The following is a 72,089-nucleotide window of genomic DNA, read 5'->3' as shown; positions in this document are numbered from 1 at the left end:
GTTCTCTGATGTACTTGACTGCTTCAAGACCTGACATCATGTTTGCAGTATGCTTGTGTGCCAGATATCAGGCTAATCCAAAAGAGTCACACATGAAAGCAGTGAAGCGGATTCTTCATTACTTGAAGGGGAAACCTAAACTTGGGTTGTAGCATCCAGCTGATAGTGATTTGACATTTGTTGCTTACACTGATTCAGACTTTGGAGGATGCAAATCGAACAGAAAGTCTACAACAGGTAGTTATCAGTTCTTAGGAGGCAGGATTGTGTCTTGGCAATGCAAGAAGCAATCTTGTGTGTCTACCTCTACGTGTGAAGCTAAATATATTGCTGCTAGAAGCTGCTGCTCTCAGGTTCTCTGGATACAACGGCAAATGCGCGATTACGGTTTGGATTTCACTCGTACTCCTATTATGATAGACAATAATGCCACAATTTCAATAACTAATAATCCCGTGAAACACAGTCGCACAAAACATATTGACATACGTCATCATTTATACGGGATTGTGCTGAAAAGCGACTGATTGAACTTCATCGAGTCGACACAGAAGATAACCTGGCAGATCTTTATACTAAAGCATTTGACAGGGCTCGCTTTGAACATTTAGTCGAACTCAACGGGATGAGGAATCCTGAATAACTGGTTTTTCATAAGAATTTTGTAAATAGTTTACTGCTTTTCTTAAAAATCAAAAATACGAAAACATTAAAAAATAAAAAACATAAAAAAATAGAAAATCAAAAATGAGTTATCACTGTGTGAAAAAAAAGAAATGATAGTACATCGGCAAGTTAGACTGTCACACTGAAATTGAACCTAAATTGTTTAAGTGTGATAGCAGCTTCATTATATGATGTACCAGTAGGCAAAAAGCATGAAATAATCAACTTACCAATGTGATATAAACTTAAATGAAAAGAATATGAGTGGGGAACACATCCGTGGTGTATGGTTTAATGACCATAATTCTTGCATTGATAGCATGAAATAATCAACTTACCAATGTGATATAAACTTAAATGAAAAGAATATGAGTGGGGAACACATCCGTGGTGTATGGTTTAATGACCTTAATTCTTGCATTGATAGATTGCCAAAATCTGAAGTTTTGGGTCTTTATACTGTTATTTCATTTGGGGATATCTTGGCTGTATTTCTGTTCAGAACTAAAATTGTACATGACCCCAGGAAAGAAAGTCATTTGGAATTAACTCATTTCTATTTGAATGTCTGTATGTTGTCCCGATACACACAATTTTGATCCGATTCTGAAATCTTCTCTGAAAAAAAGTTGTGTACCTCCTCTGCTGCATCCAGATATATGCTGACCTGGAGGTGCTAGGCAATGACAGCTTCTGCTGCATCCAGATACATGCTGACCTAGCTGTACGTTGTCGCGCTATAGATCTAATACACCCGAAAGAGGCCCTCAAGTGCCCAAAAGAAACCCAAGAAACCTATATCAAACTGAGAAAAACTCATTTGATCTGTATATTATACCATCTCTGCTAAAGATCTATTCTGTTCTCTTCTCAACCTATTCCCAGTTAAGATTTCAGAACTCTGGATTGGACTTGTGAAATATGTGGTAGGGAAGATACTTGCATGATAGAGTGTGTTGTTTATATTTCCAGGATTTGATTAGTATTTATTTGGGTGTTCATAGTTAAGCAATCACAACATGATAAAACAGATTATGTGCAGACCTAGACACAGTCAGGATATCATAAAGGATGACATCAGTATACTCACCTACTACGATGAATCTTTGTGCATACCTTGATCGCGAGGGTATATCCTGAAGTGGGACACGCTCGTATTATCAGTAATTAAAATTACCTTAACGTATCATACGGTAATGGTACTTGAAATGTTCATGCATTTTGTTTAAGTGGACAAACATACTGGTAATCGTCTTGAACTGCTTTTCACGAAAAATTAAATAAAGAATTATCAAATAGTGTGAAACAGTTTGGTTGTGCTGATATGATCTTCTTACCAGTGATTCTCACAAAAATAGAGTGTTTATTGTTTTCGTTATTTATTTGCTTTCAGAAAAATATAAAAATCCAAAAAATAGTGTCATTTTCTGTTTAAAATTCTTAACGTACGGAAAACTGTTATTCTTGGAGGAATTGTTACTGATAGGGGGACACGGTGTTAGAAAGTGAGTTCAAAATTTTCAATCAGGCAGGTTCTTTTGTGTTGGACAAAAGTTTTGCGTGTTGGTGATGAAATTGAAAATGCTTAATCTGTGATACAGTTTAACAATCTCTTGAAAATAATAATTTATTTACCTTATGTTGAAAAATTCTTATGGTTTCTCGAGATGTTTGTTTTATAGTATACAGATTGAAGCAGTTTGTTACTGAGAAGTTGCTGAGAAGATGAGAGTTTGATTGGATGCATGGTAGAACCTCCTTTCTATATTGCAGACAAGATTGAAGAGTTTGAAGATTGCTGTGCAAATGCTGAACTGGAGTTTACTCAAGTGCTAACGTTTTGAAGATTTGGTGATTGGATGCATCAGCTTAGGGGGAGTCTGTTGCTGACAGAGGCTATTGAAGCTGAAGTTATCCAAAGACCAAAGACAGTGCAAGACTACATGAAGATTGCAAGAAGACTGAAGACAAAGTTTTGACTGAAGACAAAGTTTTTATGAAGCTATTGTCAAGGGGGAGTTTGTTGGTGCATATTTGTGACAACAGCTTAGATTTGGTCTTTGGATATCTTGTAATTAGTTTAAGATAAACAGTTAGCGGGTTTAGCTTTGTAATAGTTAGTTGTAATGTTTGGGCTAACTAAACCCAAAGAATTGGGTGTATGGGGGCGAATTGGGCCTGTCCAATTCGCAGCCCAAGAGTGTATGACCTAGCCCAGTTGTAAACCTTGTGTTATATAAACAAGGTTAGGCTTTAGGGTTTAGGTTAATCAGCCAAAACAGTTTGTGTGAGGAATTTCGTGAGAGACAAGAGGCTTGGACGAAATTCTGGTTGTTAGGGTTTCAATTGATTGTAATACTTTGAGTTTGATAATCAATAGAAAACCCGGTTTGAAAGTGATTGCTGATTTCTGTTTCTACTCATTCTGTTATATTCTGATCAAGAGGATTCCGCACTCTTGATCGGATTGACAATTCTGTGAAGATCCATACACATCAAGGGGACCTACAATTGTCAAAACCCGAACTCCGTTTATTATCAAAAGATAAAATTTTCGTATTAAAATACATAAAATAAGGTCGGTAGTCGTTGTTTGCACACCCGTTCGTCGATTACGGTAATAATCGCGAAAAATTGTATCGTTGCCGTCTTTAATCCGTTTTTCGATCCGGTTTCGACTGTAGTCACTAAAATTTAATTATGAAGCTAAAACATATCGTAAAAATTTAATATTTGTCGGTGTTGTCAGTATTTTGTACGGTATCAGTTCGTTGTCGCGTAATATTCACCAGATTTTTCCGTAAACTACTGTTCACGCCCTGTAAAGCTGGTTAACCGTTTCTAGGCATTCCAAAAGCCTAACTAAGTTAATTTGCGCTGTAAACACTATTTATTATCACGTTAATCACCTGTTAATCACGTAATTAAGAGCTGTAAATCACCGGTTGTCACAGTCTTGACTTGATCGGGGCAGATGATGCTGAGCTGCTTAAAGCGAGCAGTCAGGGCAGCATTATCTCCATCCTTCTGCTTAATGTTCCAAAACTCATCCTCCAGCTTTTGGCGTTCATGGGGAGGGTATAACTCATCCATCATGATAGCCTTCAACTCTTCCCAGGTCAGCTCATAAGCTGCATCATTTCCGCGTTTGTTTCGTTCAGCCATCCACCAGTCTAGTGCGCGGGACTGGAAGACGCCGGTTGCGTTTAGGGTACGGAGATTTTCAGGACAGCCGCTTTGGCGCAGAGTGACTTCGATGGAATCGAACCATTGAAACATAGCCGTTGGGCCATCTTCTTCAGTGAATTCCTTTGGACCACAAGCCTTGAACTGCTTGAAGCTGAAAGCAGTCTTGGTAGCAACTTTAGGAGCTTCAGTTCTAGACTCTTCAGACAATTTGCTAACGTTCTCATAAATTTCACTCACGATCTGGGGCACGACCTTGGCCACTTGTTTAGCGAGGATGACAGCAAGGCGTTTGTCCCGTTGCTCTTGGCGAGTGAGTCGTGGGTGACGGTGTCCAGATGACGACATTATCTGCAACTGACATCGTCATAGGTCTCAAACATAGTTTAATCGAATCTCACCTTACACGTCTAATACTGCTTAAAGCTCAGTAACACGCATAATCACATAAACACGTAGGCACGAAATCACAGATTCACATAAACACCGTAGCATATAAGCACATAAACACATAGACACGTAGGGCACAGAAGCACGTACGCATGTAATCACAGAGTCCTCCTAACAGCACACAGAAGCAAACAAGCACACAATTCTCCTAGAAGCACATAGAGTATTCTGACTGCCTTAGAGTTTGTGAGTGTTCGAATATAGCGATCGCGTTTAGCTAGTATAGCATAAGCGTATAATATGGCGAGCAGTACGGCGTTTCCTTATGGTAGTAGCGACTTGTTAACGTTTTGAGATAAATAAGCAATGCGAGCAGTGTGGGTCGATCGAAGCGAATGTAAAAATCGAATAAGTCTCAAAATTTAAACACATAAACAGATAATTACACACAAACATATAAAATCAACGAGTTATCAGAGTCAGCAGTTGCGGGCTCAGAACCGAAACACATAAAAATCAAGAAATAGATTGTCTGCGGCTATTAGACATTGACTACCCAAAGCGATTCGACTATTCTCAAAGACTTGTCGTACATATTTTGACTTTCAGGATCGGGCCTCTGCCTCGATGCTTGGGCATCCGGCACACATCCCTCTAGTCTTATTGTGAGTTCAGGTCGTTGGAGTCCGTCTAGACTTTGGTGAGAGTTTTGAAAAAAACCAAAATAAGTCAGAAATAGTTACCAAGGTTCGGGTTTCACCCCTAACTTAACAACTTTTGTTCCTAAGCTTTTAATGAAACAGGGAGGAGTTGTGCGTTAAAGTATGGATTTAACTCCTGATTCAACGCAAATTCCCCAAAATGCGGGTCGAATAAGCGACTTAGTCGAGAGTTTGCGGTTTTCACACCTAATCTTGACTTAATCGCTTATCCAAAAGAAATGATATTTCGAGTGCAGTGATAGTGTAGCGTAGGCGAGAATGGCGAGGAATAACGAGTAAGCTCATACATGATCCCTACTAGAGATGCATGAGTCGGTCTGTTGGTTCCTAACTATAGACTAGGTCTCTAAGACATCGACCCGGACTAGGTCGAGTCTTGCCTAATTCCCTATAGTTACGGCCCTGATACTAATCTGTCACACCCCAACCGATGGCAGAAACATCGAGGCGTGGCACTGAGCGAAACAGATTGTCCAGAAGTTTCCATAACAATTATCATTACCAATCAATTTAAAATAACATGTCCCATACCATGTCTCAAAAGGCAAACAAATTATTACAGACAAAATCTAGGAAATTAGTTCTGTTCCGACAACTCAGATTCAAATTGTACAGACAACTATTTGTTGGCCTCTAGGACCTTATTCTAGTCTCGCTTTCCTAGCAGATAAGCATCCTAAACACCTGTCACATACGTTAAAATAAAGTCAATACACATAGTGTAAAGGCGAGTATACAAGTTTGATAATAGCATATAGAGTTCAAAATAGTTTACGCATAACCAGCACGTACACAGAGGAAAACGAAGCATGTTAGTTATCGACATGAACCTATCGATACCAATGACTGCGGGTTGACTGCCCAAGGCAGTTCGCAATACATGATCACCACAGTAATCCATGCAAGTAATTGTCCTTAACAACCCCTGAGTGAACGGGTGCCGAGTCCAAACTATAGTACTATTGTCGTTAAGGCAGGTAGACAACATTCCATGTGTAAACATAACAAACAAGCATTCATTAAGTCACGTATAACATGCGGTAACGGTTAGCGTTTAAAGTATTGCGTAGTGTGTTCGATTGTGAGTTTGTATAAGTAACATATGTAACATCCAAAAGTGCGTAAAGCAAAAAGGGATTGAGTATACTCACAGCGGTTGATGGATTGAAGGGAGCGCTTGAGAGTAAGGTTAGCCTGAATAGTTCGATAGAATAACGATAAGTGACGTGTAAAACGGAAACAAGTGTAGGTGGGTCGAACAGCTGGTCGGTCGGACGGCAGTCCGATCGGACAGCTGATCGTGCGGGTGACAATCCGTTCGGACGGCTGTCCGATCGGATGGCCATTCGAGTGAATTGTTTCTTCCTTTGAAAAGAATGTGTTTGTGTATGACGGCTTGACTTTTGAAGTTTTTGTTGTAGCATTTGAAAACATTGAAGTATCTCTACCTTTCAGGCCGGTCGATCGGACGGTCGTTCGATCGGTCAGCAGCCCGTTCGGCTGGCACTTCACTGAAAACAAGTTCTCAGCAGGATGTCACTCGATCAGACAGCAGTCCGGTCGGGTGGCAACCTTGGTGCATTGAACATGTTTGAAAAATCGATTAAGTGTTAAAGTCCAAGTATCTCATGATCCGAAGGGTAATCCGATCGGATGGTAGTCCGATCGGTTAGCAATTCGTTCAATACTCAAACTTCAGATAAGTTGGTTAAGTGTGGGACCCAAGGTGTAAGCCGTTCGGCTGACCGGCCGTTCGGGTGGCTATCCGTTCGGACAGCAGTCCGATCGGACGGCACCTCGTCCTCTTCGTCTCCCACTTGGTTGTTTTGATTGTTTGTTGTTTTATCGAGACGTCTTTGAAAACGTGTTAAGCAATAGAAACCTCGTCATTACTTGGTATCCCTGATCGGACAGGAATCACCCAAATCCGGCCAGTTAACTGTTCAAGACGGAGTTCCAAGTTTAACCCGTAATCGGTAACCCTCGTCGATAGGATCCGGATCTTGGACCAACACTACCACAAGAATGAGTAGGAAGTTGGTACAAGCTCCGATTCTATCGGTTTTGAGTGCATTGGGTGTAGAAGAGTTGAAAGATGGTTGGAAACATTCTCTCAATCCTTTTTCACCGTAAATATGTTTAGATCTATGAAAGATCTTTGTTGTTTATATGGAAAACAGTTAGATCTAAGTTGTTCTTGGTGGATTAAGGCCAAAACATGAAGTTCTTCAAGAACACATGATGACGTCATCATAGAACACCTTGAATCTTGGTGATTTCACGGTTAGAAGTTAAGATTTAAAAGATAGAAAGGTGTAGGAGTGCGTGTAGATCAAGAAAGTACAAGATTTAGGTCGAAATCTTACCGGAATCGAGAGAAATCTGAGAAAACGTGAGGAGAGCATGTTGTTCGGACAGAGAGTTGCCAAAAGTAGAAAGAATGAAAGTGACATGGGTATTTATAGGGTTCCAAAAGAGGAAAGGGCTGGCCGATCGGCTAGGCAGCTCGATCGGACAGCCTGTCCGATCGGACGGCAGCCCGAACAGACGGCTGGTCGATCGGCTGGTTGCCTGATCGATCGGTCGCCTATTTCGAGTCTTCGGTGTGACGAGTTTTGCTATTTCGATTTTGATTGCGAGCGTTGCGATGCGATAGAGTTTCCTAATCAAATTACTTTTAATCCCAACTACACATATCTCGCGCTATCTCTTCTCCACTAATTATCATACTATATCAACATACAATCATCTTTTTTGTATTCGTTTTGCGTTTGCGATTTGATTGCGATTGAGTTCGATTGCGATTCGATTGATTACCACACATAACAACATAAATAAACATGCACAAGTAACGCATAAGGCACACACACGTATAACAGTCACCAAAGTGCGTATTTCGGGTTGCGAGCGCGATGTTGATTAGATTAGTTCGATTAGCGTTTAGTTAACTTTATCGCATTGTTACTTCCTATTATTCACAGTCGTAACGCGATTCGTAGCGATAAATATTCGTTGATTGCTGCGATTTTAATTAACTATTCTACATAATACAACTAACATAAAATAGACTAACTACGAGTCAAAGAAGTCAAAACTGGAATTGAGCAAGGAGAGACAGATTGCAATTAGCAATCTTTTCTTCCTTTGACTTCAATCTTGACTTTGACTTTCGAAACACGGGGTGTTACACACTTGCCTCGTGACCTTAAACACTTTGAAACTTGAATCTCTGATCGTCGAATGGCAATCCGATTGGATAGCCATCCGATCGAACTGCCATCCGATCGAAGTAACCTGATTTGAAAACTTGGTATCTTTTTGGAATCCTAAACACTTGGATCGAATGACCATTCGGTCGAATGGCCATCCGTACGGATGACCATCCGATCGGATGGCAATCCGTCCCTCACTCACAACAGCCACCTCAATCGAATGCAATCCGATCAGATAGCCATCCGATCGAACTGCCATCCGATCCAGTGACTGATCCGACACTTTGCGTAATCTCGTTGTTTTGTTCGACACTTAACTGTTGTAATCTAATCAGGCTAAACCTAAAGAGCTCCCTTTGATCCAATAACAGTTAGCCTGTTAAGCAATCACTGTGAGTATACTCAATCCCTTTTTGTTTTAAACTTTGGGATGTAACATGTATTCTATTAAACTATGATACTTGAAACTTTTGGGAATCTAAACTCTATCCTCTGTGTATGTGAAACTTGTGATTCTTGATTCTTGATTCTTTGTGCCATGTGAACGTTTAATCCAGAGTGTGTAGTTCTGCTTTAACAATAGTAACGCTATAGGAGATGCACCTCCCCATTATTCTCAGGGGTATTGTTAGGAGGATGCTAGTTTGCCTTGATTCTTGGGAAAACACTAAAGCATCGGGACACTTGGGCTATCACTTGGACTGTGAACACTAGCACGGCTGAAACTATTTTGTTATCATTTACATTGTGGATATGAGTCTTTTGAATCTATTATGCTATATATTCAAACTTGTATACTCGCCAGTACATTTTTGTACTAACTATTTTAATACATGTTGTAGGCTGGCAGGATGCTAGGATTCAAAGAAACTTGCTAGGATGTTGCTTAGACATACATCTTAGTTAATCTAGAATCTATTAAAAAATGTTTGATTTGTTATGTATTTTAAATACTTTGTGTTTCGATGTTTAGACAATCTATTTCATGAAATCAATTTAATCTATATTGAAATATCTAGTGTTATAGAATCTCATGAGCAATCTGAACGCTTAGTGCCGCACCCCGATGTTTCCGCCATCGGTCGGTGTGTGACATCTTGGTCCGCAGTTGTGAAGCTGATCCGCACCTGTAGTGCGTCTGTGAATAGTGTCCATTCATGCGTATGTTTAGTGCGAACCAAGGAGTCCTATAAATAGGTGTCAGGTCTTGTTCATTTGTATCTTTTGAAATACAGAGATACGAAGCTCTGCTCGTTTGTTTTCGTGGTATTGTATTGAAGATTAATCAATAGAAAACAACTTTAACTAGCTTGTTCTTGTCTGATCCACTCTCGTACTTGGATTCCGCACAAGATACGAGATACACGCAGTCAACGGTGTATCGGAATTGATCCTAACACGAACTCACAAGTGGTATCAGAGCGGGAGATTGATTGCAAGGACTGAAGATACAAGAATTCAAGCAAAACAGAGCTGATTTCATCTGAATTTCATCACATTGTAACACCTCGAAAAATTACGTCCAATGATGCATTGACACGTGTCATAGGCTTTGCATATGCGAAAACATACTTTAGAGGGACTAAAGTTGACAAACAGTGAAAACTATGGAATATAAGGGTCCAAAGTGTCAACAATGGATAAATAGACTCTACAATAACCCTACATAGTGTTTATAACCCTAAACGGATAAATCATGGATCATACGAAGCGGAAAATGCACGAAAGTGAGAAATTACAAACTACAGGGACTAAAAGTGTCAACATGTTGAATTTATACCTCTGAGTGATCTTTTGGCAGGCCCGAAGCTTTGTAATGATAGAATATACTCACTAGAATATGTGCTAAAAATTTCATGAAGTTCCGTTATCGTATGAGAAAGTTATGACCAAAACCGTACTTGAGGGGTTAAAAGCGTCAACGTCGAATTTCATGACTTTTCGGGTGAGCGCAAAGTTAACCGAGGACTTTACCATGTTGGTAAATGTCCCAAGGTCCATAAAAACCAAGTTTGAGGGTCTAATGAGCAAGATTGATAGCCAAAACCACGTAATAAAGGACCAAGGACCAAAACTTCAACATTAAAAGAGATTTGAGGATCAGATGGGGCTAGGTGTCACACCTAGGGCCCTAGGCGTGACGCGAGGCCTGCCCAGCGACAGAAACATAAGGACAGCTGCCAGTTGATCAAATTTTGAGTTGGTTACAGCTTTTATCACCTCCCAAGCCCTCCAATCGAATTTCATGCAGCTAGGGACACTTGTATACATCTCATATCAGTTCTAGACTTCTGTGGCAGCCCCAAATCAGATTAAAACTTGCATAAAAGGGCTCATAAGGTAGTAACCAAGAACACTTGAACTCTCAAAAATTCACAAGAAGGATTCTGGAGCTTTCTGGACGACAAGGCTGCTTCATAGTGATCTCTAAGCTTCATTAGGACTCTTGTAAGCATTCATAACCTTCTCTAATTCGTTCTAGCTTAGATTATTAGCCGAAAGTCAATCCGTCGTAACTCTAGTTTGACTTTTTGATTAAACGAAAATGGCTCAGTCATTTCTCAAATTGAAAGTACCTACAAGTTGGTATTTATGTGGGAAACAAACCCTCAAAAGGGTATTTTCTGATTCCCACTCTAAGCATGATTATTGTCGAGTCAAAGTTGTTCTTAAAAAAGTCAACAGAATGTGTTTTTGTAAAATCTAGCCTAAATAGTAATGTAGGTTACATGCAATCAGTCTGATCATCAAAATAACTTTGTAATGAATGTAAGAATATGTTTTATCATGATCAACTCGACAATTTTTAGTATAAACCCGGATCGGAACCGAAAGTCTTATAAAATGACTTTTTCTTTGACTCTCGATTCGGATCCGTGCATGCATGTTTGAGATCTGCCTTAGAGCTTATTTTGGACCATTTTTATTTGTGTGCAACTCTCTGAGATTTTAAGACTTGGTTCAACACTTGTCCGATTCATATGCATGTTACCGGTTTATGCGTAAAAATGACTATTTTGCCCTTTATGCTATAAAACGTGATTTTTGGAAAAGTAAAAGAGTAGAAACCTTTATTACTGATTTATAAACTTGCACCGAAAATTTGATATCAGTTGGAAGTCCAGATTTAGAGTTATGCCCGATATCGTAAATCTAAAGCTTTATGTTAAATAAACGGCGTAATTAGCGTATAACCTATTTAAACCCACTTTTTGATACCAAACTTTTTACCAACTGATGTTATATAATATTTTAGGATTTTTGAAGATTTTTAATTAATTTTTGGCTGATCGTATCATAGGTCTCTAAGTTTAATTCGGTTAATTCCGGTTTTGACCTTTTTGGCCATAAAATGAGTTTTATAAATCTTTTTGACCCCAAACTTTTTTCTACTGATTTTATTTGTTAAATAAATTATTTTGAGCATTCTGGAAATATAAAAATATCAGCTTTCTTTTGAAAACCCGGAAACGGCTCTAAATCGCCTTTTTAAGCGTTTTTAACGCCTAGTATGTACTATAACCATGTTAAGCGTATAAGGGTTATACCTACTGATGTATTTAGCATATTTTTATAAAATGACAGTAAGTATAAGTTTTTGAACTCAGGTTTCCAGTTTTGACCGTTTAAGCCCTTGTGAAATTACCAAAATACCCCTAAGGTGCATAGTTCGATTTTAAATGATGAGTTTTGTATATGGGTCATACCCTACTGTTATAATATGTCAAATTAAGTAAATTTACTGTATAACTCAGACCTGTAACTCAGATTTCCAATTTAACTCTTTTATAATCTTTTAAATGACCAAAATGCCCTTATGAGGCGTAAATTTAGTTTATTTCCGTATGGGGCAAAATAGAAGTTATCTTACTGATATTATAACATATTTTAAAGCATATTATCTCAGGGAACTTGCATATGACTCTTATGGTTGCCCGTAACGCTCTTTTCGCATCTGGTTCGGTTTATGTAACTAGTTTGCATAAATTGACCAAAACGGGTCAAACATTATCATTTTTGTCTCAAAATCCAGAGTGTATTTAGCATGCCCAAATTATACAAGTATTCAAACTTGTCGGGTCTAAATCACATTCTATCCGGTCTTCGCTTAATCGTGCGCTTGAACCGTATCGTCCTTAAAACTAACCGGTCTAAGCTTAGGCTTAAATAAAGACCAGTTAGAAATCTAATAGGTTATTATCAACCTTTGTTCCAGAATAGGAGACCCAGTAAAAGCTACCTTCACTTGCTAATTGTGATCCATACTTACCAAGGTAAATACTTTTTAACTTATTTTCCCTATACGGGCTTGGGGTACGGTATATAATATACCGCTTGGTCCGGCATCGAATTCTTTAATCGAATAGTGGTTAAATTTATTGAGATGACCCTGTTTTGAAGGTGTTTTATTGCTTGAAGCCTTTGGGGGGTTAATGACCATGTCCCGGATATCCTTGGCATCATCTTACGAGATGGCCACGACCTGAGCACGGGGTGTAGGCGTACACCCGTCAGTGTATAACTCTATATTGTGGTGTGTCTATTAATCTTTAACCCGGTCTACGGATCGGGCTACTGAACGTGGAGTAACATGTAAATCCCTTACAAGATTATATTGTATAATTATCTCAAGTTATAAAAATATTTTATGCCATGTGCATTTAAATCAATTTTCAATCTTTTCAAAATGAGTCAGTTAAATTGTATTTACCAGTGTAAACTGACGTATTTTCCCAAAAGGTTAAGTGCAGGTACTACACGTACTAGGCTGGCTGTCTTCTAGAGCGTCCACAATAAGTCTCGCAAGCTTGGATGACATTAAAACTGTTGATCAATATCTTATTTTATTTTGATCTGCATGTGGATCTGTTTCAACCATCAGTGATATTTAATATTACATCTTATTTAAGTTGAAATGAATCTATCTTTGCTTCCGCTGTGCATTTATATATTGTGTTGTTTGTCTATGATGATGCCAACTACGTCACTATACTCCCCACCGGGCCCACCGGTGACACGTGGAAATTAGGGGTGTGACAGGTTGGTATCAGAGCCAACGCTGAGGGAATTAAACACTAGCCTTCTGTGTTTAATCTCAGTTACACAATTGCACATTCCTCGATTTTCGAGTCTAGACAAAGAACTTAGGAAATGTTCAAATTTCTTTTATTTTCTAACTTTGTCTTATATATATTTTGTTGTGCCACTTGTTTGATTTTTGACAGGTTCAAGATGCCGCCACGTGTAAGAGGAAAAGGAAGGGGACAAGGAGCATTCGCAACCTCACATGATCATGAAGCCGGCCCTTCGCATAGGCGAACCCCTTCAGGATCCCTTAACGCAGATGCTCGAAACCTTTGGAGATCTTTCGCTGAACCCGCCAGGCACTCAGCTTCACTGAGTACCTCACCTTCTGTCCCACACTCCTTTGGGCCTCATTCAGAAAATGAGCCCCACAACTCCCATCAATCCTACATACCTCTCCAAAACCACCAATCACCCTTTGACCACCCATCACCTGTCTTTCAGGGCCTGTTCAACCCTGATGATTACTTGGGAGAACCAATGGGTCATAACCCACTTGGACCGGAAGACCACTTTCCGGGTGGCAACGAGATGGATATCGATGAGGATACCGATCCTTCCATGCCACCGTCCGGAACACCGAACCACCCCATCGAGATTTCAGATGGGTCACCGTTTGTGGGATCACCTTACCATGGTCCCGACAGTTATGAGGAGAGATTCAAGCAGCATGACTGGGTATTTACCCCTAGTTACCACAACTCTCCCTTACACCAGTCGCATCACAGCTCTCCATTGCACTCCCAGCAGCAGCCTCAGCAGCAGCCTCAGCAGGAGCAGGATCCTTCTGAGGGTTTCTGGCGCGACGTGGTCACTCCGCCGCCGCCACCACCTCCAGTTTTGCCTCCCCCGCCTCCAAGGCGAAGAGGAAGGAACGCTCGTATGTCTACACGAGGGGGAATACGCATCGGCACCCCTCCACATTCAGGTAGCAGCCGATACTCGCCACTTCATGAGGAGCCAGAGATGGGAGAATCTTCGCATCCCGTCTCAGAAGTAACATCTGCGCCAATCACGCCACCACCACCACAGGATTTTGGGAACCCAATCCCCGCTTATACTAGCGCGGCCGCATATAACCCCTTCGAGCCGACTTTTCCCCCAGGTTATAACTATACAGAGGATCCCTACTGGGTAGCCGCGAACTACAACTCTCTCAATTCGGAAGGTACTTTTGGAGGTCCCTGGACTACGGGACAGTCGACCTATGGATACCCGTCATATGGATATCAGCAGTCGCAGCCTCCTCAACCACCGCAATATCAGATACCACCGCCGGCACCGATGATGTCGCCACCACAGGTTCAAGAAATCCTTCAAGGGATAAATGATGTGCGACGCGAGATGCGGCATGAGTTGCGGGAAGAGCGTCGGCATAATCGTGGGATGTTTAAGAAGATGGTGGATTTGATCAAGGGAAAGAGCAAGAAGGACTACTAAATCCTTGTTGCTAGTTATTTAATCATGTCCCTGCGAGGACATTTATTTCTGTACTCTGCCCCTGCGTGGGTATGTTTTTCCTTTCTGTTCTACCCCTGCGTGGGTATGTTGTTTCTGTTTGACCCCTGCGTGGGTTTGTTTGTTAGTTTAGCCCCTGCGTGGGTATGTTATTTGAGTAAAAGTCCCGTTTAGGGCAAACTTTTGTTAGTTAATTCTATTGTAAATGGTTAATTTAAGTTTTTCATTTTTAAATTATATGCATAAATATAATATACGAATAAATGAAAAATAGCAATTATTATTTTAATTTACCATTTTAATAATAAGAATCTTAAAAAGGTAAAACCTAGCTTGAATGTCATATTAAAGACCTGGCCAATATGGTAGAACCTATTTAAAAGATTCAAATCTCTGTTAACATCTGTAAACATGTTAACATTCTTGACTAGCGTGATCCGTAAAATCACACATGTCACTTTTTATAAATTATCCAAAATTTTATTGTATATATATCTGATTATGACTTGATGCCTACGGGTTATAACTAATGTCATATAAAGCAAAAAAAGGGCAGCCGTGGTTTATAGACTCCCTGCCAAGCAAAGGATTTATTTGTTTTAATTATACAATTCTAATCCTATAAAAATCTAAATCCAAAATTTAGAAATTGTCCAAGTGACTAGGCCTATTGTGCCAATATATATATTTCATTCTAGGGTAAAGTTGCTAATAAAAAGTCCTGAATGAAATTAATTAAATTAACTAATATGGCTCTTATTACCATGGTTAATAAATCGTCAAGAACGATAATACTGTTAGGTTTCTAAATAGACCTTGTCCTTACTTTTATGTAGCACCTAAAACCACATGGCTAAGTCTGAAGAAGTAAACAGTCACTCCGAGGAAGGACCAGACAACACTAGGATACATAAAACTGGTGCGAAGCTACAAGCATTAGTAGAAAATGTTGTTGCCAAAGCCATTGAAAGGCAATATAGTGAACCAAGTAGGACCCGAAGTAGGGCCCGGTCCGCACCACATTCCAAGACCAAGGATCATTCTGAGGCTCATACCAAACCACTCTCTAAGAAGGATGCATCTAAGAAAGATGAGCCAAAGAAGAATGATGAGGATAATCACTCCTCCAACCACAGCAGTATCCCGAAAAAGGAGATCGAGCAGAAACATGAATCGCACAGCAAGTCCTGTACGTATAAATACTTCGTCTCATGTAAACCCAGAGACTTTACTGGGGAGAAGGGAGCGGTCGACTGCATGACCTGGTTAGACGAAATGGATACAGTTGTAGATATCAGCGGGTGTGCTGATCGGGATGTAGTGAAGTACGTATCCCAATCATTCAAAGGGGACGCACTGGCATGGTGGAAATCTCTCCTACAAGCTGCCGGAAAGGCCACACTTTACAGTATGTCATGGGATCAGTTCGTAGCCCTTATTAAAGAAAATTTTTGCCCACAACACGAAGTTGAAAGGATCGAGTCAGACTTCGTATCCTTGGTGATGAAAAATCTAGACTGCCAGGCATACCTCACCACTTTCAACACTCTATCTTGAATGGTTCCATACCTGGTAACCCCAGAACCGACAAGGATTGCCCGTTTTATTGGGGGTTTGGCACCTGAGATTAAGGCAAGTGTTAAGGCATCGAGGCCTACAACGTTCAGATCAGTGACTGATCTATCTCTCTCTCTCACCCAGGACGTAGTCAGGTTGAGAGCTCTTAAAAACTCGGAAGAGAACAAGAGAAAGCGTGAGGACGATACCTCACGGAGATCGGAGAAGAGACACCGAGGGAATAACGACCACAGGAAAGGGTCGGGATTTAAGAGAGATTGGCAACAATCAGGGGACAAGCCCAAATGCAAAACCTGTAAGAAAAACCATTTTGGGAAGTGTCGCTTAGAGTCGAAATCGCAGTCCCTCACGAGACACTGTGGAATCTGCAAATCTACGGATCATACGACCTTGAAGTGTAAAGGTCTGAAGGATGCAACATGTTACGGTTGCAACGAGAAAGGGCACATTAAGACGAATTGCCCAAAGAACGCTAAGAAAACTGATGATGGAAAGAAGACCAATGCAAGAGTCTTCAAGATGGACGCTAAGGAAGCAGTTCAAGATGACAATGTTATTACAGGTACTTTTCTTATAAATGATGTTTTTGCTAGAGTATTGTTTGACTCTGGAGCAGATAAGTCTTTTGTAGATAATAAATTCTGTGAGTTGTTAAAATTGCCTGTAAAGGCCTTAAGTGTGAGTATGAGGTGGAATTAACTGATGGAACCATAGAAACCGCCTCAACCGTTTTAGATGGATGTGTTATATCCATTAGGAATCACTCTTTTCCATTATCCTTACTTCCCTTTAAGCTAGTCGGATTTGATATAGTGATAGGTATGGATTGGTTGTCACACAACCAAGCCCAGATTGTGTGCAACAGAAAGCAAGTGGTAGTTAAAACTCCGTCTGGTGAGTCACTCACTATTCAAGGAGATACCCAGCATGGGTTGCCTGAGCAAGTGTCCATGCTCAAGGCATCCAGATATCTGCAGAAAGGTTGTGTCATTTATATGGCACAAGTTACTATTGATGAGCCAAAGCCAAGGATTGAAGACATCCCTGTCATATCAGAATACCCTGAAGTATTCCCTGAAGAACTACCTGGGTTACCACCAGATAGGCAAGTGGAGTTTCGAATTGACATCATTCCGGGTGCGGCGCCAGTAGCGAGAGCTCCATATAGGTTGGCACCAACGGAGATGAAGGAGTTAAGGACGCAATTGGATGATCTGTTAGCTAAGGGTTTTATTAGACCTAGCTCGTCTCCTTGGGGAGCGCCGATTTTGTTTGTCAAGAAGAAGGATGGATCGATGCGTCTGTGCATCGATTACCGCGAGCTTAATAAAGTCACCATCAAGAATAGGTATCCTTTGCCTAGGATCGATGATCTGTTCGATCAGTTACAAGGGGCAAGCTACTTTTCCAAGATCGACTTGAGGTCAGGCTATCACCAGTTGAAGGTCAAGGATGAAGATGTTCACAAGACAGCGTTTAGGACTCGTTATGGACATTATGAGTTCCTAGTGATGCCTTTTGGGCTCACTAACGCACCAGCCGCATTCATGGATCTCATGAATCGCGTCTGCAAGCCTTATCTGGATAAATTCGTCATCGTCTTTATTGACGACATCCTTATCTACTCGAAGAGCCAAGCTGACCACGAGAAACACCTTCGTTGTATTCTCAAACTTCTACATCATGAGAAACTCTATGCCAAATTTTCAAAGTGTGAATTTTGGCTTCGAGAAGTCCAGTTCCTTGGACATGTGGTAAGTGAGCGTGGTATCCAAGTAGATCCCGCTAAGGTAGAAGCAGTTATGAATTGGCAAGAGCCAAAGACTCCTACCGAGATTCGCAGTTTCCTAGGTTTAGCAGGATACTATAGGCGATTCATCAAAAATTTTTCAAGGATTGCTGCGCCCCTAACTTCGTTGACACGTAAGAAGATCAAGTTTGATTGGGGCCCTAAGCAGCAGGAATCCTTTGACATTTTGAAGAAGAAGTTGAGCAATGCACCAGTGCTAACATTGCCTGATGGTATAGAAGAATTTGTGGTGTATTGCGATGCGTCACACACTGGCATGGGCTGTGTACTCATGCAGAAAGGCAAGGTCATTGCCTACGCTTCACGACAGCTAAAGGTGCACGAGAAGAACTACACCACCCACGACTTGGAACTGGGTGCCGTTGTATTTGCATTGAAACTGTGGAGACACTATTTGTATGGAACCAAGTGCGTGATCTATTCGGATCACAAGAGCCTTCAACATTTGTTCAATCAGAAGGACTTAAACATGCGACAAAGGCGATGGATGGAAACTTTAAATGATTACGACTGTGAGATAAGATACCATCCAGGCAAGGCAAATGTAGTTGCTGACGCCTTAAGCAGAAAAGAAAGAGTGAAGCCGATAAGAATCAATGCCAAGCGCATAGAAATAAGGAATAATTTGAACGAAAGGGTGTTAGCTGCACAGAAGGAAGCTGTGTTGGAAGCTAACTATCCTGAAGAAAAGCTAGGAGTAACTGAGGAGCAGTTATCCTATGACAAGGATGGGATGCTAAGACTGAATGGGCGAATATGGGTTCCAGTTTATGGAGGACTTCGGGATGTTATCCTCCAGGAAGCCCACAGCTCCAAATATTCCGTTCATCCTGGAGCTGATAAGATGTACCAGGATCTAAAGGCAAACTACTGGTGGATTGGTTTGAAAAAGTCCGTAGCAGAGCATGTAGCTAAATGTTTGACTTGTGCTCAAGTCAAAGCTGAGCATCAGAAGCCGTCAGATTTGCTTCAACAACCTGAAATTCCCACGTGGAAATGGGAAATGGTGACAATGGATTTTATCACCAAATTACCCAAGACAAGGAAGGGAAACGATACTATATGGGTTATAGTAGATAGGCTAACCAAGTCAGCACATTTTCTTCCCATTAAGGAAACGTACAGCTCTGACATGTTAGCTCAATTGTATGTTGATAAGATTGTAGCGCTGCATGGTATACCTGTATCTATTATCTCCGATAGAGATACTAGATATACGTCTCATTTTTGGAAGAGTTTCCAACAATCTTTGGGCACTCGTTTAAATTTTAGTACGGCATACCATCCACAGACTGATGGTCAAAGCGAGCGTACTATTCAAACTTTAGAAGACATGCTACGTGCATGTGCGATCGACTTGGGTGGTAGTTGGGATAAGAACCTACCACTGATCGAATTCTCCTACAACAATATCTACCACACCAGCATAAAAGCTGCGCCTTTTGAGGCCTTATACGGTAGAAAGTGTAGGTCGCCTATTTGTTGGGCAGAAGTTGGAGATGTCCAACTATCAGGACCAGAAATCGTTTTTGAGACGACAGACAAGATCGTTCAGATTCGCGATCGTTTGAAAGCTGCCAGAGATAGGCAGAAGAGTTATGCGGATCCAAAGCGCAAAGATTTTCACTTCGATGTAGGTGATAAAGTGTTGCTTAAAGTATCGCCCTGGAAGGGGGTGATGCGATTTGGTAAGAAAGGCAAGCTAAGCCCGAGATACATAGGACCTTTCGAGATTGTCGAACGCGTCGGATCAGTTGCCTATAAGCTAAACCTACCTGAAGAACTTAGCGCTATACATAATGTGTTCCACATCTGTAATCTGAAGAAGTGTTTCGCTGACGAATCACTGGTTATACCGCATACAGATATACACATAGATGAAAGCTTAAAGTTTGTGGAAAAACCATTGTCGATTGAGGATCGACAGGTGAAGAAGCTTCGAAGGAAGCATGTACCTATTGTTAAGGTCAAGTGGGATGCCCGTAGAGGTCCCGAATACACATGGGAAGTAGAATCTACGATGAAGGAAAAATACCCTCATTTGTTCCAGTAAATCTCGAGGTCGAGATTTCTTTTAAGGGGGTGAGGATGTAACACCTCGAAAAATTACGTCCAATGATGCATTGACACGTGTCATAGGCTTTGCATATGCGAAAACATACTTTAGAGGGACTAAAGTTGACAAACAGTGAAAACTATGGAATATAAGGGTCCAAAGTGTCAACAATGGATAAATAGACTCTACAATAACCCTAAACGGATAAATCATGGATCATACGAAGCGGAAAATGCACGAAAGTGAGAAATTACAAACTACAGGGACTAAAAGTGTCAACATGTTGAATTTATACCTCTGAGTGATCTTTTGGCAGGCCCGAAGATTTGTAATGATAGAATATACTCACTAGAATATGTGGTAAAAATTTCATGAAGTTCCGTTATCGTATGAGAAAGTTATGACCAAAACCGTACTTGAAGGGTTAAAAGCGTCAACGTCGAATTTCATGACTTTTCGGGTGAGCGCAAAGTTAACCGAGGACTTTACCATGTTGGTAAATGTCCCAAGGTCCATAAAAACCAAGTTTGAGGGTCTAATGAGCAAGATTGATAGCCAAAACCACGTAATAAAGGACCAAGGACCAAAACTTCAACATTAAAAGAGATTTGAGGATCAGATGGGGCTAGGTGTCACACCTAGGGCCCTAGGCGTGACGCGAGGCCTGCCCAGCGACAGAAACATAAGGACAGCTGCCAGTTGATCAAATTTTGAGTTGGTTACAGCTTTTATCACCTCCCAAGCCCTCCAATCGAATTTCATGCAGCTAGGGACACTTGTATACATCTCATATCAGTTCTAGACTTCTGTGGCAGCCCCAAATCAGATTAAAACTTGCATAAAAGGGCTCATAAGGTAGTAACCAAGAACACTTGAACTCTCAAAAATTCACAAGAAGGATTCTGGAGCTTTCTGGACGACAAAGCTGCTTCATAGTGATCTCTAAGCTTCATTAGGACTCTTGTAAGCATTCATAACCTTCTCTAATTCGTTCTAGCTTAGATTATTAGCCGAAAGTCAATCCGTCGTAACTCTAGTTTGACTTTTTGATTAAACGAAAATGGCTCAGTCATTTCTCAAATTGAAAGTACCTACAAGTTGGTATTTATGTGGGAAACAAACCCTCAAAAGGGTATTTTCTGATTCCCACTCTAAGCATGATTATTGTCGAGTCAAAGTTGTTCTTAAAAAAGTCAACAGAATGTGTTTTTGTAAAATCTAGCCTAAATAGTAATGTAGGTTACATGCAATCAGTCTGATCATCAAAATAACTTTGTAATGAATGTAAGAATATGTTTTATCATGATCAACTCGACAATTTTTAGTATAAACCCGGATCGGAACCGAAAGTCTTATAAAATGACTTTTTCTTTGACTCTCGATTCGGATCCGTGCATGCATGTTTGAGATCTGCCTTAGAGCTTATTTTGGACCATTTTTATTTGTGTGCAACTCTCTGAGATTTTAAGACTTGGTTCAACACTTGTCCGATTCATATGCATGTTACCGGTTTATGCGTAAAAATGACTATTTTGCCCTTTATGCTATAAAACGTGATTTTTGGAAAAGTGAAAGAGTAGAAACCTTTATTACTGATTTATAAACTTGCACCGAAAATTTGATATCAGTTGGAAGTCCAGATTTAGAGTTATGCCCGATATCGTAAATCTAAAGCTTTATGTTAAATAAACGGCGTAATTAGCGTATAACCTATTTAAACCCACTTTTTGATACCAAACTTTTTACCAACTGATGTTATATAATATTTTAGGATTTTTGAAGATTTTTAATTAATTTTTGGCTGATCGTATCATAGGTCTCTAAGTTTAATTCGGTTAATTCCGGTTTTGACCTTTTTGGCCATAAAATGAGTTTTATAAATCTTTTTGACCCCAAACTTTTTTCTACTGATTTTATTTGTTAAATAAATTATTTTGAGCATTCTGGAAATATAAAAATATCAGCTTTCTTTTGAAAACCCGGAAATGGCTCTAAATCGCCTTTTTAAGCGTTTTTAACGCCTAGTATGTACTATAACCATGTTAAGCGTATAAGGGTTATACCTACTGATGTATTTAGCATATTTTTATAAAATGACAGTAAGTATAAGTTTTTGAACTCAGGTTTCCAGTTTTGACCGTTTAAGCCCTTGTGAAATTACCAAAATACCCCTAAGGTGCATAGTTCGATTTTAAATGATGAGTTTTGTATATGGGTCATACCCTACTATTATAATATGTCAAATTAAGTATATTTACTGTATAACTCAGACCTGTAACTCAGATTTCCAATTTAACTCTTTTATAATCTTTTAAATGACCAAAATGCCCTTATGAGGCGTAAATTGAGTTTATTTCCGTATGGGGCAAAATAGAAGTTATCTTACTGATATTATAACATATTTTAAAGCATATTATCTCAGGGAACTTGCATATGACTCTTATGGTTGCCCGTAACGCTCTTTTCGCATCTGGTTCGGTTTATGTAACTAGTTTGCATAAATTGACCAAAACGGGTCAAACATTATCATTTTTGTCTCAAAATCCAGAGTGTATTTAGCATACCCAAATTATACAAGTATTCAAACTTGTCGGGTCTAAATCACATTCTATCCGGTCTTCGCTTAATCGTGCGCTTGAACCGTATCGTCCTTAAAACTAACCGGTCTAAGCTTAGGCTTAAATAAAGACCAGTTAGAAATCTAATAGGTTATTATCAACCTTTGTTCCAGAATAGGAGACCCAGTAAAAGCTACCTTCACTTGCTAATTGTGATCCATACTTACCAAGGTAAATACTTTTTAACTTATTTTCCCTATACGGGCTTGGGGTACGGTATATAATATACCGCTTGGTCCGGCATCGAATTCTTTAATCGAATAGTGGTTAAATTTATTGAGATGACCCTGTTTTGAAGGTGTTTTATTGCTTGAAGCCTTTGGGGGGTTAATGACCATGTCCCGGATATCCTTGGCATCATCTTACGAGATGGCCACGACCTGAGCACGGGGTGTAGGCGTACACCCGTCAGTGTATAACTCTATATTGTGGTGTGTCTATTAATCTTTAACCCGGTCTACGGATTGGGCTACTGAACGCGGAGTAACATGTAAATCCCTTACAAGATTATATTGTATAATTATCTCAAGTTATAAAAATATTTTATGCCATGTGCATTTAAATCAATTTTCAATCTTTTCAAAATGAGTCAGTTAAATTGTATTTACCAGTGTAAACTGACGTATTTTCCCAAAAGGTTAAGTGCAGGTACTACACGTACTAGGCTGGCTGTCTTCTAGAGCGTCCACAATAAGTCTCGCAAGCTTGGATGACATTAAAACTGTTGAACAATATCTTATTTTATTTTATTTTGATCCGCCTGTGGATCCGTTTCAACTATCAGTGATATTTAATATTACATCTTATTTAAGTTGAAATGAATCTATCTTTGCTTCCGCTGTGCATTTATATATTGTGTTGTTTGTCTATGATGATGCCAACTACGTCACTATACTCCCCACCAGGCCCACCGGTGACACGTGGAAATTAGGGGTGTGACACACATTCTACTCGTTCTTCTTCTACTCATTCTTTTTCATCTTTAAAACCCAGATTCACGATGTTTCCACAGTTAGAATTGGCTGATTTTGCAACATGTTATGCGAAATCAAGTTTTAAACAATCTTTCAAAGTTTTAGATCTTAATTCAAACAAAATCATAACCAAATTTTTGAAAAAAAAAAAAACTATGAAAATTGTTGCTGAAATGTTCATTGATGTGTACGCACGGACCTGAAATAGCTTTTGTGAAAAAAACAAACACTACCTTAGTGTCAGATCTGAAGAAACCCAGTTAAGGGAGGCATTGTAGCCTCAAAAATACCTTCATTTCCATCTAACCTCTCTTTTTTTCCAACCTCCAATTCATAAAGATAAACCAAATCATTATCACAAACGCCACACTTTAACACCCCCTACACAGATTGATGCCACTAACACAGCATCGTGGATGCTTAAAAATTAAAATAAGTTACATAAATTTTTGTTTTTAAGTTGAATAAAACTCACTTTTATTAAAAAAAAGTATTAAATTGTACACATATGAATTGCTGGAATGTAATTGCACCAACCACCTGCACCACCAGCCACCCACAACCACCCCAACACCACCGACCGCCCACAACCACCCTAACACCACCGACCACCCACAACCAACCCTGCACCACCGGCCACCCACAACCAACCCTGCACCACCGGCCACCCACAACCGTCCTTACATCATCGTCCAACCATAACCACCGCCCCTGCATCATCTTCTTGTTCTTCAGAATTAGGGTAGAGAGAGAGAGTTTAAATGTTGCTTTGATTTACAGAATTTAGGGATAGAGAGGGAGAGAGACGGAGAGAGAGAGAGAGAGAGACTTTAGACTTTAGAGAGAGAGAGAGTGTGTGTGTGTGTGTTTTGGGTTTATATATATTTTATTTTATTAGTTTTTAATTAACATATGTTATTAATTATAATGACCATTTTGCCTCTGAGGAAAATGACAAAATACCAGTAGACAAATATGAGCTGATTTCACTTTTGGACAAAAATGACAACAAAATTGAAATCACAAGGACTTAGATTTAAAAGGTTTGAGTTTTGAACTAAAGTGACAAAAAGTGACTATACCTGAGAGACCAAAATGACAGTTTACGCTAAAAAAATTAACCCAAAACTAAACATAACAATAACGAGTAAATTGCCAAAATTGTCCCTGAGATTTGGGTATGTTTGATATTTTCATTCAAAACAACTTTTTTTTAGCATATAATCCTTCACTTTTGAGATTTTTTGTCATTTTCGTCCAAACGTTTGATTTTTTTTTTTTGCCAAATCGTCCAAAAGATTTAGGATATTTGCCATTTTCATTCGAATGTTTGATAGAAAAAATAAAGTAAATTAAATATTTGGATAAAAATGAAAAAAAATCTAAAAAGTGAACAACAAAAGTTATTTTAGATGGTCAGATTTTAATAATAGTAAACAGAAAATTTTAAAAGGAAGAGACGTGCACGCTTTTTACACGATCCAAACACAAATACCCTCTCAAACCACATTCCCCAATTCCACACCCACAAACAAAACCCTAGAATTCCACGCTCTCTCTCTCAAATCCGTACATGAAAAAACCACCACAATGACCGATCACGAAAAACCCACCATCAACACCTCCCCAACAAGCTCCCGATCCGTAACCCAAACCATAAACGGGTCACACCATTTCGTCATTCAAGGCTATTCGTTAGCGAAAGGTATGGGGATCGGGAAACACATAGCGGGAGATAATTTCACTATCGGAGGGTACCAATGGGCGATATACTTCTACCCGGATGGGAAGAACCCGGAGGACAATTCAAATTATGTTTCGGTGTTCATTGCGCTTGCGAGTGAGGGGACGGATGTGCGGGCGTTGTTTGAGTTGACTCTGGTGGATCAGAGTGGGAAAGGGAAGCATAAGGTGCATAGTCATTTTGATCGGGCGTTGGAGAGCGGTCCGTATACGTTGAAGTATCGGGGTAGTATGTGGTATGTGTTATGTTTTGTTATATAAATTGAAAATGATGATTGGTAGGATAGAACATTGACCGAAAGATAGGTTTAGATCCGCCCTTTAGATTAAGGTGTTTTTTAAGCTGTTTAATGGTAATGGGGGTATTTTGGCTGGTTTTTGCTTAGTTATGGTTGGAATTAGTTTAAGGGGTTGTTAATATGTATCATAGTAGTTGAAGGTGCTAGGCAGGCGCACTCAAGGCGCATGGCGGTTTAAAGATGTCATTTTTAGTTTTTTAGGCTGGTTTCAGGCATAGTTGTTAAAAGCCATCGCCTCTTGCGCCTAGGCCCATTTTTCAGGCGAAGCGAGGTAGTTGCGCTTTAAGTCGAGGAAATTGCGCTTTAACTCTCCAGGTGATGGTTCATGCGCACATTCCGGCAAGATTCCTAGATTTCGGAGAGTTTCCGGCTAAATTCCGACAAGATTCTAGCCAAATTTCTACTTTTAATCAAGGAAAACTTCTTTTCTACACTAATACGCTAATATTTTGGTACTAATTAGATGATATAAAGTGTTACATAATAGAATTTGTTTATTTTATTTGAAGAATAGTATTCTTTTTCTAATACATAATATATTTTTAAAATTTTTTCATTATGCGCTTTATTTTTCCCAGGCCCTTGCTTTTTTTGCGCTTTGCGCCTAGGCCCCAGGCGAGGCTTATGCGCTTTGACTGCATCTAGTGCCTTTAATAACTATGGTTTCAGGACATTTTTTGTTGGCCGGAATTTGCTTTTGCCCTTGATTGACAAAAGGCGCTATTGCTGCATTGGGCTTTGCCTGGATGCCTAAGGGAGCACCTTTTGTTCTTTTGACTACCATTAGGCTGCATGTTAGTAAAAGAGGCAGTCCAGATAGTAATTCTTTGTTTGAAAGGATTGTGCATTTCCAGGTGCACAATTAAAGAACATTGCCATAATGATTTTTCACTCTCATTTGAAAATATTGAAGTTATCTGGACTGGATTGCATAATGTTAATCACTACACAATATAGCAATAAATCTTATTATAGATTTGTTAGGCAAATGTTTTCAGTTGTCACATTACAACTTTTCAGTTGATGGCATGGCATCTCTAGCGAACTTTGTTGTTATTTGTTTGGAGCTTCATGGCTTTGCATTGAGCGCTGACTCAAAACTAATGGTGTAAGTGGTTATTCTGTACTACAATTACGTGGTTAGTTATCAGATTCTGCTCGTATAAGTTGGAAATCAATAACAAGCATTAAATAGCCTTCAGTATCCATAGTCTGATGTATTACGTGTAAAGGGAAATCTTTACTTGGTTGGAGGTTGCAAGCACAAGAGTTCATAATGTAGTTTGAATTTACGCCATAAGAAGTTGCTTTAAGTGATTATTTTTGGGTTTTTCTGGTGTTTCATTGTGTATATATCAGTAGTCTAAGTTTTATGTAAAATAGAGAAATGATTGGTAGGTCTAGAACATTAATCTAAATATATCCCTATTGCCTACCATATGTTTAAATCCTTCTCTTAGATTTAGGTGTTTTCTTGCTTTTGGGATACGTATACTTGATAATGGGGGTGTTTTGGCTGATTTTGGTATAGTTATATTTGGGGTTATTTTAAGCAGTTGCTAATATTTAGCATGCTAATCAAAGGCGCCACTGCGCCAGGACGCATGGCAAGGCGAGCATTTTTTTTTTTTGTGCTTTTGACTAGTCTACTATGATATATACTTATATAGAGCTATCTGGTTGTGTATTTTTGGTTTCTTGAGCTATGCTATGAACGTTGGAATATTAGAGACTATATGATAAACAGTAAAGTCCTTAGTTGGTTATGTTATTCTAATTTTTTAACATCAATTTTAACTCTTAAATACCACCTAATCAACCTGCACTTGTAAGGATTTGAACACACGCCACATTTGTGGGGGGCAATCACCAATGGCACTAGACCACTTAGGCCATGCCACCATGGGCATCTTATTCTACTTATTAGTTATATCCTTAATGGTGTACGCCGCTCAAGGTTTAAAAAAAAAACGGAAACGAGTTTCGAGGCGTTTTCCCTTCGCCTCACGAGGCGTAAGCCTTGAGGCAAAACGAGGCATAAGGCCGAGACGGTATTAATAAATAAATATAAAAATTGTATATATTGTAAAAATAATACTAATACTAACTAATTTCATCATCAGATTCATCAAAATCATCAAAAACACACTTAAAAAAGACATGAAATGCTTGAAACCATGACCCCTTGAGGCGCACGCCTCAAACGTTTTTTAAAACCATGACGCCGCTATTAGGCGTCCCCACCGAGCGGTCGCAAGGCCAACATGAGGGAGGTAAGTTACGTGTCCCAGAGTAAATCGGGTGGTGTTGGGGTTTGATCCCCAAACCTCCACAACAAGTTCCACCTTACCACTGGAGCACTATCCCCAGTTGTGAGTTAAATTTTGTTTGAAAGGACCATGCATTTTCAGGTGCATAACTTACTAACAAAAATCAAGTCCGATAATGAATTTTCATACTCATTTACAAATATTGAAATACTGTAGATTGGATTGAAGATTATTAATTGCTACTCCCATAGTCCTGTTTGCAAATATTGAAGTATTGTAGATTGGATGGAAGACCGTTTATCGCTACACAACATAGTAAATAAATTGTATTATGCATATTTTAAGCAACTGTTTTCAGTTGCCACATTACAGCCTTTCAGTTGATGACGTTATTATTATTACCATATCATCTATGTCTTTTTTCAAGCAAACTTTATCGTTAGTAGTTTTGGAGCTTTGTGGCTTTGCATCGAGGGCTGACTCAAAACTAATGGTGTAAATGGTTATTTTTTTTACTACCATAACATGATCTTACCTGTATTAAGTAGGAAATTAATTACAAGCATTAAATTGCTTTCAATATTTCTTAGTCTCATGGACGTATGTTTTGAGTGTTAAGAAGGAAATCGTTACTTGGAAACGCCTATTGTCTCAAATTTTGATGCTTATGATAAGTTGTGTTTTTGTTCTGCTGGACTGATTTGTTTCATTTTGCCTGTGCTTGCACAGGGGATACAAGCGTTTTTTCAAGCGGGCATTGCTAGAAACTTCAGATTATCTCAAGGACGACTGCTTGAAGATTAACTGTACTGTCGGAGTCGTGGTTTCCGCAGTAGATTGTCCTAGGTTACAACACTCGATCAAAGTACCTGAGTCTGACCTCGGATCACATTTCGGTACGTTACTCGATAACATGGAAGGTTCAGACGTCGTCTTCCATGTGGCTGGAGAAAAGTTTCATGCCCATAAGTTGGTGTTAGCCGCTCGATCCCCCGTATTTCGGTCTGTATTCTTTACACAAGATGCACAGAAGCATCATGAGATTGAGCTTACTGACATGGAACCACAAGTTTTCAAGGTAACTTCAATTAAAATTGTAATAATATAATTTTTGTATCAAAGTTTTAACTTTTTTGAATGTGGAACAGGCTATGCTACATTTCATATACAGAGACACACTTATGAAAGATGAGTTAGTGACATCTAGCTCGTTCTCTGAATCCGATTCGTTAACAGCCAAGTTGTTGGCTGCTGCCGATAAGTATGATTTGGTCAGACTTAGACGGATGTGCGAGTCTCACCTCTGTAAAGATATAACCGTAAACTCCGTTGGTAGAGCTCTCGCACTGGCCGATCGTTATCATGCCACTGAATTGAAAGCTGTTTGCTTAAGATACGCTGCTGAAAATCTTGCAGGTATGTTACAATATATGCATTAATGGCAGCGTGTGGATTATGCGACTTCTAGTGTTTCTAATGAAAACATATTTGGGTTGCAGCGGTTATGAGATCAGACGGGTTTGAATATCTGAAAGAGAACTGCCCTCGGTTGCAGTCTGAACTTTTAAAGACGGTTGCGGGGTGTGATGATGACTGTAGTAGTAGCGGTGGTGGCAAGTCAAGAAGTGTTTGTGGTCAACTTTCAGACGGTGGAGATACAAATGGCAGGAGGGTCAGGCAGAGGATGTGGACTTTAGGAGATTCTTGATTTTGAACAAACAAAATAAAGTTTTCGGGAATAGCTGACTGTTGACATTGATTGCGTCGTCGTTTTTTACTTTTTATCATAAAACAAAAATGAAAAAAAAGACTGTTCTTTGACGTGTAACAAAAGAGTGGTTGGTTTTAACTGTAGATTTGTATTTGGTCAATTTTAACAAAATTTAATTTAATGTTATCTACATTGGTTGTAATTTGTAAAAGATATAATATAATGACCAAATTGGTCTTGGTTAAGAAGATAATTTACACAAACAAAAAGTAACGCAGTTAAGTGTGTTAATGTTAGAGTTGATATTTTTGACATGAATCCGACCCGCCAACCCGATACAATTGACATCCCTAAATTATACAGACATATAAATCTACACGCATAACGTTATGCGCTCATGATGTATGCATTTTAAACCAAGCTTGAGAAAACAGTTGCTAGTCACCACCCACTTTTGGCGCTTGAAGTTGAAACCGTTTTCTTCTAGCAGCTGATGACTAGGGTGCTGGAAAGGTGGAAATGTCTTTGGCATGGTACCGACCCCGCTAGACTACCACCTGTGAAGCTGGCATGAGGAGCATTGGTGGAAATGGGTCAGGTTGGGTTGACCCGAAACACATATAGCCCATACTTTTTTTATTTTTTAGTACCAAAATAAAACTGTTTTAGTGACAGTTTTTTCTCTCTTTTTTTTTTTTTTTTTTTTTTTTTTTTTTTATGAGAAAATGCTTAGGAGATTTTCTGGCCTACAACTAGTTTGACCGAGTGGCCTTGTTTCCTTTTTACCTTCTTTTATATATTTTTAAACTTTTACTAGTTTGATCTGTTACAGTTAAACTTAAACCGAATATACCCCAAGTCAACTGATCAAAACTGCCACCTCTAATAGAAAGAGTCTAAACTTACGCGTGTGTGAGGTGATGTTGAACCGAAGAAAAACCTGGATGAAGTATGCTATTTTTTCTGAGACGATATGATCACTTTCATTATTCATGAGATTGCTAGAAAAGAATTGTTGCTTCGTCAAAACCGGTCGAACCCAACTGTGACCAAACGTCACGCTTCCTCGCATGACATGTGGTCACACAGTAAATTAACAGCAAGACTTTATGAAATTCATCATAAGTTTTTATAATACCTTTTAAATCAATTTACAGATTCTGTTCACTGTGCAAACCAAGGTATCAAACTTTTAGAATCCATTCATGACACAATTAAATGACAGTCAGACTCAGACACTTGCATGAAACTAAGAAGCAGATTGAACGATACATTTATTGGATAACTGAATTTTATTTTCCATTATTTTGTTTGTGAATATCACTTCTGTTGATGGTATTTCTGTTAAAAAAAATATAAGCTGAAGCATAAGTACTTTTACATGTACATAATCCCCTTATGTATCATACTTCAAGTAATATGTCAAAGTGTTTATGCGATTTTCACGGTTCTCTAGTAAGAATTCTCGGTGTCTTTACCTTTCTTTTTTATTAACCATCACAATTTGGGTTGTTGGCTGACAGTTGGGTATCACCAAACATAAACACATACCGTTTAATAAGGATGAGCAAATCTCGATCCCGTCCCGATCCCAAAAATCCCGATCCCGAATTTCGCCAAAACTGGGTACTGATACCGAAATATGTCAGTACGGTAGCGGTATTTGAAGGTAAAATTCGGTATTTTACCGGTACCGATCCCGAAAATACCGATACCGAAAATGCCAAAAAGTGGATACCGTTTCCGGTACAAAAAAATTTGGTATGGTATTTTCGGGATCGGGATCGAGATTTGATACCAAATGCTCATCTCTACCGTTTAATTACTTTTGTCGAAAAGCTTAACTTTAATCCCGACATGATTTGTGTAACTAGTTTATCTAACACGTCAAACTGTTTGACAAGTCCAAAATAGGTTGGCGAGATACACCTGATGAAATTATAAAAGGACTTCAATATTTCATTTAGTAGTCAAAGATTTATAATTCAAAACCTCAAAAAATGCCACTATTGATCAATTTTGGTTACATGTCAACAAAGCAGGTATACTAGTTCTTGATTTATTTAGTCATGTAATTTAAATTGAACTTAGCAAACATTTTATTTCATATGTTTATAATTTTGAACATCCTTTTAATTTTGTCATACGATTTAGATTGCTCAAGTGAGTCCACATAACAATATATTTACACAATTACATGTTATTCTCAGGTTACGACATTTTAGTCCAACTTCTTCTTAAATATTCCAATTTTGACCCATTTTGGCAGTATACAGAAGAAAAAAAAAAAACACTCGTCTTGAAGCAGACAACGCGGTCCCGGCATCTCCACACCTGGCCACACCCCCTTCTTCCACAACCACAACTTCACCGTCCCTACAAATTCCACACAACCGATGATCCCCTCAAACCCTAAACCCAATGACAGATCACACCCCGCCCGTCACCGGCTATCCTGCGCCCCCTCCTCCCAACGGTTACGCCCACCCTTATCCTGCACCCAACGGTCACCCCCACCCTTATCAACCAAATCACTACTTCAACGTCGCCGGACCCCCACCCTACCCCAACCACCAACGCGCCACCTTCCTCCGCCGCATCTTCACCGTCTTCATCGGAACAATCATCATCATCGGCACAATCTTCTTCATCATATGGCTCGTTCTCCGTCCACAACTCCCACAATTCCGAGTCCAAACCCTAACCCTAACTAACTTCACCGTATCTTCTAACTCCATGATCTCCGGCACCTGGACCGCCGGATTAACCGTCCGTAACCCTAACACCAAAATCACTCTCCACTATTTCGATATCCAAGCTGCCGTGTTCTACAAGTCAAGCTCGATTGCGGTGACTAACTTGTCCCCGTTGGTGCAGGGGAAGAAGAATGAGACGAGTGTTAGAGCGACTCTCGTTGCAGTTTCGGATTATTTTGATGGTTGGAAGGGGATTGATAGGGATAGGGGGAGGGGGATGGTGGAGTTTAATTTGAGGATGGTGGGTAGGGTTGGGTTTAAGGCGAGTGGGTGGTGGACGAGGCGGAGGGTTTTGAGGGTTTATTGTCCGGGTTTAGGGGTTAGGGTTGAGGCGAATGGGACGGGTGGGTTGTTGAGTGGTGGAGGGAAGGCGTGTGGGGTTGGTGTGTGAGTTGAAAGGTTTGTTTGTGGTGGTTGTATAAGATGAGTTTGGTTATGTAGGGATTTGAATTCGGTTTTAGTGGTTGTTTGATTTGATAATAAGTTTTTTGCTGGATGCTTTTACTTGTTCTTGACTGTAATGTTGAATCATTAAAGCTCTAGTTTTGACCCATGATCATCTTTTTGAACTCAAAAAAGTCCCATTTCTCGGATCAAGCGGTCTCTCTCAAAAATATATGAGACGGATGCATACATCGGGCATAACACTTCCTCGGATCCTATGCAGGGCACTGGGTTTGCCCTTAAATAAACCGTGATGTGCTGCTTGATCCAAGTTAAAATCTTGAAGATTTGTTATTTTTTGACCCATGATCATCTGTTTGAACTCAAAAGAGCGCCGCCATAACTAAACCATGATCTGCAAGTGACTTAAATCTCGAAGAAATGGTCTGTGATCTTGAATCATAAAGGCACTACTTTGATCTGTGATCATTCATCTGTACTCGAAAGAGTCCCATCTCAGATAAACCATGATCTGCAAGCTGATCTAAGTAAAGTCTTGAAGTGGTCTGTAATATTTTTTCTAGAATGGCAACTTTGACCATTATCATCTATTTGAACCCAAAAGAGTCCAATCTTGATCTAACATAAATCTAGAAGAACTGGTCTGCGGTAATGTGGAATCATGGAAGCTCTAACTTTGACCCATGATCATCTGTTTGAACTAGGAATCCCGTCTTGAATAAGCCATGATCTGCAATCTGATCTAACTTAAATCTTGAAGAATTGGTCTGGTTAAGAAGATGATGAGTATACCTTTAGATTACATGTAAAATAGTTAACTATATCTGGACTGTATAGCATCAGAATTTGCTCTCTTGTAGGCCGTGCAAATGATGATTCCCTTATATTAGAATACGAATCCCCATGCAATTACGATTAGTTGGCGCCTGGCACTCTGGCAGTATGCTATGTCTTAATATGCTCTAGAACTTAAAAGTTATTTGGCTAAACGATAATGTAAAAATAGCCTTAATTCGTTTTTTGATGAGTTACTCAATTTCTCCAACTTCATTTTACTCGTTTCATCAATTTGGCTTCTTGTTTTTTAGCTGCCGAAATGGGCAAAAACGGATGTCGAAACCCAGAAAATAATTAGTGAGACGCGGCTGAAATGGGCAAAAATGGATGTCGAAACCCGAAGCGTAGTAAAAATCCGAGGCCCTTGTGACTCATTGTTTCTTCGATTTAAAACTAAAAAAAGTTTACAAACCGTCTTCATTTACCCGGCCTTGGGACCGGATTCGTACTTATAATTTCTATTTAACATTATAAACTAGCAAACTAATTTCAATTAGACACTAGCAAAGCAATTTTAATAAAGAAAAAAAACTAGCGATTTCAATTAGAAACTAATTGTTTCTTCCATGTTTTGGAATTCCAAATCTATTGAGCGTACTCTCTCTTCTGAAACAATTATTCTTGCAGCCACAAACACCCAAGAACCCTGGATTTTTAAAAAATAGAGACCCAAAGCCCAAGTCTCAAAATACTTGAGCTTAGGCCGGCCCTGAGTGTATGGTTGTTGCGGCGCTTATTGCCACGATAGTATTTGCCGCGGCTTTTCCAGTTCCAGGTGGATATGATCAAAACAATGGTATTCCTATCTTTGATCAAAAACCAATCTTTGTTGTCTTTGTAGTGGCAGATGCCATGTCCTTATTCTTATCATCAGCTTCAATACTCACGTTCTTATCCATTCTCACATCTCATTTCGCCGTACGTAATTTTGTGGAATCATTACCCAGAAAGCTTATGTTAAGTCTACTAACTCTTTTCCTTTCTATAGCAACCATGGTAATCACTTTTAGCATCAGCTAAAACTTCTTCATGCTATACCATAAAGAAATGAAATGGATACCTATCTTAATAAGTGTGGTTGCCTTTGTGCCTGTCCTCCTATACGTTATGTTGCGATATCACGTGTTAGCCGATGTAATTCGCTCAACATATGGTTCTAGGCACCTCTTTAAGCCACACAAACAAGTTCTTTACTATGTAAACACTAAACCCCAGGATATTTCCATTGATATTTCTGAACTATAATAATTTTTTTTTTTTTCAAAAGGTTATGTAAAATGGATGTAAGTTGCATGTGGATGATTATCAGTTTCTCCAAAGAGGACTATATTTTCTTACTATTCATTCCTTTGCAATCTTATTATTCGGGAGAAAAATCACCGGATAATAGGTTTAGTTTTTCTTAATTTTGGGCCATGTATGAGGACTTCCGCCAAAATATAACCTATTCAGTGGTGAATCTAGAAAATTTTTTAGAGGTTCCTTTATTCTCACTAATTTTTTTCAAATCATCCAAGGTTTCACTTTTCTTTTTTCTAAAAGGTCACCTTATGTATTTATTTAAATCTTGATTTAGTTTTTAGAAAGAGAAAAATGCAATTTGCGTCCCTGTGGTATGTGCGAAACATCAACCTGAACCCCTAAATTCATTTTTTGGTTTTTTGAACCCCTGAACTTATAAATTCATAACAGTCTGAGTCCTTCTGTCTGTCTTTCGTCTGTTTGACTGTTTGAGCCAGGGGTAAAACCGTCTTTTGTATTTCTTTCCCTTCTAAAAACCACAAAATTTAGTATTAAGCCCTAATTTATGGTTCACAACAAGAACAAAAAGAGAACCAGTTAGGAACCGGTTTCACATATTATGGTTCACAACAAGAACAAAACACCAACCTGATTAACTGCAGGCACAATCTTAGCGAACTTAAGCACTTCTCTGATATGTGGTCTATCGAAATTACTCAACCCGAACAAGGCCCAATTCAACCAACCTTTCCATAGACTTCCATGTTGAATTCAACTTACTCCAAATCTGCCTGTATTAGCTACCCGAATTCGCAGGCGGGTCAGTCGCATCACCAAGTGCAGAACTTTCAGGCCTATGCATCAAGTAAAGATCCAAATATGACACCCCAAGATTCTTAAGAGACACCCTGACATGATTCTCCAGCTTATTTACTTATTTACTGAATTTGTTGTACAATGATACTTTGATGTCAAGAAAATATCCTCTCTTTTTACTGAATTATTCTTGAAAAGTTCACCTAGCGCTTCCCCAACTTCAGCTTCGTTTCCGTACAGATGTGCACAGTCGATGTAACGGTAACCTACTGAGATCGCTGTTTTCACAGCTTCTACACAAAACCCACCGCCGCTCTGCCAGGTTCCGAGCCCGATCGCCGGAATCTTGGATCCGGTGTTCAACCGGAAGTAAGTCTTTGATGCCCCTTTCATTAAATCAAGGTTCAAGAAGACGATTTTACTGGCTTTAAGTAAGAAAATAAGGTGTCCCCCAGGTGTTTGATGAAATGTTGAGGTGAGAAATGAGGGTCCGGTGATGTTTGATTGAAAGGTTAGTATAAAGGGTATTACAAGATCACAAATTTGAAGTTAACAAGAACAAAAAACCGATCAAGAAGATGAGTTGACTGGATTCAAGATGAAAAAAAGGTCTGGTGATGTTGAGGGAATTAGGGATTATATGTGTATATCATTAAGGGTATAAATGATATTTTACAATAGTCAAACAATCAAACAGACAGAAGGACTCAAAGTGTTATGAATTTATAATCTCAGGGGCTCAAAAAACCAAAAAATGAATTTAGGGGCTCAGGTTGATGTTTCGCACATACCACAGGGACGCAAATTGCATTTTTCTCTTTTAGAAATGAAAAACAAGACATTTTTTATACTGGCTTTATTATTTTATTATTTGCGATATATAAAAATTATGAAGAGTTAACTCTCATTTTCGTACATGTGGTTTGTTCACTTTTGCCATTTCAGGCCAATTTTTAAAAGTGCACCGGTTTCCTCCCTGACATACTGGAAAGGTGTCACTTCAGTCCAAAAATTAAAACCCAGTTAAGTCAGACATGTTAAATGAACGGTATTATTGTCAATTCATATATCTTTTATTTTCACCTTAATTTATGAATTGACAATAATACCCTTCATTTAGTCTGTTTGACTTAACTGGGTTTTAATTTTTGGACTGAAGTGGCACGTGTCCAATATGTCATGGAGAAAACTGGTGCATTTTTTACAATTGGTCTGAAATAGCAAAAGTGAACAAACCACAGAGACGAAAATGACAGTTTACTCAATTATGAATTATGAATAAAAATAGAGAGCGCATACTAGGGGTGTTCAAAAAACTCGTGGCTCGCATCTCGCTCGAAAAAAGCTCGAAGAAAGCTCAGCTCGAAATTGGCTCAGTTGTAAACGAGCCAGCTCGGCTCGGCTCGGTTTGTAAACAAGCTGAGCTCGAGTTTGGCCTGGCTCGGCTCGTGAGCTGGCTCGATAAGGTTTACATCTTTCTTTTTTTGTCCCACATCGCTTAGAAAACAAAAACTAAGGGAGTATCTCCCCTACAAAAGAAGGTAAAGACAATGTTCAAAGTGAATTAACTATTTATATTTGCATATTTAGCCATATGGTTAAATTAAATGACAATTATGGCCCTTAGTCTATGAAGAAATTCATTTTTACAGGATTTTTAAGTAGTAAATTTTGCGGTTCTATTTTAGTTCGAGCTAGATCGAGCCGAGCTAGCCCGAATTCTAATCGAGTCGAGCTCGAGCCTCAAATCTTAGCTCGATTTGAAATTCGAGCTCGAACTAGGTCTAGCTCGGCTCGACTCGGCTCGTTTTTAGCCCTAGCGCATACAAACACATATAGAGAGAAGTAATCATATCACAAGAAAACCACTAGGTTAGGAGAAACCAAGAAAAATCATTTCATCCTTTCAAGAATTAACAATTTAACTTTATATATAACTTGTAAGGGTATTTTTCTAATATTGTGCCCTCTATGTTAGATAATCAAATCAAGATGATTATGTTTCTTTCACTGGCGGAGCTAGCTCATTAATTTAGGGATATCTCGATTTTTTTATTGTTTTGGGTCTTGGACTAACTTTAATTATATTTTGGGCTTCCTTTTAATTCTATTATTATTAATTTGGGCTTATTTTATCATCCAAGCTTAATTATTCTACAAGTTTTCGGGTTGTAAAATGTTTAGGCTTATAAAAAGAATGGATTTTACTAAAATCAAGTTTCCTATTTTTTGGTTAGGGGGATCCTCGTATTTTTTAGGGGTATTTTTTGTATAAAACCGAAAAATAAAATAAAAAATAACACTATGAATACGGGGTTGAGCCGTAGCCCGTGCTACGGCTGCTAACACTATAGTTCCGCCCCTGGTTTCTTTTCCTTTTTTTACTCCCCCAACCAACAATTTTTCAAAAACAAAATTATCATTTGGTTTTAGCTTCTCTACTCTCTTCTTTTGCAACTAGCCAACGTACTCTACAACATTTTTCCTGTGGATTCTAGCTGGTGGCAGTGACTTCTAGTGAGAAGTTTCATCACTTTCATCACAAAGCTTATTACATGTTGATTTTAATCTCTTAAACATCCATTGGTTCTTTAATTAGCGTAGAATTTTATTATTTATTAAACAACATGCCGCGATCCATAAAAGCACAAAACAACACAAAATAAGAAACAAAAAAACGTTGAACAAGAATGGAGAAGGCGGGGTGACGGCTAAAGTAGATTCCGATGATCAAGGTAACCCAGGTGGAATAGGTTGGTTCCATCATTTGGTTCTTGAGTTTGATCTGTAAAAAATATTAGTGTATTTTATAAGGCAAAATTCCGATCACACCCCTTGAAAATTTGGTTAAACCCCTCGTTCGCACCCCCAAAAAATTATTCATGAATCCGCCACGGTAACTTTTGTTAAATATATTTAAATTTGCTTAACCAGTTTCAACATGTGAAGGAGACTAACTACTGTTATAAAAATTCAATTTTCTATATGAAGAAAACTACCAGGTAGTAACAATAAAAAATGAATAATTAATTATGTTTAAAGTAGTGACACAGTTATATTATTGCAACCACCCTCTATTAGTTGTATTAATCAAGGTAAATAAGTCATCGTAGAATATGTATGATATGACTAGGTAATTAGGATTTTAAAGAAAGTTAGGCACATAGAATTTTAAAGAAAGGCAAGTATTAAACTGATAACAAAAAAAAAAAAACAAATAGTGAGAGAGACTATTTGGTATACTCATCAACAATATCGTGTTAAACTGATAAAGAATAGCTACCAATATGGTGAACTAATGTAGGTACACAAACTTTCTTTAGAACACCAAACAAGAGAACTTAACCCAAAAGATTAATCTGGTGAGTGAAAGAGACTATTTGGTATATAAACCCCACATTAGTTGCCCATACCTTATAATGGTTTCAGTCACATTCACAGTCTCTAATCTGACAACTTTTGGCAACGGTTATCCTAACAAAAGTTCTAGTATGAACTTAATGTGAAAAATTGTTTTTTTTTTTCAATTTGCTGCAGACCATCTACCAGAATAGGCTCATCAATATCTTCTGTTTCCTTGAATCAAATGGTTTAATTGTAGTTTGTTTACTGGATGAGACGTGGGTTGACAAGTTGGCGAATGCTTTACCAAATGATGTGTGGGGAACGTATTTGTTAACTTGGAAGAAGAACGGAGAATATTATAGTTTCAATTTGAGCGATTTCATCAAGAAGATTCAAGCTCAAGAACTTGAATTTCAAAAGATTAGAAAATTGAAATCTGAATCGGGAGAAAAGAATCATAAAGCAGCAACTGTTGAAGTAAAAGACAAATCTGAGGAAAATGTTCAAGTGGTAGAGAAGCAAGTTGAAGAAATTTCAGTTATCAAGATCGAGAAGAAAGCTGAAGCTGAAAGGATGACCGAAAAGTGCTTAAACTGTGATAAATCTAAAGCAGACAATGTCAAACTCTTAAAAGAGATGGAGAGTTTGACATTGGAAATCAAAATTTTGAAAGAAAATGAAAAAGTTTTTAACGATAAGATAAAATCTTCAGAAAACAAAGATTTGTGGATAAAATTGGAAAACAAAAATCTGAAACAAAATGAAACAAAATTTCAAGAACATATAAAAGTTTTAGAAAATGAAAAATCTGTTCTTGAAAAGAATATAGTGGAAAATGAAATTGCAACTACTTCTCAGCTTGAAAAAACCTCTCAGCTTGAAAATGAAGCTAAGAGTGCAAGAAATAAAATTGCTGAGTTTGAGAAGAAATTGAAAGGTTTTGTGACCTCTTCAACAATGATTGATCAACTCTGTCCAAAACCTATCAATGCTATTCCAATAAGTGACAATGTCACAAATTTTGACAAAGTCAAAATTTAAGATTGTGATGAGAAAACTGATGATGAAAATGAGAAAAATGAGAAAAAGAATTTTTTTTTGAAATTAAAAGAAAAATTTCAAGAAACTGTTCCGCAATCAACTGAAAAGGGTGAATGCTCTACGCAAAAACCTTTGAAGAAGATAGTAGAACAGAAACAAAAAGTTAAAAATTCAGAAAATGTTCAAAACAAGAATAAAAGCTCATTAGTTCAATCGTCCAATCGTGATAAAAAAACCACAAAAATTGAAAAATCAAAACTCACAGAAAATTGGTAATAAGTGGTGCAGGTCGGACCACAGTGCTCAAAAGCCAAATCCAGCAAACACGAGGAAAAAGGAATTTCACCCAGCCAAACAATGCTTTGACCTGAGCGTTTGGGCTGAAACTGGTGATTGGTACGATAACAGAGTGTGTTACAGATGCGGCTATCAAGGACACATTGCTGTTAACTGCCAGAATTGGAGGTTTGAATCGAGAAGATGCTATAACTGTAACATCGTAGGTCACATTGCCAGAGACTGCCCAAGGAGGTCAAATGAAGATGGAGGGCTGGATCTAAAAAATTGGCAAAGAAACCAGTCAATGTCAAGCCCAAAGAACAGAAGGTTCAAGAACCTAAAGTTCAAGAAAAGAAAGTGAAGCTTTCTCAAGGGCAGAAAGACAGACTGAGGAAGAAGAGGAAGAAGGCGAGAGAGTATCTCGAGAAGATTTTGTCCTCGGGTTCACCTGATAGATCGAATAAGAGTTCTGATGAATTAACTCCCTCGATTGCAAACTCAAGCAAGATGAATTAATCAGATACAAATCTGAGGACGAAAAAGGAAAAGAAGAAGGTGAAAGTTGGTGGCGATGAATTTGTTTCTTCGGAAACAAAGGAGCCACGTTCTGGCGATGATTCTGATTCGTTAAAATCAGAGGAGCCACAAGTTGAGCTCAAAAGTGAAAATTCAGTTACGCCAATGGATGACACAAACTTTCCACCATTGCGAACTGAAAATTTTACACAAAAAGTTGGTAAAGTGAAAATTTCGAATCAATTCTATTCTGAAAAGAAAGAATTTGATGTCGAAAAGGCTTTTAATACCAAAGTGAAAAATATTTTTGGAAAAATGGTTGAGGGTAAGGTAAAAGGGTTAAAGAATTTTATGAATAAAAAAGAAATGATCAAACCCCGAGTAAAATTGAAAAGGTCACACCCAAGGCTGGTCAGGCTTGGGTGCCTGCATTCTTTGCTTAAAATCCTGACTTGCCGGAACTCCCAGGTTGGTAATTGGGAATTAGGAATCGGCATCTTTCTTGAGAAATTCACAGGTTGGTAACTGTGATATTTCGACTTACAAGTGGTTAATCAAGGACATTAAGTTGTACTTGATTTAACTATCTTACAAGTGATATGATTATTGGAAAGTGTTTTTTGTGATAAACCTACAAATGGTTGAAAACAAGATAAAACCCCATGTTTGTGAAACGACACACAAAACTAATTTTCCGGAAAAACCATTTTGATTAAAACAAACTTAAGTGTTTTGAAATCATAATGGGAAAATAGTTTGTTGTCAGGGGGAGTTCTGATTGTTTACGCCAAGTGGATGGAGAATTGAAGCAATTCTCGTCAAGTTGTCACTTTACTTTGTACAGTTTATTGTTTTCAAATTTTCCCAGAAAATCAAAACTGAAACATATTTTGATTTTAGGGGGAGAAAAATTAAAAAAAAAATTAGAAAATTTGAAAATATCAAAAACATTGAAAAATCAAAAATGAATTCTGTTGAGAAAAGAGGAAATGATAGTACATCAGTGGATTATCACAGCACGCTAAAGAATTGGAAAGTTAATATGTGATAAACGGTCTCACTAAAGATGTGACGATAGGCTCAGCTAGACTAGTAGATTTGCGATAACGATACAAACATAAATGAAAAAGCCTAATTCTAGTGGGAAACACGGTTGAAAGTATAGTACTTAGTTTTGTCCTTCTTGATTGTGTACCTACTCAGTAATCGCTGAATGCTAAAAAAGCATAAAAACCGGTCAGTTTGTGAACTTTCACAACTTGCTGAAAAAGTCGTTGTGATTGTGTATTTCTTTTTGCAAAGATTTAAACTTGTTTGATTTATTTATTTTGTTTAAGCATTGGACATCCTCTACGTATACGTGAGTATCGACCTGGATGTTATTGCCTAAACATTCTGCTTTATTTTCTTTGGTGTTTCGTTTAAGCTTTGGATCACCTCTGCATATATGGAAGTATCGACCTGGTGGTTAAAGCCTAAACAATTTCAACTTGTTTTATTTTCTTATTTTGTTTAAACATTGGACTTTCTCTGCGTATACGGAAGTATCGACCTGATTGTTAATGTTTAAACATTCTGCTTTGTTTTTGCACAAATCACAGTTGATGAAAGTTTAAAGGCATTACTTGAGTTAGTGTATTGCATGATGAGGGGATATGCTGAGATCGTGGGGTCCATAAGATTTTAGTGCAAAATTAATATACCTTAAAGTATCGGTAAGCATTTTCAAAAGTTTTTAGATTGAGCTTAAGAGGACAACTATATCGTCAATCAATGTGAATCGTTTAGAACTTAAAATGTCTAAAAGCTTAATGGTGCTTGTGATGTGTCTCAAAAACTGATATGATCCTCTTTCACAAACTCACAAAAATATTATCTGTAAATATTTCTTTACTGCTTTTCATTAAAGACAAATATCCAAAAAGATTTTAGTGTGTTTTAGCATGAAATTTTGAAAAATCCAAAAAGATTTTCGACAACTGATATTGGAGAGCTGATATTCAAAATTCTAAGTGCTAAACAGGAAGAACAGAAGTTTGGGGAAGTTTGTTGGAAATGAGAATTTTTTTTGGAAATGACTAAATGGCTCATTAATTTAAAACCAATTTAATCATTTTAAATACAAGTGATAAGCATAAAGTCAAATCTTACTGTTGGTTAAAGTATGTGCAGGTATGAGGCTAATGAAAGCCAGACTACGATCCCGACAGCTGAGTCTAAGGGGGAGTCTGAAGACAAGCTCAACGCAATGGGGAAAGTGCATTCAAGGAACCAGGTAATTATCTTGAAGGAGCTTGTATCCTAGAAAACCAGGTGTCGATCCCAAAAGCATGGAAGCTTGACGAAAGGGGGAGCCTGAAGGAAAAAGAGTCTAAGAAGAAGGGGAGCAACGGAAGCTCGAATACAGATCCGCGAGGATTCTGTTCGAGAAAGAGAAAGACAAGACGCTACGAGATTGACTGCGACAATATCCAAGGGGGAGACTGTTAGTGCATTAATGTCTATCGCCTTCGTCAATCCGAGCCGTAGCTAGAAACAGTTCAAAACGAGCTTTATATTATAATAATTAGATAGAAGTAGCAAGGTGGCATTTTGGTAATTAATGAGAAGTCTCATTAATTCCAAGGGATATATATAGGAGAGTTATGTCATCATTTGTAAGACTTTTGCTCATTTGGAATTAGGAGATCTAAGCTTAGAGAGAGAAAGTTCTCTCCACGTGATTCTCGTTGCTTGTACACGTCATATTTGTCAATAGAATCACAGTTCTAGTACGTTCTTGTGTGTTCGGTCACGCACGTTCACGGATTCCGCACGTCGAACGTTCGTTACGCAATCGTACGGTGTCAAAACCGATCCTACAAGAATGGCAAGGTCCCTTTGGTGATGTTGATATGTACCAATCGGTTGATAAATAGATAATCCGTTGAGTGGATCAAACTCAAAAGAAATTAGCAAGAAACAAGACTTAGTTAATTCTCTAAATTTTTCATTCATAATAGACGCAAATTACAAAAGGTAAATATAAATAGAAACAAGACTCAAACTACCCACTACTCCTTAGCCCATGTTCTACTAAAATAGTGCATAAATTACCAACTACTTTAACTTGACTCTTTCTTAACCAACGAAACAAATTAACAAGTAAAAATAAATATTATGCATAATTAAATAATGCAACTCCCATGCACATGTATGCCTTAAAGTGATGCATATAATTATTAGCCAAGGAATTGAGCACATAACAGATGTCCAATCAGTGGAATTACATGACAGAAACATCTACTTCCTTTATTTGATATCTTATCAACAGAAACAACATTTGAGTTGCATGACAGAAACATGATCTCTACTTGTTGAAGTAAAAAAAAAAAAAAAAAATCAATATTGTGTCTCAATCAGGGACAAGCTCTTAAAAATTGGTTCACATTACCTTCAAATCATCTTCAAGACCTAAAATTTTGAGATGAAAATCCGTAATGACCCAAATGGCCATTTATAATGACGAAAAAGAGCCAAAATTTTCATCTTTAGGTTTGTTTCCCATGAGTAGTTTTTAACTTCATAACATCATAAAAATCGCACCTATCTTCTATAACCCAAAAAATAGTGTTTGGGTTTGTTAGTTATTGTGATTTTGGTCTCTTAGACCAAAATTCATACAACATATGCGGCAACGTGAACGTTTGAGGGAAGTTGAATTGGAGCTATCTGCTATAGTGACGAGTTTGGGTGGCGGGCACAATGTAGCTTAAAGAGATGCAAACATTGCTTTGATATTGGGTATTGGTGGATCATAGGAAGAAAAACGCGATGATGGTTTTCCAAATTAAAAAAAACGATTTATAGATTAAATTTTATTTTGGATTTTACTAAAACTACGTACTTTTGCTAGGTTTTGCATTAATGCCTAACGGTCGCATGTTCACCTTCCTCACATATAATGACTTTTAAAATGTTCGATTTTATAGGTAGCAAATACATCGATGTGCGACTAGCGGCCTACAAAGTTGGGTGATGGCAATTGGTGATGGTAGGGAATTAGGATCGCCTGTCATGGAGTGTGGCAGTCAACAGTCAGCACACAGAGGACGGTGGTGGATGGATGTGGGAAGGATGAAAAATCATTAGAGAAAGCAAAGATCAAATTATTTACTCCAAACTGTACTTTGTAAAGTATAAAAAAGGCTTTCTGTATTTGAACAAGGTTTTCTGATTTTTCAGTTTCCCTGAAAAGTTTCAAGAAACACCCCAGTTTTCTGCAACTAAACATATTGGCTATTGCGTCATATGTCCAATTGGGCCCATGATCAACCCTGTATGTGTTACAACTTAGTATTGTCCAACTGACACAGCTTTTGGCTATACCAGATCTTGCCTAGAGTGATGCCAAATAGTGAAATTTAATCTCATTTTGGAACTTTGGCCACCAAATTATCGATTAAAACTGGTTAAATTGCCGAAACAAATGATATATTCAAAGTCAGGTCTTCTCGAGCTTCTTCCACATATAGAAAGCCCTTCTAATAACCGAATCGAGTGAAAAACCTTCAGCATAAGCACCAATTGCTGTCAAGAGGTTTGTAAATTTCTCCCCATTATCCTGTATCAATACAAATCTCATCAAACCACTAGAAAACAAAATGCTCAAGGTTATGTTATGTCTCTAACGGGTCAAACAGATTAAATAAAAAAAAAAAAAAAACCTTGCTACAATGAAAATGCCAAAGTGTATTTTTAATACAAGAATGAAGAAACCTTGAATCATTTTATATAATATATTTTGTAATCACATTTGACAACCTAAACAATCAGAGAAAAAAACAGACAAAAAGTGTTTCTAGGTCAACACAACCCGTGCTAAAAAAATACAAGTTTGACCCATTATCCAACCCACCCGACCCGTCCATTTTATAACCTCTAACTATATCTTCAAGGATACAGCATGTACGATGCACCAACCTCTGGTTTTCTAAATACAAGATCACTGGTGGAAAATGGGACCATGTAGTGAGGAAGATCAGAACGTAAGAGGGCCTGCCAGAAAAATAATGACTCACATCACAAATAGCTTAGCAATCAAACAAAAAGTGTTAGTAAGAATACAACAGAAGCCAAGAAAGACATTAGGGTCAGAATTAGTATAAATGACTGAAATGCCCACGATTCTTATTCTACACATGTGCAGAAAACAATCGGTTAACTACAGTTGGTAAGTTGTAAACTTGAAATGCAAATGGTTATATTGCTAGTCACACACCAGTTCTTTGCTCAATAAGGCCTGCTCCTTGTTTGCTATCAAAGCCTGCATTTGAGATTTACAAATCCGCTATTAACCGTCTCTAGTATAATATAAACACAAAAATTAAAAGTCAAATATTTAACGGTTCTTGTTTAAACCCACCATCATATATACAAATCTAGCAAGGCCGGCTTGGAGGGGGTGCGGGGTGGGCAACGGCACGGGGCCCAATCCTCCGGGGGCCCAAATCTTTTTAACTTTGTATAGAATTTACGTTGTATAAGCTAGAATATATATATACTGAATCGAAAGATGACACAAACAAGCTCTTGTCGGGGTGGTTATTGCCTTGCTTAAACAACAAGGAGACGCGGGTTCTAATCCCGGCGTCTCCAAATTCTCTATTTTAGCTTCACTTTTTTAGTTTTTTAGTTTGCATATGACATTTAATGCCTAATTTTGTCAACTACATCTTTTCCTTTAGTTAATAAATTACTAACTACACTTAGCTAAAAATAACTATTTAAATTACTTTCACATAAATTTTAGTGATTAAATAATTGATGAGTTTATAATACATGGAAATAAGCGAATCGGGCCCAAAATTTCTATCTCGCACAGGGCCAAATTTTTTTTGTTATTTTCGGAGACGGCTGTGAAATCTAGCTAACGAAAGGAGCAGTAACATTAGGTCATATTTATGCCAAAAGTATTATCCAGATTAAAAATATACTTATTTATCATACTAGCAACATTACCTGTGTTTAAAATTCTGGAAACACTTGTCATAGTATTTAAGCTCAATAGAACAATTTTTTTGACACAAGTTTACATCCATGATATTGATATACATCCAATTAGTTTAAGAATAACAGACATGTGAAAGTAGTTTGTTTCCAAAATGCAATTCAAGAGAAGCATGAAAATATTCGGACAAACCTTTTTAATTCGTTCCTCATCAACTTGATCAATATTTTGCAGCAAATTCTCCAATGAACCTTTATAAATTCATGTAAACAAGCAATAAGTTAGAAACATCATGGCTTACGCCTCAAATAAAAGTGAAATGGGACAATTTCACATATACTCCATATATACCCTAGAAAAACTTGCATTACCCAACCAAAAAAACTCATATAAAATATACCCATTCAAAATACAAAATATTTCATATTTACCAGTTTCATCAAATACAATTTATAATATGACCATTATACCCTTTGCTTTCCCCTTACACTCCAAACACCCATATCCTAATGCAAGTTCCAAGGAAAATAGCTATTTCTTGTTTATGGTTATTTGTTGGGTAATATGGTATTATACTATGTTTTGAAGGGGATATATGAAAATATTACAAATAGCGTATGAAGGTAAAGAAAACAATACTAAAAGAAAACTCCATGTATACCAAATCTTGATATCAACTGCACAGCATGTACATCCCCGATTCCATCAACCCCTGTTTTAACAAATAGCATCCAACACATAAGATCATCAGGATAGATATATATATATATATAAACCATTGTAAGAAGCCTAGTAAAATGAACATGTATTATTCTCATAATGTGATCGAAAGACAACCTGGTATGTTGTCAGATCTGTCACCGACAAGTGACATTACATCCACAAACTGAGAAGGTTGTAGTGTTCCATATTTCTTAGCAAAATCCTCCATTCCAAAAGAAACCATTCTGACAAGAAAGTTTAAGATATAAGTGTCTCTATATCATAATTATAGACTCGTTAACCTTGACAACAAGAAAAGAAATAATTTATTAATACTAACTCAAAACCACGAGGTGCAATTCGAAGAAGACGTAACGAAGGAGATAATATCTGGAAAAAGTCTTTGTCAGGAGAGACAACTCTGACCTGTAACAAACGAAACCTATTTAACAAGTCTCATACAAGATTCTGAAGTAATATAGCTTTAATGTCGTCTACAACCAAAGAGTTCAGTTCATTAATAGCACTTTCTAAGAAAATCTGATAGAATTGTATCATGCATGTAAAAGAGTTGCAGAAAATTTACTTTGAACCCAGCATCTACACTGCGTACAGCCAAGGTCCCAATAACATCATCAGCTTCAACACCAGGAACCTACCTTGATTAATATACATATCATCAATACAATTAACCATAACTGATAGATTTCAAGTAAATTGCTTTTATTCGACCCATTTACTTATGAATGGATCTCAGTTGTCTTTTTTTCCTTTTTATCAAGATCAAAGAAAAAACTAGCTAAAAGGGACCGGTCAAATGGGTTGAAAGTTGCCCAAAGTCTACCTTAATGCATACCACTTCCTAGATTATTTTTATCAAAAACGTAGATATTTTCGGTAATAATAATGTTTTTGTAAGCAAAACTAATGCATCAGGTATTAGAAAAATGACAAATAATATTGTAGTGAAAATGATCTGCTTCAATTACAAACCCATTTTAACCTGTTATCCAACCCACCCATCTTACCTCAATGACTTTGATGGACATGGCTTTGATGGATGCTTTCAAGTATTGAAGGCCCTGCACTATTGTATCTGGAGTAGGTGGACGGTTGCTCTTATATGAGGGGTAGAGAGTGTGCCGAAAAGTCTGACCTAAATGAAATGAAACATGTATTAAACCAATATTAGACTCACGTCACGAAGAAACTTATTAGTTTTTCTCATCATTATATGAATGCAATTATAGCAAAGGGCATATAAGTCTAGAATCAAACAGATTTGAAAAAGAAAATAGCAAGACAATCATCTTGACTACAGTTGGTCAACTTAAGTAAAAGAGAACTGTAGTTCAGAATGTCTGATACAGATAAATTCATCACACGCGCCTCATGATACCACATAAACTTGGAAAATCTATCTGAATACATTCATGACTTGTTTTCATACTCTAATGAAGGAGAAACATAGAAAGCAAACCAACGGGGACGATTTTATAAATTTCAATTCCAAATTCAAGAATAATATGACACTTAAAAACCAGGAATATGGAATTAAAAAAAGACCAGGCTGAGGGGAAAAAGGAAGGGAGGAAAAGCATACCTTTTGCCATAAATTTTTGTCTGGACGACTGAGGCATATTACCAAAGCAAAATCCTGAAAACATAAGTTATTAATATGGCCTAGATCTATGCTAATTAGCAAACATTATTAGTAATAAACTAGCGAACAGTATATCTATACGAGATGTAGTTGTAGATTACCAAAATTTCTTATCAAAATAAAGTTCATAGACAAAAAAAAAGTAAATCAGCTTCAAGTTTAAGAGGTTTCTGTGATCATCTATCAAGCATGCTAAACTGACATGAATGTCATATGGAAACAAGAAAAGATATTCCAAGCTCACATGTACAAATAGAGTAACAAAAAATGTCACAAGATGATGGATGATAATCATAAAAGAACTAAAGTACTTGCACCACCAAAACTGAAGACAGAGTTAATAGCAAAACAGACTCCTCAAGGTTTGAGCCTCACCATCATGATCAAAAACCACCTGCATATAACAAAAGAAATGAGATTCTCAGAACCACATAAATTAAATAGCAGTAGAGCTGTGAGAAAAAAACTTGACAAAAACTTGACCATCGGACTTAAACAAAGACTGTGGATGCCTAATTGTCACACTTGATTAGAATAAAAGAAATAAAAAGAAGATATGTACCGCCACATGTGATGGAGTAAATTCCAAAACATCAATTATCTGCCAAGAGAATAACAAAAGGAGTAAGAGTCAGTTGCTTCTTTATTTATTAAATGAGACAATACCATAAATTAGCAATATACTTTCTCAAAGGTTTCACACTGGTCGCTGTAAGAACTGCCATGCCAATTTAGTTGTTAACTAGGTAGAAGTGTTCCAGCTTTGTCATTTTTTATTAATTCTATAATGACCAATAGGGAACATTTAAGAAAAGTTTGTTGCAATCTTATGGCATACAAAAATTGGATGTTTAATGTTAACTAATAAATATAATATTATAATATTAAAGTTACTATTCATTGGCTTTTATTTTTAATATATAAATAATATAATATAATATAATATAATAATAATAATAATAATAATAATAATAATAATAATAATAATAAAGATAATATATTATAATATTGAAGTTACTATTCTTTGGCTTTTATTACTTCTGTTTTTCATAGAATATAATATTATAATATTAAAGTTACTATTCGTTGGCTTTTATTTTTAATATATAGATAATTCTAGTGAACATAAGATTTCAAGGATGATTATGTGATTTATAACTTATGTAGAGAATTCTTGACGGAGATGTGAGATAATAACATTATTATAAAGTGATGTTACAAGGTCTAGAATCAGATATTAATTACCTTAAATAACTTTTTTTCAAGTTGAATATATAACTTGAGCCTAAATAGAACATTATAACCCAAAATATTGAGCAATTGGAGTTCAACCACCCATGTTAGTATTAATTAACTGTCTTCTGGTGGGATTAGAATCAGAGTTACAAAAGTCAAAACATGAATGGAAATCAATAAAAGGCGACAGAATAAACAAGATCAAACGTTTGCAGGACTCTGTTAACATGGAAAGAAGATGGTCAAATCTGAAGTCAAATACAATAGTTGGGCTTTGATCATAACAATTTATTGCAAAGATTGGTCATGGAACACAACAGAAAGTCAAACCGGGCGACATGGCAATAGTTGGCTGATGTGTGATTCAAAATATTGTGTCAACTTGATAATTGTGGCTGATGAGGGAACAACGATTAAAGGAGGTAGTTACGGTTAAAAGAGTTCAAATTAGTTATGGACAACTTGGAAAAGAATAATGACAGAGAGGAGGGAAGTTATGTGATACGGAACAGGAAGAATACAAAGCAAGGAAAAAGCAAAATTTTCAATTTTTCTGGAAAGTCAACGTTGACCAAAAGAACAACATTGATGAATAAAATCCTCACAATGAATTGGAATGGTAATGTCTTTATTATCATGCTAATAAATTCATAACTTCCAGGAATCATCAACTGTGAATTTAATTATGACACCCCCCCCCCCCTTACACGCATAAAAAACAACAAAAATAAGAGCAAGACTTACGAGTGACAAAGCTGTAGATATAGTCAAGACCCAATCTCCATTGCCATCCGCATTAGCCAAATGCCCATGATGTAATTTAGCTACCCACAATAAACAAAGAAAACATATTAGCAGGCCTAATAAGAGTTCAATCTGCATACCAAAATGTTAGAAAAGCAAACATACATTGAAATATTGAATTGTATAGCAAAAGAGCTTTAATTAAGAGTTATCTTAATGTACAACTCAGAAGAAAATATACTTGTGTTTGGTTCATTAACTTTTAAAAAGATGTGATTACTCATGGAATGACTGAACACATATACATCATTAGAACAAAATACAAAGTCTTACCAAGAAGTTTGTAATAAGATCTGTAAATGATAGAAGTGCCATCAATAAGCATCACTCGACCATTTGAAGGATCAGTATTTACTAAATTATCTGTTTTCTGGGAAGAATCAGAGGAGGTACTTTCATGTGGTGGTGCTTCTCCATCAACAGTTCCCAATTTTTTCCGAGAAAAAGCAGGAGCAGTTCCAGATAGTTCCGACTTCAAAGAACTCGACAATTTGCAGTAACCCTGTATAGCAAGTACAATAGTCAATATTCAGATCAACATAGAAAGACTGTCTATTCGCCGTCTCTAAGGTACATTGTTATCACACCGCCAATGACAGACTAAAATTTATTTATAAACATCATCAAGAGCATGTCAACTTCGATGACCAAAAAAGTTGGAACCAATGAACTATAATCTTCAAACATGGTAACCAATTCCAACACTGATGTTACACAGTTCAAATGTTGATGTCAAATGGGAAACTGTGAAGGTAAAAGAGAGATATTAAACTGATGTAATATCTATGATACAATGTACACATATATATAGATAGAGTTTCAATAACCCTAAGGGGATTAGCTAACAAGCTTTTGACGGCTAACCCTAATATATGTATTCTAACACTCCCCCTCAAGCTAGAGTATATATATCAAATGCTCCAAGCTTGTTACATATATATTCAGACCGAGGACCCAAGAGACTTTAAACCAATATACGCATTCTAAGTTTCTAACAGTAACCAATTTCAAAACCGAAAGCAATTGAACCAAATATGTAACACTATGGTTGCCAACTTCACCCTGGTTTTAAAAACTAAGAAGCGCAACGAGGCGACGAGGTCTAAAACCGAGGCGCACAGCTTTTCATACACAAGGCGCAACTTATTATATACATTTTTTTATATTTCTCATAGATTTTTAGCATCCCCTACTGCAAAATTTAGCTGTAAATAAGCTTTATATACGATTTAATACATAAATTACCTACATGTACCACCTAAAAAGCTATATGTACGTCTTCCTGATGCACAAAAACTCTAATCTACATGAGGCACGCGCCTCACCTGCACCTTAAGCCAATTTTCAGTGCGCCTTTTGCGCGTTACCTGCGCCTTACCCACACAAAAGCAAAGGACCTTGCGCCTAGGCGCGCTTTATAAAACCAAAAACTTCACAACAAAATGCATATAATCTTTTCTTCCAAGACCTTCCGGAGAGAAACTTGGCATATGATGAGTACCATCTATGTTATGAATCAACAATAGCGAGTCGGTTGTATACTTGTATTCCGTAAGTTAGTTATGTTAATAAGTTGCGTTTGTTAGAGCAGTTACTCCTCTACTTAGTGTATACATAAGCAGTCATTGACATATGATGAGTATCATCTATGTTATGAATCGATAATATCGAGCCGGTTGTATACTTGTATTCAGTTAGTTAGTTATGCTAATAAGTTGTGTTTGTTAGAGCAGTTAATCCTCCACTTAGTGTATACATAAGCAGTCATTTGTAACTGAATCATTAACAGAAATACATATCATTTTGATATCAAACTTTCTATCTCTATACAGATTTTCAAACCCTAAGACCTCCAAAATCCCTAATTATAACATGATAACATCATATTATACCGATTAAAAGCATAAAATCATAGTTTCTCAATAAATAAACACATTTCTCCACAAAATGGAGCATATAAACTGATTAAATGCGAGAAATACCTTCGTAAATCGATTGCGTGAAGGAGAAACAAGTGTTCTAGCTCTATAATTCGTTGAAATGCTCCTCCTACCGAAATAAATCGTTCTGCAGATGCTGTTAAGAAGATGATTCGAGAATTGACAGCAACTCATCTTCAATCCGTACGCATTTGTGCCTTCAATATTGATGAAGAAGCAGAGTTTAAGGGTTTAATGGTGAGTTTTCTCCTAATCCTTTCATCGGCTAAAATGCAGCAAGTATCGAACAACCCCCTCAACTTATATGGAAAGTTATAGATAGTGCCCGTGGTTTTTAAATTTTTACATATGGTGACTTGCCCTGCGTTGACGGATCAAGTAGGGATGCCAAACGAACACGAACCTAGAAAGCATTTGGATACAAGACAGGGTATGAGATTAGCTGACCTGATCACCTGAAATGTACATACTTATTTACCCAAACAGTACATTTTTTTTGACAAGTGTGGTTCGGTGGTGAAAACCCCATGGCATATAGCTCTCCAACCCAAGTTCGAATCTCGCCCCGCACACCCGGTGTCCTCCTTACCTAAGCTCAAACCGTCACGAGGAATTTTTTTGGCGGAGTTGCGGGATTCGAACTTGCGCAGCCCGGACAGGAACCCCGAAGAGAAAACCTTCCCACCTCACCCCCAAACCAGCTAATCTGGGGGTCATCGGCCCAAACAATGCATTTCCTTTTTATCTCATTGAGGCATTGTGTCCTTAGGTAATTGAGGAATCCATTGATTCACACTCTTTAGGTTTTACATTTAGTTTTCTTAGTTAATAAATATTAAAAATTGACATAGGAAAAATGTACTTAGGAATCCAAATGGGTATTGTTTAACAAACTTACGAATATATAGATACCTGACAGTAGGGGTGTCCGCTAATGGATTAGCATAACTGGTCATTTGGAGCGGTTTCAGTTAACCGGTTTTGAAAGATTATAGCAAGTCGGTTAACCGTGAACTAGATTTTGGGCTTGAAAATTTTTTACCATTAAATAAATTATTGAGAAAAATGCCCGGATAGTCCCTGTGGTTTCGCCTTTTTTCACTTATAGTCCCCAACTTTCTAAAACCACCTGAATAGTCCCCAAGTTTTCATTTTTTGTTCCCGGATAGTCCCTGGGTCTAACTTCAGTTACTTTTCTCTGTTAAAATACTTTTCTCTGTTAAAATGATGTGAAATGACAAAAATACCCTTTCCTTAAAAGGCCAAACCATAGGGACTATCCGGACATCTTCTTCATTTAAACCTCCAATTTCTTCACAACAAATCTTATTCTGTCTTTAATTGAATTTGCTCCTCGGTTTATTATTTATCACTCTCCCTAAGCCAATTGCGTCGGTTTTCAGTCGATTTCGTACGAATTGGTTTCGGTTTTTTTCATGCTTTCGTTTCAATTTTGAAGATATACACAGACTTTAGCTGATTGCTTTGTTATTTTGTATCGGTTTTATCGTTACTGTTTCAATTACAGTTTGGTGTTGTGAAACGTAGTAACAGATGAATTTTTCGTGTTTCCGTCTCGTTTTTTTTTAATTAAAGATAAACAGAGAAATTAGCTGCTTGTTTTGTTAATTTAAAGTCAATTCTACAGTTACTGTTTGCATTCGTCTTCTCATACATCTCAATTTTCATAGCAATATGCTATAATTTGTTAATAATGTTCGGTTTGATTTCAATTTTCAATCAATGTAACTTGTTAATTGTCTCAATTGCAGGTTTAGCAGTTTCGGTTTTCAAAGTCTTATCTCCTTTGCATTATAATCTCTAGGTTTGCTTTTTCATTTGTTTCACTGAGGAAGATAACATAATCCTTCATATATATATATATATATATATATATATATATATATATATATATATATATATATATCCTTCATTTCTCTGGCATCACCTTAACCATCAGGTGAAGATACCTCTGAATCACTTCCTAAGGTTTAACTTCAAGTTTTTTTTGTTGATGATAATTATGAACAAGAAATCGATGAACATTCTGATGTAATTTAACTTTTAATTTTGTAATTCAACCGACATCGCAAAATCGATCGTTTGGCTTAAATATTTTTTTTATGTTCTTGAATTTCGAACCAGGAGTAATTAAAACTAGCTTTTAATTAATTATTTGAACTTGAATTGTGAAACAGAACATAGCTTCTGTTCTTGAAATTTGGTAATGCATCTTGTGGGGGATGGCGATGGGTGGTTTTTTTATATCTGTTATTGAAATCGAGCAATAAAAAACATTACCCAAGTCCACTGTCACCATCTCTGTTAATCTCTATCTGAAAACAGGGCATGGGTATAACTCTTTAATAAACTAAAACCAAGGGGTTTTGGTTCTTTATAAGAGATTGATCGAAGCAAAGCGATCAGTACAAATTTACGGTGATGGTGGAGGGTGGAGGAGAGTGATGGTGGGTGGAGGTTGAAGATGAAGTGTGGTGGTGGGGTTTTATAAATAAAAATGAAGAAGATGCCGGATAGTCCCTATGGTTTGGCCTTTTAAGGAAAGGGTATTTTTGTCATTTCACATCATTTTAACAAAGAAAAGTAACTGAAGTTAGACCAGGGACTATCCGGGAACAAAAAATGAAAACTTGGGGACTATTCAGGTAGTTTTAGAAAGTTGGGGACTATAGGTGAAAAAAGGCGAAACCACAGGGACTATCCGGGCATTTTTCTCTAAATTATTATTACACATTTGTATATTAGTAGTATATTATATAATATTGATTAAAAACATGTAATCTATAATATTAATATTGGTTATTATCGAATATTCAGACAAAATGATATGATATAATCCATAAATTCAAATAAAACATTCACCCAAGATGATATATAACTCATAACTTTAAACAAACTTTCAAATCAAAAACACTAAGGTGCTGTTTGTTTTTTCAGAGGAAAAATGTCTGCAGTCTGCGGACCACATCTGCAGACATCTGTAGCAAAAGAGGTGGACCAAAACTCTGCGGTCTACAAGAAGAAGAGTGTTTGTTTTTAAAACCTCTGCACTCTACAATGAACATCAACAAATCAGTCTTTATAGTTAGATCAGATTCATCAAAATTCAAAAAAATCACCAAATAAAACCTAATTAGACTTTACAATTGCATCAAACACATCAAAATTCAGAATAATATCACTACAATTTCATTAGATAAATCAAAATTCAGAAAAAATAATACTAAACAAAACCTAATTAAACTTTACAAACAACAAACCTAATTTTTGTTGGATTCGACACAGGCTGAAAGATGAGCAGATAGAACAACTAATCAGCAGCAATACTGGAATCATCTATGCTTCAACTCCCATTTTTGTTGATAAAATTAAGATTTGCTGTGAAGGAGGCCGGAGGTGACGGGGGTCGCCGGAGGTGGACGGTGATGATGTGACGGCCGTGAAGGGGTCGCCGGAGGTGGACGATGATGATGTTGTGGGTCGTTGATGTTGATCGGTGATGATGTTACAGGGTCAAGATGCAGACGGAGGAGGAGGGTGGGGTGGGGCTGCGGCTGTGGTGGACGAGGAGGTGGGGTGGGAGCTACGCCGGAGGTGGAGGTGGGGGTGCGGCTGTGGTGGAAGTTGGCTGGATAGAGGATTAGGGTTGGAAATGGGTGTTTTGAGAAGGAGTTATGTTGTGAAGAGGTTTGAAGACTTAAGGCAATGTCTGCACGAGAAAGAGGTGGGGAAGAGGTTTTTTAGAGAAAGCTCTTCTAAAAAACAAACAAGCTGCATACCCTTATGTCTGCGTGTGGTCTGCTTGGGGAAGACAAAAGAGGTTCAGAAGTACTTTTCTTAAAAAACAAACACCACCTAAATATAGACAAACGTGAAAAGTCCAAAATCTGACAGAAAATATATTTTGTGGAAATTTAATCCCAATCTTCATCTTGAATGAAAGAGTCTTTTTTGTCTCTTTTCCAGTGACAAAACTACAAAAAAAAATGCATTATTGAGTAAAAATAAATCATTGTAACATCCGTAAAAACGGATGCTCGAAACCCGACTCGTATTCTAAGTCGGATCCTTTTGGAAATAAATGAATGTTATTATTATTATTATTATTATTATTATTATTATTATTATTATTATTATATTTTTATACTTTATTGATAGTTACGAATGCGTTTGGTTAAAACCGGATTCAAAACATTAATTTTATAAGCAATACAGTTAGTTTAGTTAGTTGTTATAAATGGTAGTTAACTAAGTTACTATATTAAGTTAGAAGTTATAGGGGCTGGGAGTGTCAAAGTTTGAAACTTATTAAAAGGGGTTGAAAGTGTCAAGGGTTGAAACTTATTAAAAATAAAAGAAAAAGTGGGCAGGCTGAGACCGGATATAACCCAGGTCCCCACCCGGTTAAGGTTTAACGTCGCACACAAACAACCACTGGACCACCGTTTCTTTTATTATATAACATGGATCCGTTTTGTATTAATATTTACATGAACCCGATCTGCTTCATCTGCTCCAAAACGTGACCCGAACCACACCATGAATCCGACCCGACGAGCATTACCAAAATACGTGACAATACCCATTCCTTTTGGTCTTGATCGATTAGTAGGTGTAGGAAAATCAGTTATGTGCCCATGGCATTATAGCCTAGTGGCATCTTAGGGTGAGATAAGGCTTTGGGACCATTAGGTTCTGGGTTCGATTCTCGCAAAGGGGATTTTTCCAGATTTATTGGGTTTCCTCCTGAATTGGTGTATAGGCATTATAGCCTAGTGGAGATGGATATGATCGGGTGGTTCTGCTGGTGGCACGATGATACTCCAGTTCTCCGTCAGTGATCCTAATTTTCCGTTAAAAAAAAGGAAAATCAGTTATGCATCTCTTAAATGGTCTTTAACATCTTTAAACAACAAAAACATAAATTTTAACTAAGTGCGTATCTAGTCCATCCTACTAGATTTCTTTTTCAACGCATCAACATCAAGCTCCTGCAATGTATATTAAAATAACATGTCAACGGTAATGCTCCGCATTTTCGCACTTTCTTATTTTAACAAGACGTGTTGTACTTTCCGTATTTAGACACTTGTACCCTCTTTGTAATCTACTTCTGTTCCATTTGCAATTCGAGATTATTGATCAAAATGAAAATGAAGCTATTTTGTGTATTCATATTAGACTTATGTGCAACTGTTAATCAATTTCTCGTTTGAACGAAATATTATTCAAGGATTCTTGATTCTATATTTATCGACACTTGATACTCGTTAAACTGGTTAAAACTCTTAAAATAATGTTACTCGAAAGCTTCGTGAAATGAATAACCGTTTAAAGATTTTTATTCGTTATAAATATGCTCGTTATACAAATTATTTAAATTAATTAAATTAATTAATTTTGTTATTTAAAAGTTTATTTTTATTACTAATCTAGTTAGTTTCATTAGATTATAAAGTTAGTAAACATAAATTAACTTAGTTAGTTTAAAATACAAAGTTAGTCCTTTTAAAACAATAAAACTAAGCCTATTAAAAGTCCAGGGACTGATTTTGCTTTTGCTGAAAGTATAAGGTTTCTTTAAAAATAAATAAAAAGATGCAGACCGTGAGACTCGAACCCGGGTCAGCATCTTCACACAACATGCGCCTAACCAGCTGAGCTGGAACTCCTCATCAAACAAACCCGCACCCTTAAATCCTTTAAACTCTCGCTCCGCCAAGCCTACCTAGTGCACAAATATGATCAGACCCTTCTACCAGCTCGTTTTTAAGCCCATCTTCATGTTTATTGAGTTTTAAACTTAATTTTAACATTAGGGTGAGAGTTGGCTACAAAGTCCATGTTTCCTATAAAGTGTAAAAAGTCATAAAACACCATAATGTCAACCATAAAACACACTCAAAACCCACAAATAACATAGTGAAGATTACTAAAACACCATATTAGTGGGTTTTGTGTCAAGTTTTGGATGATAAGGCTTTGATTATCGAATGACTAACATTAATGTGTTTTATATTGATTATCATGTTGTGTTTTATATTCATAGTTATACGATGGTGTGTTTGAAGTTTTTAAGGACTGTTAGGGTTTGGATATTGTGTTTTAGTGATCTTCACTATGTTATTTGTGAGTTTTGAGTGTATTTTATGGCTGAAATTGTGGTGTTTTATGACTTTGTACACCTTGTAGGAAAAATGGACTTTATAGCCGAACCCACCCTTAACATTAAATACTCAACCACCAACTAACCTAATCATTCCCTATAAAAACCCATCATTCTCCAAGCTTTTAGTACTTTTTTAATCACTCTAAACTCTCCCAAATTAGTCTATAATCAGCTACAAATCTCAAGTTCGAGTAGAAACACCAACCTTCACAAAAATATGCATAACTCACTCATTTCTTATCTGATTCACTCGAATCTTTTTCCTACTTCTTTGGTTTGACCTTGGCAACGTTTCCGTTTGTATTCCATGGAAAACCAGGCCTTGGAAAGTCACCAAAAAGGCTCCAAAGTTGACTGACTTTTCTGTTTTCATCTAAAACATTGTTAATCTTAGTAGAACTTGAGTCTAACTCATCTCAAACCTATGTTCTAATGCTTATAACCTCATCTATGGTTAATTAGCTTAAAAACAAGGTTGAGACATGTTAAATCAGAGGTTAAAACCTCACAAACATTCTGTTTTGGCTAGGGTTTTACCCACAAGAAGTGTTCAAGCTTGAAGCTTGATGAATGTGTGATTGTTAGACTAGTTTGGGCTATCTTTCATAAAAATCCACTCACTTCTTGATATTTTCTCATACATTAGTTGTTGTATTTCATTATTCTTGTAAGTTCATGACCCTCCTTGTTGCTTATAACGACAAGTGTAGTGGTGAATAATAGAGGTACCTAAATGGAAGCTTTGTTCTTCCTACCTCATGTATGAATTCCATGATACTTGGAGGTGCCTAAATGAAGACTTTAATCATCTACCTCATGCTTGACGTATATGATATAGTATACTCTATGTAATACGTATGTAACATTCAAACAAACCGAACACTTGATGATGAACAAGTGGACATTGTCAAGTTAGTAAGTATATCATCTAAGCATCATATGTGATGGATGATTATTTTCGTATGTCTATTTTCATGTCTTTAAACTTTAAATCCGTAAACCCTAAACGTAAACATCCTCTTAAACTCCAAATCGAACTCATTCAACTTCCTAGTCTCAACAACCTCGTCATGTTGGATAAATCAGAAAGCATATGCAATTCTGTGAGTATGCTCGAACCCATTTTACTTTTAAACACTTTTGGGTGCAACATGTATTCAATGTAAAAACACGAAAACACTTGAAACTATTTGAATCACACTCTATCCATATTGAAACATGTTAATCTCCCGCTGGACTATTGGGAGTGAAACTTTGAACAATTTGATGCTTGTTAATCTCGTATGCTACGTAAACTATTTGTGTTGATATATGCTCATTAACTTTGCTAGCCCACCTTAACAATTATAGCGCTATAGGAGTAATGCACCGCCCACGAGACTTGGGGTATTGTTAAGTTAAACATGTTACCTCCCGCGATACTTTGGGATAGGCTATTTTAACGCATTAGATTCTTGGGTTTGAACATATTGTTACACAATCTCAGCATACTAGTAACTTGCATATTGTTGTTCATGTTGGATACGAGCACGTTAAACAATTTTACTCTATGTTATACTATGTATCAAACTTGTATACTCGCCAACTTTTTGTTGATATATTTTAATACATGTTGCAGGATGATAGGCAAGATGATGCTAAGTGAAGAAACAAGATTTAAGTGGACTTAGAAACACACCTAGATTAAACTATTTTGTTGTTGTATATTCGAAATGATGTTGTTTATGTTGATTCTTTGTATTATACTTTAGCAAGTTATGAAATTCGATTTAATTTATATTGTCACATAGTGTTATGATGTTTTGAGCAATTTGTTCGTCTCATCCCGATGTTTCCGCCATCGGTTGGGGTGTGACATCAGCATAAAAGCATTGGTGAGCATACAAGTTTAGTGTACTAGCATATGTATAAAAGAATTTTAACGAGGTCCACATGGCAAAAACGTATACTAAGGCATAATATATAATGAACTACTATGCATCACATACGTGTCAACCCAAAGATTCCACTAGCGTAATCTTGACGTCGCAACGACAAGACCGTTTGTATGATTACTTAACATAGACCCAACAAGGGCGGTGTGCTACCCTTATAACGTTATACATGTTAAGGGAGGCTTGTATGAAGTTAATGACAAAGTTTAGTGCAAGAATGGCTTCTAGCATGCATGTATTCCTAAAGTATAAACGTATAAAGCATGTATATTGGATTCGTTTGCATGAATAATGTATTTGCATATGAGTGTTTGTGTGAGTTTTAATATGGTAATATATATTGCACCCAAAAGTGTGAAAACGAAAAGAGGGTCATGTATACTCACGGTTTGCGAAGTAATTCCACTTAGTGAGTTTGATATGTCTTGAGTTTTTGGAACACCGAAGTTACCCTAAGAGGGAAACGAAGACGTGTGAGTTGTGGTTTTAACAGATTGAATTCGGAATTTAGGAGTTATCGTATCTAATGTAAAATTAGGTACCATGAGAATGGTCATGCAAGGAGGTAGGATGAATTCCATCCATTTAACCTCGTTATATGATTCACCAAAGCACGAAATCATTAACTTCGGTGATGATTTCGGTTGGTCATGAATATGAACTAAAAATGAAAATACATAATCTACTAAATCTTACAACAACCAAGTGAGCAAGCTAGTTGTGTGCATCCCAAACATGGAGAGTGTTTGGGGACGTGATGTAGCCTTGTCCCTTTGTTGGAAATTGTTTTGAGACTTAGTGTGTGAATTGATATACGTCAAACTATACATGTTTTTATACCCAAAATCACTTTCGTTTTAAGCAATTTTGACCGAAAACACGACGTTTAGGTACCAAATTTGGTACTTTTATATTTTCAGGTCTTAAACAAAGCACAAAAGAAAATTCTGATGAAACGGACAAATTCTAATGCATTTCTAATGAAAAGCGATACCAGCAGCATGAGGAGCGTTTCATGGCACAGGAAGGGGAAATGCGGAGCCAGAAGGCTTCAATACAAACCATTGAGAATCAAGTCAGCCAATTGGCCAAGATGTTGTCTGAAAGACCCCAAGGTAGTCTTCCAGGTAACACAGGACCAAACTCTAGAGGGCACGTTAATGCAGTAATGATGAGGAGTGGTAAAACCACGGGACCTGACAAATCGGACTCAGCACCGATCACTGAGACGGTCCAAACTGACGCTTCAGACGAGGTGCCCGCTAGGCGAGTCCCAGCAAGTATAGCACAGTTCCAGGAGCCAGTTAAAGATTTCATTCCTTCTATCCCATATCCGAGCGGACTGAAGAAGCAAAAGAACGATGAACAAGATGATGAATCACCGATTCCTCCAGTTTAACAAAAACAAAATGAAAGAACAGCCCTGTATTGCAAGATTACAAGCCTTATGGAATAGACGAGGACAAATCAGTGAACCGAGAAGGATCAACTAGGACACTTTAACAACCCTAAACCAAGAAGAAAGTGTAACACCCCGTGTTTCGAAAGTCAAAGTCAAAGTCAAGATTGAAGTCAAAAGAAGAAAAGATCGCTAATTGCGATCTGTCACTCCTAGCTCAATCCCTGTTTTGACTTCTTTGACTATAGTTAGTCTATTTTTACGTTGGTTGTATTATGTGGCCCAAGATCCGGATTCTATTCACGAGGTTCACCGATTTCGGGTTGAACGTGAAACACCGTCCCAAACCGTTCACTAATCGGATTTGGGTGATTCCTGTCCGATCAGGAGAACCAAGTAATGACAAGGTTCCTGTGGTTGACTTGTTATCAAAATACCTCGATAAAACGACAAACAATCAAAACGACCAAGTGTGAGACGAACAGGACGACCAGGACAAGGTGTTGTCCGATCGGACTGCTGTCCGAACGGACAGCCAGCCGAACGGCTAGCACCTGGGTCCCACACTTAACCAACCTTATTTAAAGTTTGAGTATTGAACGAATTGCTATCCGATCGGACTACCATCCGACCGGATTACTCTTCGGATCATGAGATACTTGACTTCAACACTTAAACGATTTTCGACATGTTCAATGCACTAGGAGTGCCACCCGATCGAACTGTTGTCCGATCGAGTGACATCCTGCTGAGAACTTGTTCTCGCTGAAGTACCAGCCGATCGGGTTGCCGGCCGATCGAACGACCGTCCGATCGACCGACCTGAAAGGTAGAGATACTTTAATGTTTTCAAATGCTGCAATAAAAACTTCAAAAGTCAAACCATCATACGCAAACACATCTTTCTCAAAGGAAGAAACAATCCACTCGAACGGCCATCCGACCGGCTAGCCGTCCGAACGGATTGTCGCACGCATGGCCAGCCGACCAATTGGACTGCCATCCGATCGACCCGTTGACCGACCCATCGACACTTGTTTTCGTTTTACGCATTTCTTATCGTTATACTATCGTTTTGATCAGGGTAACCCTACTCTCAAGCTCTCCCTTCAATCCATCAACCGCTGTGAGTATACTCGATCCCTTTTTGCTTTACGCACTTTTGGGTGTTACATACGTTACTTATTCTAAATCACAATCGAACACACTACGCAATACTTTTAAACGCTCACCGTTACCGCATGTTATACGTGACTTAATGAATGCTTGTTTGTTATGTTTACACATGGAATGCTGTCTACCTGCCTTAACGACGATAGTACTATAGTTTGGACTCAGCACCCGTTCACACGGGGGTGGTTAAGGACAATTATTTGCATGGATTACAGTGGTGATCATGTATTACGAACTGCCTTGGGCAGTCAACCCGCAGTCATTGGTATCGATAGGTTCATGTCGATAACTAACATGCTTCGTTTTCCTCTGTGTACGTGCTGGTCATGCGTAAACTATTTCAAACTCTATATGCTATTATCAAACTGGTATACTCGCCTTTACACTATGTGTATTGACTTTATTTTAACGTATGTGACAGGTGTTTAGGATGCTTATCTGCTAGGAAAGCGAGACTAGAATAAGGCTCTAGAGGCCAACAAATAGTTGTCTGTACAAATGAAATCAAAGGTCTCTAGAAGCAGATAAACAATTGGGCTATTTGAAAAATCTGAGTTGTCGGAATAGAACTATTTGCCTAGATTTTGTCTGTAATAACTGGTTTACTTTTGAGACATGGTATGGGACATGTGATTTTAAATTGATTGGCAATGATAATTGTTATGGAAACTTCTGGACAATCTGTTTCGCTCAGTGCCACGCCCCGATGTTTCTGCCATCGGTTGGGGTGTGATAGATTGGTATCAGAGCCATAACTATAGGGAATTAGGTAAGACTCGACCTAGTCCGGGCCGATGTCTTAGAGACCTAGTTTATAGTTAGGAGCCAACAGACCGACTTGTACAAACCTTTAAAAGTTTGATACGAGCTTACGTGCTATATCTCGCTATCCTCGCTTACACTACACTATCACCGCACAATTATTCAACACCAAACAAGTAATTTGATCGAGATTAGGTGTGAAAACTGCAAACTCTCGATTAAATTGCCTATTGATCTGTATTTACCTATAAAACATGAGAATTCGCGTTGAATCAGGAGTGAAATCCATACTTTAGCGTGGATTTTCGTCGCCATTTTGCTAAAACGGGAAAGAAGTTGTTAAGCTAGGGGCGAAACCTTAACCTTGACGACTTGTTCCGAACCATTATTTGCTTTACAAAACTCTCACCAAAGTCTCGACGGACTCCAACGACCTGAAGTCACAATATGACTGAGGGAATGCGTGCCGAATGCCCAAGAATCGAGGCAGAAGCACGATCCTGAAAGTCAAAATGTGCACGACAGATCCTTGAGAATAGTCGAATCGCTTTGGGTAGTCGATGTCTATCTAGCCGCAGACAATCCATTTCTCGATTTTTATGTGTTTCAATTCTGAGCCTGCAACTGCTGACTCTGATTGCTCGTCGATTTTATGTATGTATTTACCTGTTTATGTGTTTAAAATTTTGGAGAATTATTCGATTATTTGCTACCACTTCGATCGATACGCACGACTCGCACTACACTTCTATCTCAAAACGCTAACAAGTCGCTACAATAGGGACGACATTATATAGCTTATACTATTCTACTCGATATGTTATACGCGATCGCTATACTCGAACGACTCGTGAACTTTGAATAATAGGTTTCTGTATTCTGACTTCCTCGGTGATTACATGCGTATGTGCTTCTGCGTTCTGTGCCCTACGTGCTTATGTGTTTCTGTGATTATGTGAATCCGTGATTATGTGCCTATGTGTTTATGTGATACATTCCTGTTCCTAAGCTTTAGTTAGAAGTAAACATGTGAGGTGAGATCGATTAAGCTATGACTGAGACCTATGACAATGTCTGATGCAGACAATGTCGTCATCTGGACTTCGTAACACACGACTCACTCGCCAAGAAAAGAGGGACAAACGCCTTGCTGCCATCCTCGTTAAGCAAGTGGCCAAGGCTGTGAGTGAAATTTACGAGAATGTTAGCAAATCGTCTGAGGAGTCTAGAACTGACGCTCCTAAAGTTGCTCCCAAGACTGCTTTCAGCTTCAAGCAATTCAAGGCATGCAGACCGAAGGAATTCACTGGAGAAGATGGCCCAACAGCTATGTTCCAATGGTTCGATTCCATCAAAGTCACTCTCCGCTAGAGCGGATGTCCTGAAAATCTCCGTACCCTAAATGCTACCGGTGTCTTCCAGTCCCGCGCTTTAGACTGGTGGACGGCCGAGAGAAACAAACGCGGGAATGATGCAGCTTATGAGCTGACCTGGGAAGAGTTGAAAGCCATCATGATAGATGAATTCTGCCCTCCCCATGAACACCAAAAGCTGGAGGACGAGTTCTGGAATATCAAACAGAAGGAAGGTGACAACGCTGTCCTGACTGCTCGCTTTAAGCAGCTCAGCATCATCTACCCCGATCAAGTCAAGACGCCAGACATGGCAATCAAGAAGTACATTCGAGCTCTACCCGACTGTGTTGCGGATTTTGTACATGCCATGAAAACTGCATCGATCGAAGAAACTTACTTGCTTGTCGCTGAAATCAACGACAAGCGAGTAAAAGCTGGTTTTTGGGATAAGCCGTCAAAATCTCTGCATCAAGCTACCACCGCACCAACCGCTGAAACCGCCACCGCTCAACAGTCAAAGTCCTCACGCTGCAAGAAGAAGAACAACAACAGCAGCTCTAGCAACAAGAACTGTGCTGTCACTACCACTGCCGCTCCACTGTAGGCCGTACCGGCTCAGCAGCAGTCTCATCACCGTCCAGCACCAGTTACATATGCACCGCCAGCAAAGCGTGCATACATAGGCCCCCACCCTGCTTGCCCGACATGCTCATATCATCATCCGGTGGGTCTTGCCTGTCGTTTCTGCGCTCACTGCAACATGTACGGTCAATTCACTACTAACTGCCGTACTGGTCCTCGTCAAGCCCCAGCTCAAGCCACTGCTCATCAAGCTCTGCTCCCAGCCCCGCAAGGTTAACACGCGGCTCAGGCACCCGCGATCAACGCCCGAGTCTTCTTTGCATGTGGTGATCCCAACCACTTTGTAAACATGTGCCCGAACAGGGTTGTGAAACAAGAGCCCCAGCAGCAGCAACAACACCAACAGCAGCAGCCTCAGCAGCAACAACACCAACAGCAGCAGCCTCAGCAGCAGTAACAAGCCGCACGCGCCAGAACCTTCAACATCAGTGTGCGCCAAGCCCAGGCTGACAACAAGGTGGTCAATGGTACGTTCCTTGTGAATGGTATTTATGCTTCATGTTTGTTTGATACTGGAGCCGATAACTGCTTTGTATCGTTTGAATTCGAGAAGCTCCTTAGTCGTAAGCGCTCCCAACTCTCCTCGACGTTCGATGTTGAAGTCGCTACCGGAAGAACTGCCGCCGTTAATTCTGTTCTCCGTGATTGTACTCTTGAGCTCAACAATCACATCTTCCCAATCGACCTTATTCCGATGCAACTCAGAAGTTTTGACACCATAGTAGGCATGGACTTTCTTCATGAAAACCATGCTAAAGTTGTGTGCTTCGATAAGATGATTCGATTTTCGCTCGCGAATGGTGATTTATTATGTGTGTATGGTGAAACCGCTTCGAAAGGTCTCAAGCTCATGTCGTGTGTTCAAGCTAGCAAGTATCTCCGCAAGGAATACAGAGCTTTCTTGGCTAACATTGTAGTAGCGGAGGAGGAAAAGAAAAGGAAGACCGAAGTTAAAGACATCCCTGTAGTCCGTGAATTTCCTCAGGTGTTCCCTGATGATCTTCCTGGACTTCCGCCAAGTGGTGATATCGACTTTCGTATCGACCTCATTCCTGGAGCCAACCCTGTTGCCAAAGCCCCTTAGCGGCTCGCACCGTCCGAAATGCGTGAACTCTCAAACCAACTCCAGGAATTACTTGAGAAAGGCTTCATTTGCCCGAGCACCTCTCCATGGGGCGCGCCAGTCCTTTTCAATAAAAAGAAGGATGGGTCGTTCAGGATGTGCATCGACTATCGGGAGTTGAATAAGTTAACTATCAAGAACCGCTATCCCCTGCCTCGTATCAATGATTTGTTCGATCAACTGCAAGGTGCTACGTGTTTCTCGAAGATCGATCTACGCTCAGGCTATCATCAACTACGCATTCAGGAAGAAGATATACCTAAATCCACTTTTCGCACTCGTTACGGCCACTATGAGTTCGTTGTTATGCCTTTTGGTTTAACCAACGCACCCGCGGTTTTCATGGATCTGATGAATCGCGTGTGTAAGCCATTTCTAGACCGTTTCGTCATCGTGTTCATCGACGATGTCTTGATCTATTCCAGATCAAAAGCCGAACACGCGCAACATCTACGTTTGGTTCTCGAGCTACTCCAGGGGAATCAACTCTATGCCAAGTTCTCCAAGTGCGAAATCTGGCTAGAGAAGGTTCAGTTTCTGGGTCACATCGTCAATAGTCAAGGTATTCATGTCGATCCCGCGAAGATTGAGGCAGTTAAGAGTTGGATTACGCCTAAGAACCCGTCTGAAGTCCGTTCTTTCCTCGGATTAGCGGGCTATTATCGACGATTTATCGAAGGATTCTCTAAAATCGTTGTGCCGCTTACCGCGCTTACGCATAAAGACAAGCCTTTTGTTTGGGGAAACGAACAAGAGTCTGCTTTCTAAACCCTCAAGCACATACTTTGCAATGCTCCTGTTCTCACATTGCCCGACGGAAACGACGACTTCATTGTCTACCGTGATGCTTCCAACCTTGGTCTTGGTTGTGTTCTTATGCAGCGAGACAAGGTTATAGCTTACGCATCTCGTCAGCTCAAAATCCACGAGAAGAACTATACAACCCATGATCTCGAGCTAGGCGCAGTTGTTTTTGCATTAAAGATTTGGCGACACTACCTGTATGGTACCAAGTGTACGATTGTCACAGCCCCCGATCCCTATCTCCCGGGAACGGGCGACCGTGAGCCACTTTCGGTGGTATCACATTTATTTATCCAATTTGGCAGCGGAAATTTTCATCAGGACCGTAGTTAGGAAATATTTTAATCAGAGTAAACCACCATGTTTTATAACATTAAACATATGGGTAAAACCCAAGTTTTCAATACACGCATTTCATAGGAATAAATCCTATTTATTTAATAAAAACATCTGTTTTATTTTCAGGTAACTTTATTTGCTACTTTTCCAAGCCTCCAGTGCTGTCCAGCTGGCTTCCATTTGGCTTTCACATATTGTTACCTGAAACGCGTTTTTAAAACATTTTGTCAGTGGAAAATACTGGTGAGTGATTCCCAGTTTAATCAAGTTTAAGTAAAAACCAATTTGCAGTATTGAGGGCACATCCGCAATTACATTTGTATCCAAGACATCACAATTAACATCAGTGGTACGGTCATACTCAACTTATGGGATGTTACCACGCCAGTAACCAATTTTGTATACAAAACCCCAACATACCCACTATAATTGTATTCTTTACAAATACTCAATAACTGCTTTGTATATATTTAATTAAGTGAGGTTTTGTAAAAACAGTAAACAAAAAGGTTTACAAAAAGTGAATCAACTCACATTGCTGTTTTAGGTTTTTCGTAAGGGTTTCCTGGAGATAATCTATAAATTACACAAATGCACGTGTGTTAGTATAATAACCCATTTTAACATTAGTAATACCCTCCCCGAGACGGCATTCCAACGACTACGTCGGGCAGAACCACGACAGTCGTTACGGAACCCTAGATCAATCGGGCAGCGTATCTAATACGTCTCCAGGGGTTATAATACTTACATCGTAGCAGAACCTCGCTATTTTAGGGGGTATAATGCCCGGGTATAGCAACGCCACTACAGAAATTAAGAAAGAAAGAAAGGAAATGAACGACGGAAACTGAAAGCCCGTTGCCTTCTTATATAGGGCTGTAATCGCGTCTCCACGCGGCCCGCGTAAAGAACAGGCCAACCCTTACGCGGCCCGCGTCAACCTGGGTCAACAGCGTAGCTTGGTCCGGTCACCATATAGGCTCGACACGCATCGGACACGTGGCCGCACCGGGCTATGCCACAATTCTGGACACTCGCGGCCCGCTTTAACTTAACCAAACTTGTACGCGGCCCGCATGGACTTATGATTTAAGAGAAGTCTGGTTACACCCTTGCGCGACCCGCGTTATATTGAGGTGAGGTCCCATGCGGCCCGCCTCAACTTAATTTTTATTGTTTTTAATATATATATATATATAATCTACTTTGGGCTCGTTTTTTTTTTCACATATGGGGTGCATATAAAGACATATTGATATATTTAAAAATATATTAGGGTGTCGGAAATATTATGAGGATGTCGGTTTTTATCGAGGGTTGTTATATCCTCCCCACCTTGTTTTAGAGCTCGTCCTCGAGATCTACTGAAACAAGTGTGGATATTTCTTTTGCATTTCTGATTCAAGTTCCCATGTGTATTCAGGTCCTCTTTTGGAGTCCCACTTTACTTTGACCAGAACTAATCTCTTATGCTTGAGATTCTTAATCTTTCTATCTTCAATCTGTAGAGGCCTCTCTACAAATTTGAGTTGTTCATTAACCTCTATATCCTTGAGAGGTACTACGAGTGATTCATCAGCTAGGCACTTTTTGAGATTAGATACATGAAATACATCATGTATTCCTACCATTTCCTCTGGCAGTTGTAGCTGATAGGCTACAGGTCCTACTCTTTCAAGAATTTTGAAAGGTCCAATATACCTGGGACTTAGCTTTCCTCTTTTGATGAATCTTACCACTCCTTTCCAGGGAGAGACTTTCAATAATACTTTATCTCCTACTTGAAATTCTAATGGTTTGCGTCTGTTATCGGCATAGCTCTTTTGTCGATCACGTGCTGTTTTTAGTCGTTCCTTGACTTGAATGATTTTATCAGTTGTTTCTTGTACTATCTCGGGTCCAGATAATTGTTTTTTCCCCAATTTCTGCCCAACAGACTGGGGTTCTGCACTTTCGTCCATAAAGTGCTTCGAATGGTGCAGCATTGATACTTGTGTGATAACTGTTATTATAAGAAAATTCTATTAAAGGTAAGTGTTCGTCCCAATTACCTCCAAAATCAATTACACAAGCTCTAAGCATGTCCTCCATTGTCTGAATTGTTCTTTCACTTTGTCCGTCCGTTTGAGGATGATAAGCTGTGCTTAGATTTATCCTGGTTCCCATTGCTTTTTGGAAACTTGACCAAAAATGAGAAGTAAAACGGCTATCTCTATCGGAAACAATTGATAAAGGAATGCCATGTAAAGAAACAATTTCATTTACATATAATTTGGCTAATTGTTCCATACTAAAGGTTTCCATACTAAAGGTTTCCTTCATTCAAGCTAGCAAGTATCTCCGCAAGGAATACAGAGCTTTCTTGGCTAACATTGTAGTAGCGGAGGAGGAAAAGAAAAGGAAGACCGAAGTTAAAGACATCCCTGTAGTCCGTGAATTTCCTCAGGTGTTCCCTGATGATCTTCCTGGACTTCCGCCAAGTGGTGATATCGACTTTCGTATCGACCTCATTCCTGGAGCCAACCCTGTTGCCAAAGCCCCTTAGAGGCTCGCACCGTCCGAAATGCGTGAACTCTCAAACCAACTCCAGGAATTACTTGAGAAAGGCTTCATTTGCCCGAGCACCTCTCCATGGGGCGCGCCAGTCCTTTTCAATAAAAAGAAGGATGGGTCGTTCAGGATGTGCATCGACTATCGGGAGTTGAATAAGTTAACTATCAAGAACCGCTATCCCCTGCCTCGTATCAATGATTTGTTCGATCAACTGCAAGGTGCTACGTGTTTCTCGAAGATCGATCTACGCTCAGGCAATCATCAACTACGCATTCAGGAAGAAGATATACCTAAATCCGCTTTTCGCACTCGTTACGGCCACTATGAGTTCGTTGTTATGCCTTTTGGTTTAACCAACGCACCCGCGGTTTTCATGGATCTGATGAATCGCGTGTGTAAGCCATTTCTAGACCGTTTCGTCATCGTGTTCATCGACGATGTCTTGATCTATTCCAGATCAAAA

General features: G+C 38.3%; 3 protein-coding genes and 1 pseudogene across 4 annotated transcripts; 2 read left to right on the top strand and 2 right to left on the bottom strand.

Moving 5' to 3' along the window:
- Positions 1–25,216: 25,216 nt before the first annotated feature.
- Positions 25,217–29,964, top strand: LOC110908320 (BTB/POZ and MATH domain-containing protein 4). Its single transcript, XM_022153239.2, has 4 exons — positions 25,217–25,734; positions 28,797–29,145; positions 29,216–29,483; positions 29,567–29,964. The coding sequence occupies exons 1-4, from the start codon at positions 25,346–25,348 to the stop codon at positions 29,773–29,775; spliced, it is 1,215 nt and encodes a 404-aa protein (XP_022008931.1). The 5' UTR covers positions 25,217–25,345; the 3' UTR covers positions 29,776–29,964.
- A 1,969-nt stretch (positions 29,965–31,933) lies between these two features.
- LOC110908319 lies at positions 31,934–36,607 on the bottom strand (annotated as a pseudogene).
- On the top strand, positions 32,200–32,925 carry LOC110906637 (NDR1/HIN1-like protein 1). Its single transcript, XM_022151740.1, has one exon. It carries the CDS (start codon positions 32,200–32,202, stop codon positions 32,923–32,925), a length of 726 nt encoding a protein of 241 aa, XP_022007432.1.
- An 8,580-nt stretch (positions 36,608–45,187) lies between the features above and the next one.
- Positions 45,188–53,756, bottom strand: LOC110908318 (DNA polymerase I). 2 transcript variants are annotated; one of them, XM_022153237.2, is made up of 15 exons: positions 53,392–53,750; positions 51,683–51,911; positions 51,350–51,429; positions 49,932–49,970; positions 49,745–49,763; positions 49,310–49,363; positions 48,735–48,862; positions 48,293–48,361; positions 48,047–48,132; positions 47,842–47,951; positions 47,666–47,716; positions 47,197–47,255; positions 46,276–46,320; positions 45,978–46,052; positions 45,188–45,618 (listed from the first exon to the last, which is right to left on the bottom strand). In XM_022153237.2, exons 1-15 carry the CDS (start codon positions 53,521–53,523, stop codon positions 45,499–45,501), a joined length of 1,296 nt encoding a protein of 431 aa, XP_022008929.1. In that variant the 5' UTR covers positions 53,524–53,750; the 3' UTR covers positions 45,188–45,498. The 2 variants fall into 2 exon arrangements, with proteins under 2 accessions (XP_022008929.1, XP_022008930.1); XM_022153238.2 differs by lacking the exon at positions 49,310–49,363 and having other exon boundaries at positions 53,392–53,756.
- Positions 53,757–72,089: the final 18,333 nt, after the last annotated feature.

Source organism: Helianthus annuus, chromosome 14 (genome assembly GCF_002127325.2).
Source record: "Helianthus annuus cultivar XRQ/B chromosome 14, HanXRQr2.0-SUNRISE, whole genome shotgun sequence".
NCBI lineage: Eukaryota > Viridiplantae > Streptophyta > Magnoliopsida > Asterales > Asteraceae > Helianthus > Helianthus annuus.
This window is presented reverse-complemented; position numbering and strand designations above follow the sequence as displayed.

Excerpts from the sequence above, each read along its gene's own strand:
- LOC110908320 (XM_022153239.2), top strand. The coding sequence starts at position 25,346 with ATGACCGATCACGAAAAACCCACCATCAACACCTCCCCAACAAGCTCC. Across the intron at positions 25,735-28,796 it reads AAGTATCGGGGTAGTATGTG|GGGATACAAGCGTTTTTTCA; the intron begins GTATGTGTTATG and ends GTGCTTGCACAG. Across the intron at positions 29,146-29,215 it reads TGGAACCACAAGTTTTCAAG|GCTATGCTACATTTCATATA; the intron begins GTAACTTCAATT and ends AATGTGGAACAG.
- LOC110906637 (XM_022151740.1), top strand. The coding sequence starts at position 32,200 with ATGACAGATCACACCCCGCCCGTCACCGGCTATCCTGCGCCCCCTCCT.
- LOC110908318 (XM_022153237.2), bottom strand. The coding sequence starts at position 53,523 with ATGAGTTGCTGTCAATTCTCGAATCATCTTCTTAACAGCATCTGCAGA. Across the intron at positions 49,971-51,349 it reads TATCTACAGCTTTGTCACTC|ATAATTGATGTTTTGGAATT; the intron begins GTAAGTCTTGCT and ends TTCTCTTGGCAG. Across the intron at positions 48,362-48,734 it reads TGTCCATCAAAGTCATTGAG|GTTCCTGGTGTTGAAGCTGA; the intron begins GTAAGATGGGTG and ends TAATCAAGGTAG.